Raw genomic sequence first — 72,089 nt, forward strand, 5'->3', positions numbered from 1 at the left:
ATGATCCTGGGGTCCTGGGATCAAGTCCCACGTCGGGTTCCCTGCTCAGCAGGGAGTCTGCTCCTCCTCTGCTCTCTCTCTCTCTTGCTCACTCTCTCTCTCAAATAAATTTTTTAAAAATCTTTTAAATAAATAAACTGAAAACAACCTAGAACTGTTTACATAAACATTTGGCTATCTATACAATGCAATACTGCACAGCATTAAGATGAAATCTATGAAAATATAGCAAGGAAAGGGTGTCACGAAAGATGTAGTCAGAGCTGGGGAAAGCTCATCACAAAACAATGCCCTATACTCTAGCTATAGGATCGTCCCATAAAATGTGTATCTGGAAGAACATACACCAAAAAACGAACTGTGTTATTTCTGGACAATGGGGTTGTGAATCATTTTAATTTCCCAGTTTGCTTATTCATAGCTTCAAAATTTTCTGCAATAAACAGAGAAATTTCTCTAATCTGCTACCTTAAATTTCTTACACTTGTGTTTTCACTTTTGCTTTTGGTAAAGAAAAGGCAGTCAACATCTCTGACTTGAACATCCATAAATAAACCCGTCGAATGACTTTCAGGTCGGTAGCCGGAGATGTTCTAGAACTAAGTATTTTTAATGGCCACAACCCTCCCCCTCACAGCGCTCTGAGAAAGGGGTTAAATTGCCTTGCACTCTCCCTTAATTAGCCTGAAGGAAAAGTAGTCCCCAAACACCGGTGTCCTCAGAAGCCTCTACCCAGGACCACAGATGCAGAAAAGCTGCTGAGGAACACAATGTTCCTTCAGCGTTAATTGATTGATTGATTATAATGGGTCTCCCTCTATGTCTCAGTTTTCTCTCAGTTAAGAGGTCTTCTCTTGGTCCGTACCTCTCCTAAGTTAAGAAAAAACACACATATGAACACACACACATAGCATTCTGCAGTACCAAGTTAAGAGGATTTTTTTGGAAAGGATTTTTTAATGAAATTCAAAGAAGGAGGGGAAAAAACCCTCTTCTGCTTAATAAGAAGTCAAAAGCTGTATGGGAATTGAAAAAAGATTAACCCTTCCAGAATCCTAATGCTAGGTGTTTGAATTTTAATATATGTTTTATAAATAATTAAGGCTATTAATTAGATATAGGATATCTCTAATTAGATATCTATTAGATATAGATATATCTATATATGATATATACATATGGATATTTTTTCAAGGCCAATCATAAGGCTGCACTCCAAGTGTACACATCTCAGTAAAATTTCCCCTCTCCAATTCTTAGCATCTCCTTCTACTCAACTTTCAAAACTGGAAAAAAAAAAAAAAAAAGACAATGACTCACCCTACCCCACAAAGTCTTAAGAATTGAAAAGAATCTATGAGAAATAACCAGCATCTGGACTTCAAAGCCTATGGACTGAGTTTCACAGAGGAGGGAAGACATAGCCAGGTGAGGGAGAGGCAGCCCACAGGTCTGGGTTGAGAGGACTCTCACTGTGGGACCAGCACCCTGCAAAGCACACAGCGGCAAGCAAGGCCAAGGCCAAGATCAGCTGACAAATTCTACTGGTAAAAACAAACTAGCCCTTTTTAGAGTTAGGCGGTTTATAACTTATACAGACAGCAAAAGAGTAACCAGTGGAGAGGGGGTGGGGGGTGAAAAGTGAGGGGGTGGGGAGGGGGTGGGGGGTGAAGAGTGAGGGGGTGGGGTGGGGGGTTGGGAGAGGGAGAAGCAGGCTTCCCACCATGCAGGGAGCCAGACGCGTGGCTTGATCCCAGAGTCTTGGGATCATGACCTGAGCCGAAGGCAGAGGCTTAGCAACTGAGCCACCCAGGCGCCCCAATAAATAAAATCTTTAAAAGAAGAAGAGGAGCCAAAACTCCAACTCCATTTTATCTTGTCCACACAACAAAGAGGATGACCCCCAAATAATAAGAGACAGAAGATTGCAACAATACACGGCAGGGTGTCCCATGGCTGCAGAGCTAATTCTAGAATACAGCTAGCTGGCTGTGTAGTCTGACTCTATATTCCAAAGGGGCGTGGCAGAAAACTCCATACCTCACCGTACCCCTAGGTGATGAGGAACTCAGGGGTGATGGCCTTGGGCCACCACATCACAGATCTCCTGTCCTTTCATGTCAATCAGGCAGTCTGCAGAGACTCGGATTAGCTGTAGCTCAGACTTTTGCAGATATGACCTATGTGGGTGTGTATAAGCTTGCCACCCGCCATATGGAATCCTTCCTCTGCAGTCCCCACATAAATCCTATCATTGTGAATCCTATGCAAAGGCTGAAATAAACATCTGGAATTCTGTGGATGCTTATTTGCAAAGGGTAGGAGGAAATCAAACACCCAACCAACAATACTCAGTGGGAAGAACCAGGGAGGTCCAAAATTTCCTGCCTTCAAGATCATCTGATTGTTAGCCTGAAAATAGTACGTTAACCAAATCAATTTTACTAGTGGTCTTCACCACCTCCAAAACAAATTAGCCCAGATTGTAGAGATACCGATACCCATGTTGAAGTGATTATAAAGACCAATTTGTGGGCACCTGGGTGGCTCAGTGGGTTAAAGCCTCTGCCTGGGCTCAGGTCATGATCCCAGGGTCCTGGGATCGAGCCCCGCATCAGGCTCTCTGCTCAGCAGGGAGCCTGCTTCCCTTTCTCTATCTGCCTGCCTCTCTCCCTACTTGTAATCTCTGTCTGTCAAATAAATAAAAATCTTTTTAAAAAAAAAAGACCAATTTGGATACTATATACGAAAAGCATAGTGTATAGTATGTAGCAGATGCTCATCAAATGATAGTTCCTCCCCTCTCTTTATGCTCTCTCTCTCTCTCAAATAAATACATAAAATCTTTTTAAATTTTTAAAAAATAAATTATAAGCAAACTAATGAATGAAAGGAGCTATCATTTTTTTTTTTTTTTTTTTTAGGAGCTATCATTTTAAAACCTTAACCATCAGCCAGATATTAAGTCAGATACTGGATAGATACTAAGTTTAAAGTACACAAGACCTGATTCTCATGAAGTCTCCAAGCTGGTGGGAAGACAGGCAAACAAAAAATACATATTCACAATTACATATGCTAAATGCTAAGCAGGAAAACCAGGTATTACACTAGACCTATGGAGAGACACAAAAATGTAAGATACCTGATAACCATTACACCTTGAAGGAGCCTACCTAGTAAGAAGGACATGATGTTTGTGTTTTTTATAGAAAAATTTTACTGAAAAGACTTTTCAACCCCAGAACTTCTGTTTTGCTTTTTTTCCAATTTCTCTTTATTGATACCTCTGTTTGGTAAAGCATTGTTCTCACAGTTTCATTCTTAAGATATGGCTTCCTTTATTTACATTTATGTATTTATAATATTAATATTTATAAGTATTCATGTTTATATTTATCTTATAAATAGGAGTCCAAAATGCAGACCCCTCAGGAATAGTTTCCCAAGAGTGGTTTTTGGTTTTGTTTTGTTTTGTTTCCCCTGCGCATGGGCCATGTTTCTTTGCAATTACATAAAAATTTGTTTATTGAAAACTGGGCATTTTTAGGGGTGCTCGGCTGGCTCAATGTAAGGGGCATGTGAATCTTGCTCTCAGGGTTGTGAGTTCAAGCCCCATGTTGGATGTAGAGATTACTGAAATGATTTTGTTTGAAAAAGTAGTCATTTAAGGGGCGCCTGGGTGGCTCAGTCGTTAAGTATCTGTCTTTGGCTCAGGTCATGATCCCAGAGTCCTGGGAATCGCCAGCATCGGCTCCCTGCTCTGCGGGAAGCCTGCTTCTCCCTCTCCCACTCCCCCTGCTTGTGTTCCTTCTCTTGCTGTGTCTCTCTCCGTCAAATAAATAAGTAAAATCTTTTTTTTTTTTTTTTAAAGCAGTCATTTTAGATAATGTGACAACTCTGGAAATCAGACTTTCCCCACCCCAGGGTCTTTTGTTGTTGCTGTTTTGTTATCAGGGCCGCTGTTTGTTACGCTCGCTAGTGGTCTCTCTGTAGAGACTGGTTTTATAAACTCTTTATTCTCTAGAGTGCACAGACATTGAATTCTCCTTTCAATTAGCTTAGTGGTCAGTTAATGATTGGCCAGAGATTTCCTGAAATGCCTGGAACCAGTACAAATTGCAACCTTTTGTGAGAAGCTCTGTGCGTAGGTATGTCGGGGCACGACCTCGACACTCGGGCTGTTTATAATTCTGCCTTATCCGTCACCTCCTTGCACCGGGCCTCTAGCCAGCTCCAGGCAGCCAGAGGTGAGAGATGGGGGGGCCCTCTTGGACCTTTTCCAGGCGTGCACACAGCCTAGCACAATTGCAGAGCCTTTTAGAACCCCAGGAATAAGTCAGAGCTTTTCAAGTCCCCCTACAGACACTTTGTTCCCCCAAATCTGCCTTTTAGGTTTGGGCCAGGGTCTTGTTGGCCCCAACTGGTATCACCGCTGTGGTGTGAAACAAAGGCTGCTGGTTGTTTTTGACACAGGTCCTGAGGAAGGAGCTTTTCTGCAGATTAAACTCGAATCAGGACAGAAGGAAAGAAACAAAAAACAAAAAACACCCATCCTGGGTTTTCTTCTGGGAAGATGCAGGACAGACAGCTCAAAGAGAGCGAGTGTTCGGAGATAGGACTTTTTGAGGAGCTTGATACTCACTCTGGGCCCTCCAGGAGCTGCAAGGCTGTGGGTTACAGGACGACAGAGGGACTGGGGAAAAGGTAATGGGAGCAGGACAGGTGAAAATGCCACAAAGCCTACCGTTCCTCCTTGAGAGGCAACAGTTGTTCCTGAATAAACATTCCTCGTAATATCGCAAGACTTTGGTTAATTTCCTGAGTTCTGGAAAAGTAGATTTGGACATATTTTCTCAGTATTCTCATTGTTCCTGTGGATGGGAACATGTATAGAGGTCTTCATTCCATGGGTCCAGAGACCTTGGCCTCTTTTAGAAGACAGTAAGCCTAAGATGAAGAAGTCCAAGACGAGGTTAGTAGCACCCGGAGGGGAGATGGGAGAAAGTGTAAGTAAATGTGTAATACAACTTGGTATTAGAATATGGTGGCCAAGAAAAAAGTGAGGAGACAGAGACGATGGTGAGTCTACTGTGTTGTTCTCCATGACCCAACTACAGGTTCCTCGTGTTCATTCAGAGGCTGGTGTGATTCACAGGCAGAGCAGCCTCTAATTCAACACTTGGACCCTCCTCCTTCACCCAGGAAGAGCGCTCAGTGTCTCCAGTTATCATCAGGCACTTGCCTCTCAAGCAAATACTTCCTGAACCATTTCCTTTTTTGTTTGTTTGTTTGTTTGTTTGAAATTTTATTTATTTATGACAGAGAGACACAGCGAGAGAGGGAACTCGAGCTCGGGGGAGTGGGAGGGGGAGAAGCAGGCTTCCTGCCAAGCAGGGAGCCCAATGCGTGGCTCCATCCCAGGACCCTGGGACCATGACCTGAGCCAAAGGCAGGCACTTAACAACTGAGCCACCCAGGTGCCGCCCCTCCCGAACCATTTCCACCCAGTTTTATTGTGGTTCAGAAGGAAAAGAGAATTACTTTGGCGTGAATGCGCAGCCCTATAAGTACTGTATAATGAAAACGTTTCTGTATGTCTGAGAGAAAGGTCACATTTTCAAAACACAATCACAAGCTTTTCCGTTGGACCCGGGTTGAAGAAGAATGCCAGGCTCCGTGGCTATTCCTTAGAGTAATTTAACTCACTGGATCTGTACCAGAAGTACTTTAAGGACTTAGCCTGTTAAACAGAAGTTCTGTTGCCACAATATACCTGCACCTAACTAAAAGGGATTTTTGCCTATAGTCTCACGGATGTCAAGAGAAATCAGCTGCTTTGTGACTGAAAGGGATGTAGAAAAAAAGAACAGATAAATTTACATAACTTAAGCCACATCATTTGGAAAGAGTATAATCAACATTATCTGAGAAGAAACTAGTCTTCTCTTGATTAACACCTAAAGTGAAGTGGCCATTTTTCTTCAAAATAATCCTCATCAGAATCTTTCATTTAACAGGAACTTCATACATTTTCTCTCTGAAAGAAATTATCTCCCGATAGAGGCATGTTTGTCTGAATTAGAGTAAGTGCCCTGTAGGGATTCAACCACGGCGTCCTCTGTGCGGGCTTTGTGCTTTTGTTCAAAAGCCTTCGGAGATGGTTGCTTTGAAATATAGTAGCTGCCCCTTATCTGCGGGGTACACATTCCAAGACTGCTCACGTACGCCCGAAACCATGGGTAGTACTGGCCTCTATATAGACCGTATTTTCCTATACAGACACACTGACAATAAAGATTAATTTATAAATTGGGACAGTGGGGGGCGCCTGGGTGGCTCAGTGGGTTGAGCCTCTGCTTTCAGCTCAGGTCATGATCCCAGGGTCCTGGGATCGAGCCCTGCATCGGGCTCTCTGCTCAGCAGGGAGCCTGCTTCCTCCTCTGTTTGCCTCCCTCTCTGCCTACTTGTGATCTTTGTCTGTCAAATAAATAAATAAAATCTTTAAAAAAAAAAAATTAGGACAGTGGGTGGCTCAGTCGGTTAAGCGTCTGCCTCTGTCTCAGGTCATGACCGCAGGGTCCTGGGATCCAGCCCCACACTGGGCTCCCTGCTCAGGGCGGAGGCTGCTTCTCCCTCACCTTCTGTCCCTCTCCCCCACTCGTGTTCTGTCTCTCTCCTCTGCTCTCTCTCTGTCAAATAGTAAATGTTTTTGAAAACAGTGACAAGAATACACCAAGGGATTATAGCAGTTCGCCCTCACCAATGGGTTCAGTTCCCCAGGGTCCACCTCAGTCCAGAAGGCGACGTGTGCCTGCTGGTCAATCACCAGGAGGCCAACCACAGCCTAACTCGACTCCATTAGCCTCGTCAGGTCAGTGTCTTCTCATCTCGCATCCGTGCAGGAAGGGTGAGAACAGTACCATGAGATATTTCCGAAGAGACTACTTTTATCACAGTGTATTGTTGGAATTGTTCTATTTTATTACTAGTTACTGTTGTTGATTTCTTTAAAGATTTTATTTATTTATTGGAGAGGGAGCTGAAGAAGGGAGGGGCGCAGCAAGCAGAGGGAGAGGCTGAGCCACCCAGGCACCCCTCTTGCCATGCTGCCTTAAAAAATTTCTCCCTCAGAAAGGGAAGGGGAAGAGAAGAAGGAATATGGCTAGAGTTGATGATCAAAGGAAATAAAAGTCATGAACAGTTTCCTTCCTTGTAAAAAAGAAAGTGACTTGAAAGAAATATAACACGGTTAGCAATCTAGACGAAAGCAACATGGATGTTATTTAATATTCTTGCTTTCCCCTTTATTTTATAAATCTCTCAATATAAACAATAATGTAGATGGTGTGCAGATGTGCCACATTCACTCAGAAGGGAAGGCTGACGGTGGGCGACACCACGCTAGGCCAGCCGCCTGCTGCAGGGGTGCAGAAATGAAAAGCACATTCCAGCCCTCGCAGTGTTGTGGTCAAGCAGGAGACTGAGAAAAGAGAGTTGTAGGGTCTCTGACGGAGGTGAACCAGGAAAGGCTACCTGGAGGAGGTGAGACCAGAGCTGCCTTCAAGAATCAGGGCTGGCACCCATCAACAGATGATGGGGTAAATTAAATGAGATATATCCATACAATGAGATGTTCCTTGGCGATAAAAAGAAATGAAGTACCAATCTGTGCCACAACATAGATGAACCTTAACATGATGCTGGGTGAAAGAAGCCATCCCAGATAGGCTACATATTATATGATTCTGGTTTTTTGTTTTGTTTTGTTTTAAAGATTTTATTTATTTATTTGACAGAGCAAGAGAGAGAGAGAGAGCAAGAGCAGGAACACAAGGAGGGGGAGTGGAAGAACAGGCTCCCCGCTGAGCCGGGAGCCCGATGTGGGGCTCGGTCCCAGCACCCTGGGATCAAGACCTGAGCTGAAGGCTGACGCTTAGTGATTGAGCCGCCCAGGCGCCCCATATGATCCTTTTTTTTTTTTTTAATAAAATGGCCAGAATAGGCAAATCCATAGAGACAGAAAGATTAGTGACTGCCAGGAGGCTGGGATAAAGGGAGGCTGAGGGAGTGGAGGACAGCTGCTAACGAGGATGGGGTTTCTTTTTGGTGGCAAATGCTATTTCTTTATTGATGGCTGGTGTGCATGGGGTTTCATTAACACAAATGTTCTAAAATGGACTGTTGCAATGTCTGCACAACTCTGTGAATATACTAGAAACCATTGAATTGTACTCTAAATGGGTAAATTCTATGGCATATGAATTCTATTTCAGTAAAATGCTCATATAAAATATAATAAGAATACGTTTTTAAAATGTTTTAAATGTTAAAGTCATTTAGGGGTGCCTGGATGGCTCAGTCAGTTAAGTGTCTGCCTTCAGCTCAGGTCATGATCCCAGGGTCCTGGAATCTAGCCCCGCTTTGGGCTCCCTGCTCAGTGGGGAGCCTGCTTCTCCCTCTCCCTCTCCCTCTGCTCCTCCCCACCACAATCGTACTCTCTCTCTAATAAATAAATAAAATCTTAAAAAAAGAAAAAAGTTAGGTCATTTAATTAGGTGATCCAAATGTATTTAAAAATAGCCAAGCTATCGTCTTTTTTTTAAGACTTATTTATTTGAGAGAGAGAGAGAGAGAGAGAGAGCAGTGGGGCAGAGAGAATCTCAAGTAGACTCCACGTTGAGCTCGGACCTAGTCGTGGGGCTCCATCTCACTATCCTGAGATCATGACCTGAGCCGAAACCAAGAGTCAGACCCTTTACAGACCGCACCTCGCAGGCACCCGCTATCATCAACTTTAAAATGACCACTCAGTTATAGAGAATACTAAAATTGAGCTTTTTTATTCACTACTTTTTTTTTACCCCACCCTTCCCACACACACACCACCCCTCTCTTCTTTTTTTTTAATGTGTTTTTTCATGTAATTTTTGTTTTGTTTTGTTTTTTATTTCTTTTCAGCGTAACAGAATTCATTGTTTTTGCACCACACCCAGTGCTCCATGCAATCCGTGCCCTCCTTGATACCCAGCACCTGGCTCCCCCGACCTCCCATCCCCGCCCCTTCAGACCCCTCAGATTGTTTTTCAGAGTCCATAGTCTCTCATGGTTTACCTCCCCTTCCAATTTTCCCCAACTCCCTTCTCCTCTTATCCCCATACTATTTGTTATGCTCCACAAATAAGTGAAACCATATGATAATTGACTCTCTCTGCTTGACTTATTTCACTCAGCATAATCTCTTCCAGTCCCGTCCATGTTGCTACAAAAGTTGGGTATTCGTCCTTTCTGATGGAGGCATAATACTCCATAGTGTATATGAACCACATCTTCCTTATCCATTTGTCCGTTGAAGGGCATCTTGGTTCTTTCCACAGTTTGGCGACCGTGGCCATTGCTGCTATAAACATTGGGGTACAGATGGCCCTTCTTGTCACTACATCTGTATCTTTGGGGTAAATACCCAGTAGTGCAATTGCAGGGTCATAGGGAAGCTCTACTTTTTGTTTTTTGTTTGTTTTTAAGATTTTATTTATTTGACAGAGAGAGAGAGAGCGAGCACAGGCAGACAGAATGGCAGGCAGAGGCAGAGGGAGAAGCAGGCTCCCTGCCGAGCAAGGAGCCCGATGCGGGACTCGATCTCAGGACGCTGGGATCATGACCTGAGCCGAAGGCAGCTGCTTAACCAACTGAGCCACCCAGGCGTCCCGGAAGCTCTATTTTTAATTTAAGGAATCTCCACCCTGTTCTCCAAAGTGGCTGCACCAACTTGCATTCCCACCAACAGTGTAAGAAGGTTCCCCTTTCTCCACATCCCCTCCAACACACGTTGTTTCCTGTCTTGCTAATTTTGGCCATTCTAACTGGTGTAAGGTGGTATCTCAATGTGGTTTTAATTGAATCTCCCTGAGGGCTAGCTCACCCCTCTCTTCTGCCACTTTGAACCATCCTCATGTGTTGCCACCTCACACGATCACTCAGCACAGCTGAAGAAAAGTCCTAGCTCCAAATGCTACCTGGCAGTCGTTACTGGTTATCCTGGGCAATTTGGGATTACTGTTTGTTCTCAGAAGACTGTCACACACTGTCATGCAAGTTATATTTGATGTGAGATTCTTTCTCTGTGGGGGGAAAAAAGGAACTTTCTAGTTCTGCTAGGTTACAGATATGTGAAGTAGCATACCCAGAATGAAAACCTGAAGATGATGACTTACAAGGGTCAAGTGGTTTCTCTGACTCTATAGAACCATCAACGCTCCCTCAAATACTCCCTTAAATACATCCTAGATGTAAGGAGGAACTGTGTGAAGCTACGGTAATAGTTGCAAGACCACCATCATTTGGCACCGTGAAATAATCATGGTAGACAGTGTTTGCAAGTGGTCGTTCACCTTAATAATTTCAGCACAATGGATATATCATGTAATTCATTATCTGTGACCAGTAGTAACAACTCTCCGAAAAAAATTAATAAACCCTATGTTTTTCCAGTTCAAGAGAGCTGACAATGGCTTGACTCAAAAACTAAACAGCTGCTGAATGTCAACTTGTCCTTGGGAAGTCTTTTCCGTGCCCCGTTAAGACAAATAACTAAGGGAGTCTATGTAACAATTCATCTTGATTCACCAAACCAACAGAGACTATTCATAATAACGCAAACACAGGAAAGCAAGCTTTCCAGATAATGATGAGAAATGCTTTGCAAATGGTCTCAGTGTGAAGTTGATAAATTTTCCCACACCAAATAGCAGTATCTCGTGTTATCTGTATAGGTTTACTAACAATCTTTTGAAAGGGCAGGAATAACGCTGCATGCCCACTAAATTACCACGAATGCCATTCTCTGTCACTCTATCCGTTAATGAAAGCGAGCAACTAGAGGCGTGTGTGGTTGATGCTTGGACCCTTGGCACCCACCAGAGGACTTGGCATAGGGCCAGAGGTACTGAGGTTATGGAGAGTAGTATTTGTTAAGTGTACACATAAGCTACCGTCTTATGTATGAGTTGGATGGCAAATGTAAGGAAATTTCCCTTCCCAGCTGTCTCAAGATCAGTTGTGGAAAAATGCTACTGTTGGTAACTCGGCTTACCCACTACAAGAGCCCCCATTTCAGATGATTAAAAGCTTTTCCTCTAAAATAAAGACAAAGGCTGGATATTTTCAATCACCACTTTTATTCAAACTGACATCACATGGCTGCGATTAGGATACATTGAAAAGTCCACAGAATTTCTGCCCCACCCCCACCCCCGCAAAGCATTAACTATAAAGAAACACCAGACAAACTCAAACTGAGGGACATTCCACAAAGAAACTGGTTTGTACACTTCAAAATGTCAAGTTATTAAATACAAAGAAAGGCTGAGGAACTGCTCCATACAGAAGGAAACTGAACAGTCATGACAGTGTGTGATCCTGGGTAGAATCCTGGACCTATAGAGGGAACTGTAGAACAATCTGTAAAATCCAAATGAGGTCTGTGGAATAGAGTTATACCATTATCAATGTTGATTTCCTGACTTTGATGGTGTGTACTGGGGTTATGGAGAAGTGTGATTGTAAAGCAGAGTGTTCACCAGGACCAGTACCATCACCAACACTGCCTGGCTCTCCAGCCTGTGGAGATTAAGAGAATGGCTAACTTGGATGTGATTCTCAGTTCTGTTACATTCAAGCACTCCACTGTGAAAAAGATTGAGAAAACAGAGGATAATGTGTTGACAATGAAAATGAGAATTCCGAGAGCACGGTGAAGTTGCCAAGATGGGCAATGAAGGGAGTAAGAGCCAAAGACAGAGAAGTATAAAGCATTCAAGTATGGGATAAGGGCACTTAAAAAGGCAGATATCCAGTTGGTCTTGGAAATGGGGTAATAATCAAGGGTAACAGGGATGAGAGCCATAAAGGAACAGCTAGCCTCAAGCCTAACAGCTTTTATCATATTTGTCAGGAGACCAGCATTCTGTTACCAGCTTCATTAAAAACTAATTATAAATACTATTCAGCAATAAAAATAGAACAAAATACTGATACATGCCACAACATGAATGACCCTCAAACACACTATAGTAAATGAAGAAGCCAGACACAAACACCACATATTGTATGATGCCATTTACATAAAATGTCCAGAAAAGGCTAAACTATACAGACAGTAGATTAGTGGTGTCCTGGCACTGGGGACTGTAATCCCCATCTGAACACAGTAAATAACAACTCATTTGTAATCCCAAAATTGAGGCATAGAGCTATTTAGTGACAATCACAGTACCTAACTCATAGGGCTCTTTGAAGATCAAATGAGATAATACAGGTTAAAAGCTCAGAACGATGCCCGGCACTTAGTAAGTAAGGGCTCAAGATGTACACGCGCACACACACACACACACGTCCAGCTTAAAAACTTAGAAAATAAAATGCATGTTAAAAAAACCACATGCATATAATAAATTATAAACGTAAATAAAGTATAAGTTCATACTTATTTAAAGATTCAGCAACAAATTATAGTTCATCCTAGACCTATTTCTTAATCAAGGTAAATTATTTAAAATATTCGGGGAGAACTTTTTAAATACACGTATAAAGTATAAGAAGAACAAAGGAAACTTACTGTCTCATTTCCCAATATTTGGGGTCAAATAAAGTTTAAGGAAATGTTGAGACTCTTCCTCAGCCTCTCATCTTCTCAGGTTGACATTTTGATGTGTTAATTCCCTAATTACATGATTTTTCAGTATGTTCCACATTTTATTATATAGAAAAGTCCTTTAGTGAGGATGGACATTCCATCATATATTTTTACTTTAGTAATTTTTTATCACAGAGAGTAGGCTGTTGTTCCATCTTAGCAATATGATCCTGGACCCAAAAAACCCAGAAACCATTACTATTGAGGCCCAAGGCCCTGACCTCAGTGACATACGTATACTTTTCCATGTTTTCTTGTCCTTTATAACATACGCTACGATACTGGAGGCATCAAAGTTCTCTCTTCCCACCAGGTGTCAACTAATGATGTGGCTTCTGCCTCCTGAACTCAGTCCCGTTCATTGACTCTTTCAATACAGGTATACGAAGTGAGAAGTTGCTAACCCACTACTCCACCAGAGAAACAAATAGCTGTTAAATTTAATCCTTTGAAATAAGTACTCCATGAACATACCTGTATATCTTTGGTTAAACTATTTCCTCACCAGCATCAACATTTATATTCTCTTATTTATTATCTCTAAGACCATTTATAAAATGAATTCGTTTTCATTATTCTCTGATTCCTTAAGTGTTCCCAGAAAAACTTCCTAACTTGAGGAGAAAGTAGAGACAAATTTCAATATTTGATAAATTTTATCTTGGCAACTTTGAAAACAAATTTACTCTTTAAACTGCATTATAAAAAATACATTAGTCTTCACATTAGCTTTACATGGAAATATATACTTGCTTGAATATTTAAATATAGTTTCTCTTTACCAAAAAGTGTCACTCAGAGCCCTAATTACACAAATAATTTAAATGCACAAATGCAAAACACACTTCACACAATATTGTCCACATACTGTATAACTTGGGACAATCATAATAAAAATTTATGCAAGATACTGAACAAGGACAAGATTAATAAAATATTCATTGTTGTTATAACTTGATTTATCACTATTAAAAGAATTTAACGCACTCTTGAATACACAAAAAACATCCAACTCTTTCATCTAAACTGCAAATGAAGCCAAAATATATTTTGACAAAGGGGCACATCTTGTAGCCTACCAAATTCTGAAAGTAAATCATTTCTACTTTAATTTAAATTATAATTTTTACAATTTCAATTTTTCAAGCTTGTCTAAAATAATGACTACAGGAACTTATAAACATTTGCAAAATGTTAAAAAAAATAATCAGGACTGTACTATACTTTGATTTTTTAGTAATATAAATTTTCAATATAAACCTTTTTTCTCTCAAAAAAATGGTATTTAGAAGAGTCTCCAATGTGAAAAAAGTAGTAAAATTTTTTAACTGTTTTGATCATTTCACTTATAAGAACTGTCCTCTCCGCGTGATGCAATCACAATAGATATGACACAACATATTCATTGAGTACATTATTTCCATATGATCTGCTTTTTGACTTAAGCCTAAAGCATCCAGAATGCCTACTAATAGTACTTAAGGGAATTACCCGTGTCTACTTTATAGGGAAAAGATGACACCAGTATCCACAAATAGAATATTTTCACATATTAACTGCTCTTTACTTCCTAAACAATAGGACAGTTTTCTTTCTAAATTAAAATTGGAGGAGTATTTTAAACTAGTGGCCCATAGTATCATTTTAAGGAGGGGAATTAAAATATGTTTGTATATGAGGCAAGGCTGAAGTTGCTTTGCAACTAAAAATATAAACATTTGCCCATTTGTTTTTCAACAGAATTATGTTTTAAATTTAGAAGTAAAGAAATTACAACAGAACGCCATAACATACCCACAGGTTAAAAACGGCCCCTGAAATAAAACTACATTTAGACACCAACTGTTACACTATATTTCATTAAGTCTAAAGTAACACATTTTTATCTCTGAAATCATGGTACACTGATCTAGTTTCAATAAGATATGGTTTATACAAGAGAGTTGAAATTCATGTTTCCTTTAACATTAATGATAGAAAGGATCCAAGATCCTTGTCTTAAACAGGGTAATTAGATGTGTCTGTACCAGCTCAACCAGTGTCCCCAAATAAAGGATCTAAACATGTTCTGAGTATCTCAGACCTAACTGCTTATCTTAACGTCTTTTGTTTGAACTATTAAAATCCGTTAGTAAGTTTAAGGAAAGCCAAACGATGTACAAATATGTAGTTTTTCCCTTGCAAAACTGGCCTCCATGTAGGTTATCAGTTTTATTAGATCTTTCGAAATACTAAGATTACAAATAATTAGTTAAGGGCAATTAATGGTCTGCCCAAATTACCAAAGCTGTAATTTTAGCTCAATTTCAGTTCAATAATTACAGAAAACGATAGGATAGTGGCTGAAATATTTTTAAGAGATAAGGCCATGAAGATAACCCAGCTTTTCATATTAAACCACCAGTACTTCAGGTGGAAAGGAATAAAGGTGGTGGGAAACATAATTACACTGGCAAGATCATTCTCCCCTTAAGATCTAATAATGCTAAAGAAAAACCTACAGAGACTGTATATGTGCATGTGTCCAAATAAGTTAGAAACTTGCAAATCCAATTTAAAGGCAGCAGAAGGAGTTTGTATGTGTGTATAGAAAATCATTAGGCAGTTTTTTAAAACTGGATTAAAGATTACGGAATCTCATTTTCTTAGATGCTTTTAAAAGAAAGATCAATTCTATTTTGTTGGTGATTATTTAAATCAACCTCACTGGAAAGCTGAGATAACTTATTCTAGTTTTTTAATTCTCCAGTTAGAATACGGTATTGACAATGCCACTCTGAAACGCACAGAAGTACATATTCCTTTGTTTCAATTTTTAAAAAGTAAAAATAAGATAGCATTCAATGTTTGTCACATTCATTTTTGCAGTATTATGTCCTGCTGACATGAGATACAATCAAAAAATAAATAAGAGGGACGTGATTTGAAGGAGGAAAAAAAAAGTGTATATATACTGTGCTAAATTATAGCTGTAAATTAAGGTGAAGCTCTTCTATGGCAAATGGACAAAGGATGCGTTTGGATCTCTAAAAAAAAGAGAAAGAGACCTTAAACACTAATTTTAAATGAATTATAAAAGTTCTGAAAAATAATGTCTGTAGCAAAATAGTTGAAGGTAAATTTTTTTTTCACCAAAGCTGGGAAAGCTATGCGCACAAATGTGTTTGGAGGGAAGCACGGACTGCTCAGCTGGCCTCCGCGCGTCTAGGCGGTCTCGTTGGCCTCTCGCTTGCTTGACAGCCGAGTCCTCATCCTGTCGGAGTAGGGCACCTGGGAGTACAGGCTTCTCAAAGCGTAGATCTTCACGGGTCGGGAGAGTCGTCGTCTTCTCTTCTTCCGAGAGCGTTTCTTACCATTCCTCCTCCGGCCTGCACCCCGCAGCCCCCGCGGCTTGGGGCCGGAGCCGGGGGCCATCAGGGACTGTCCCTCGGGCGCTACCGCCGCCGCCGCCGCCGCCGCCGCCGCCGCCACCGGCGGAGCTCGCGGGACCGAGGGAACCGGGGGGACCGAGGGAACCGGGGGGACCGAGGGAACCGGGGGAACCGGGGGAAGCCGCGGGACCGGGGGAACCCGCGGGACCGGAGGAACCGGCGGGACCGGAGGAACCGGCGATTCCGCGGGCACCGGCGGATCCGCGGGCACCGGCGGAACCGACGACCTCAGAACCATGTGGGTGGTGCTCCTCGCCGCCGCCTTCGCCTTCACCTTCACCTTCGCCTTGGGGGGCTCGCATTTCTTCTGGTTAAGATGCAGTCGGAGAAACGCGCTCCGGGACTGATACTTGCGACGCAGGAAAGAGTATTTTGAAAGATACTTTCGAATGATATCGTTTACTTTGGTCCGAATCCAAATGGGCCGTCTTTCGGAAGCGAGCCTGGGCTGTGCCTGGAGACTCATCGGTTTATAAGCCTTCGTGGGGAAGTCTGGCTTGTCCTCATTCGTTGTCACCCTCCTCTGAATTTTCTTTTTACCTTCGGAGAACTTCCCGGTACCTGCTTCCGAAGAGGTCCCGGCGGCATCGCTGGGGACCACCGTTACCTGGAAATTACTTTCCTTTGGAGCTGCGCCTGCGCTCGAAGTCCCTGAAGTCCCCGGCCGTGAGGTCCCTGAAGTCCCCGGCAGTGAGGTCCCCGAAGTCCCCGGCTGTGAGGTCCCCGAAGTCCCCGGCCGTGAGGTCCCCGAAGTCCCCGGCCGTGAGGTCCCCGAAGTCCCCGGCCGTGGCACTCGCTCAGGTGAAACAGGGGCCCCCGGATAGGCCAGCAATTCGTCTCTTATGGTCAAAACGGATGTTGGGTCACAGTCTTCAGCGTCTTCATCGCCTGAACTGGAGCTCAGGTCGCTGAGACTAGCTTGAAGCCAGTTAACTCTGTCAGGGTCTGATTCATCTAAGCTCAGAGGAGGATCAATTACAATTTCCTTACTCAGTGGGTCATAGTAATTAAAGGGGCTCCGTTTGTATTTGTACTCTATGCTAACATCCCGACTTCTGGGGGTGCGGTATTTTTTAGCGAAGTTGGCAGTTTCACTGTCCTGAAATTTCATGTTTGAAGAAATAACATAGACTAAGGCATTGGGTTGCAAAGGCTTCAGAACTTTAGTACATGTTTCAGGATATTCATGTGCTCCAATTTTCACTTTCTTTTTTGTTTTTTTGTCCTGTTGAAGCGAACGCTTCCCTGTTGAGTCATCCTCCTGTCCACTGTCTTGTGCGTCTGACTGATTTGAGAAATTGGTTTGAGTTCCATGGCTGACTTTTACAGCCTGACATCGAGCAGCCAGTCGCCATGACTGTTCATAATAAGGCCTCTTGACTGTAGAATGATGGCTAGATTTATCTAAGGCCACTGGAAAGTCATCAGTATCTGAAACGCCACCTGCATTATCATCACAATCTGAAAAAACTTGAATTGCGGTAGTGTCCTGACTCGCGTCAGTCCAAGTAATCTTTTTTTCTTCATTCAAATTTTTTTTTTTTATCTTCCTGGTCTCACCGTCATCGTCAAAGTAACAGTGGAAACGACCTTCCTTAAATTCTTTCACAAGAGCATTAATTTTCATGTCATCCTCTCTCATTATCTGAGACCACGTTTTCCCCACAAATGAAGGAGGGACATGAGGCAAGGCTTCAAGGACAGGTTCATCAGGATCATCTTCTATGACCTCCTTTACCTTTTCCAGGTTCCTGGCAGGATCAACTATGAAAATAGAGGTTGGGTGGGAATCACGGTTTGTTTCTTCTGGGTCCAGAGTCATCTTCTTGTAGAGTCCTGTTTTATTAACGGCTTCTTGAGGCTGGTCAGCGTCAGACTGAAGAGAGCACTGGAAACTCATTCCAGAACCACATGGTTCACAGCTCATACTTTCTGGATCTGCATGTTTTAACTTCAAAATCTTCCCCTTGCTAGCCCTCTGATGGACTGCCGACCCAGAAGAGGCACTACAACGCACTGCAGAAACAGTAGCTTCACAGTGCTTTTCTTTTCGGCCAATGGTTTCTAGACCTTTCCTTTGACGAATGTTGATTCCTTTGTCTTCTTCCTGGAGCTGCTCAGCCATTGGCTCAGCATCGTCTTCCCATTTAAAATCTGTTTTAGGACTATCCGATTCACAACTCTTCTCTTCTGACTCAATAATTTTCACCATTTCTTTATCAGATTCTTGTGACGAGTAAGTCACAGACCGATCTGGGGGGTCGATTTGAAAATTTATTTCAGAACCGTAAGACTCACAGCTTGACTCCTGCAGAATGATATAGTCTTTCTTCTGGTTTACCACTTTGAAAGTCTCTTTGCACTGGTTTGCCAGTGACTGTGGAGAAGCTTCACAAACATATCCTATTTCAGAACCACAAGAGTCACAGCATTCACCTTCTAGATCATAGCCTTCCGTATTTATACAATTGATGTCTTTGACAGTCATGTCAGGTGAGTCAATCACTGGCTGAAAAGGCATATCAGACTCCGCAATCACTTCACAATCACTATCACTGGTCACCAGGTCCACAAAGAGCATCTTTCTAAGATTTGCTTCTTTAACTGACACTTGAAGTTCATTAACCACTATTTCAAGAGGGACATCAGAATCACACATTAATTCTGAATCACTAGGTTCACTGGTCTTTACTTCCATGCCAAGATGCCTTTCTTTTGGAAGATCTATTTCTTTGCACACCACTTCAGACTGGTCAACTTCTAACTGCAAATGAACACCAGAATCACATTTTATTTCAAAAACACTAGGTCCACAGCTCTTATTTTCTAGGTCATTTTGCAAGTTTATTTCTTTGACAGCCAAAGGAGACTGATCAACCACAAAGGGAACAGGAACATCAGAATCATAACTTACCTCGAAGTCACCTAGTTTGTAGCTCTTATCTTCCAAGTAAATATGGTCTTCCTTCCAGAGACTGACTTCTTTAACAGATTTTTGAAGCTGGTCAGCCACTGACTGAAGATGATCATCAGAAATGAAAGTTATTTCAGGACAAGCAATAGTGCTCTTATCTTCCAAACTGGCATGTTCCCCTTCCAAAAGGTGTGGTTGCTCAACCACTGATTCAAGAGGGACATTTGAAACATAAATTATTTCAGAATCATTGGGTTCATAGTCCTTATCAGCCAGACAAACATGTCCTTCCCTCAGAAGACTTATTTCTGCAATAGCATCTTGAATTTCATTAGGCACAGACTGAGGAGGTTCGTTAGAATCAAAATTTATTTTAGGATCACTAGGTTCCACAATCTTCCCTTGCATGTCAACGTGCTCCTTCCAAAGGTTCATCCCCTTAACAACTTCTTCAGTTTGGGCAGCCACTGACTGATGAAGGACATTAGAATCATACATCATTTCAAAACCCTTGGGTTCATCCCTCTTATCTTCCACATCAGCTTCATCCCTCTTATCTTCCACATCAGCTTCATCCCTCTTATCTTCCACATCAACTTCATCCTTCCAAAGGGTTATTTCTTTAACAGTTTCTCTAACCTGCTCAGCCACTGACTGAAGAGGATCCTCAGAATCAAAACTCATTTCAGAACCACCAGATTGACTATGCTTATCTTCTACTAGCTCAGTGTGGTCCTGATCCAAAACAGTTACTTGAGGTTGATCAATTATTGACTCAACCAAGAAATCAGAATCCAAACTCACTTCAGAACCACTACATTGGCTGCTCTTATCTTCCACGTTCACATGACCTTCATTCTCCGGGTTTACTCGTTTAATAGCCCCTTCAGGTTTATCAGCCACAGGCTGAAGAGAAACACCAGAAGAGCGTATTAATTTAGAACCTTTAGTTTGAACCTTTTTATTTTTCATTACAACTTTCCCTTCCTTCCTCAGATTTGTTTTCTTAACCACTTCCCTAAATTGTCCAGTCAATAGCAGATGAGGGTCACCACAATCATATCTTATCTTACAATGACTAGATTCACGGTTTTTATCTTCCAGATGAACATTTTGTTCCTTCAGACGGGTTAGCTGAGGTTGGCCAATGACTGAATGAAGAGGGGCACCAGTAGCCAAATTTACTGCAAAACCTCTAGCTCCAGTACTCTGACCTTCTAGGACAACACGGTCCTCCTTCAAAACAGCAATGTGAGGCGTTTCGGTCATTAAGTGAGGAAGGACATGAGAACCAAACATTATTCCAGAACTGCTGTATTTATCACTCTTTTTTTCTAGAACATGTTCTTTCTGAACATTGATTTCTTTGACCGCTATCTGCGGTTCAGTCACTAAATAATGAGGGATGTCAGAACCTGCCGCAGAACTACTGAATTTAGGACTTTTACTTTTGAATTTAGCATGCCTTTCTTTTTGGAGCCACATTTCTTTAACAGCGGTTTCAGGCTTGTGAGTCACTGACTGATGAAGATGGACACCAGGATCCAAACTCGTTTCATAAACGCTTAATGCATTATCCTTATCTTGTAAGTACATGTGTTCCTTCTGATGGCTTATTTCTTTAACAGCTATGTTAGGATGATCAGTCATTAAACAGTAAGAAAGGTCAGATTTCAAACCGATTTCAGAAACACTAGGCCCATTACCTTTATTTCCCAAGTGTATGCGCTCTTCCTGAAGATTCATTTCTTTAAGGGGATTGTTAGAATGTCCAGTCATTGAATGAAAAATACCATAATTCAAACTTAATTCGGAACCACTAGGCTCATTGTCCTTATTTTCTAAGTATATCTGCTCTTCTTTTTGAAGATTTAGCTTTTCCATAGCTACTTCAGGAGGGTCAGTCACTGAATGAGAAGGGACATAAAAATCCAAACTTATTTCAGAACCACTGGGTTCATCATTCTTCCTCCCTAAGTGTATATAATCTTCTTTCTGAATGATTATGTCTTTAACAGCCAGTTCAGGTTGATTAGTCCCCGAATGAACAGGTATATCAGAATCAAAAGTTACTTCAGCAACACAAGATTTATTAGTCTGATTTTCCAGATGACTCGGTTCTTCCACATAAATAGCTACTTGAGGCTGGTCAACTCCTGAGCGAAGAATAATATCAGAGTCAAAAGTTATTGCAGAACTATTTGACCCAGAGTGCTCACCTTCCAAGTTAATGTGCCTCTTTCTTATTTCTTCCATGTCCATCTCAGAATGTTCAGTACCCGACATAGTAGGGGGATCAGATTCAAAAGTCAGCTCAGAACTAGAGCACCCATAGCTCTTAACTTCCATGTCAACATTTAACTCTTTCAGACTTATTTCACGCTGATCACTAGGTGACTGATAGAGAGAAGCACGAGAATCAGAACTTTGATCAGAATTGCTAGATTTAACACTCTTCTCCTCCAGGTCAAGAGCTACTTCTCGAGCGTTCACTTTTTTAACTATTACTCCAGACTGGCCAGCCACCAGTCGAGCATCAGTGTGAAAACTCATTTCAGAACCATGAGAATCATAGTTCATATCCACAGGTTCATTCTTCTCTTCCAGAAGGGGTATGTCTTCAACAGCCCTCTGAGATTCATCAGTCACTGTCTCAAGGGAGACAGCATAATCAAGATGGCCTTTAGCACTGCTGGATTTAAGGTTATTATCTTTCAGGTAGACTTGTCTATCCTTTACGTTTCTTTCTTTGACAACCAGGTGAGGATGCTCAACTACAGACTGAGGAGAAGCATCATTATCAATACTTGTGTCTGAACAACTTGAACCATAGTTCTTATCAACCAAGCCAATGTGAACCTTCTCAAGTTTTGCTTCTGTGACAGCCACTGGGAGTTGGTCACCTACTGATTGAAGAGGAAACGGAGAATCAGTACTTACTTCAGAGCTACTAGATCCATAGTTCTTATCAACCAAGTCAATGTGTTCCTCCTTAGGAAGGTTTCCTTCTTTTGCAGGTTGCTGGGGGTAGTCATCAGTTGATTGAAGTAAGGCATCACATTCAAAATTAATCTCAGAATCACTAGATTCATAGCTTTCATCAACCAGGCTAATAGGCTTTGCCTTCTGAGCACTTACACCTTTAACGATTACTTGAGTTCGGTTAGTAGCCAAGGGAAGAGAGCCATCACGATCCGAACTCACCACAGAAATGAAAGATGTCTTACTCTTACACTGCAAATCTGCGTACGCTTCCTTTGAAAGGTCTACTTCTTTGGCAGTCACCTTAGATTCATCAGTCAGTGAATGAGGGGAACTGCAGTCAAAACTCATTTCAGAAGCTCTCGAATCATAGTTTTTATCTTCTTGGTCAATTTGCTCCTCCTTCCAAAGGTCTTGTGCAGTCTCTTCCGGTTGATCAGACACTGACTGAAGAGAGCCACGAGCAAATTTAACTGCAGAAATCACTGAGCTCTTCTGTTCTAAAAAGGCTGACTTATTAAAAACCAAATGCTTTTCCTCTTGGCTATGATCCATACCAGAAAGGAATTTCTCACGGTGCTTTGCTGTAGCATCTTCAAAGGTTCCCTTATTAGAAGGCATGCCACTTTTATTCAGGCTGATTGCTTGGCTGACAGCTAATTTGGAAAGAGATTCAGATTTTAAGGAGCCTTCAGTACCCATAAATTCACGGACTTTAGCGCCAGCTGACAAAGCTTTACGCTGAGATTTTACAGCTTCCTGTATAATCAATTTATCTGAATTTGTACCTAAAGATTTCCTATTTGGTTCTTTAGGTTTCTGATACGAAACTGAAGTTTCTAGATTGGACGACAGCACAGGATTTCTAGAGCCCCTGTCTGGCTGTTCAAGGTATCTGTCAACTTTGTTTGGGTCACATTTTCTGACTGAATCCGAACTGGCTGCTGCTGCTAACTTAGTTGTTTTAGTTGTAACTGGTCTGTCAAAGGAACTTCCAGCTAAACAACTAGCAGGAGCACTAGAAATCACTGACGGACATATTAAGCTTGGTCTAGTATGTGTAGCTTGACCAATACCAACTGGGTTAAATTCTTTCATGCCACTCCCAATTTTCTGAATGAAACCCAAGGGTTGCTGCTGTCCCTTCTCCAGTTTTTGAATAACTGATGGTCTTACTGAAACACCCTGTATACATTCCTGAGATTTGCCGGGTCTAGCATGTAACTCTTTACTAGGTTCAGAACCCTTGCTGGAGCTCTCTCCTTTTACGCCAGCAGCATCCTCAGTCGCTTCTTCAGAAACAGAATCATCAACAGGAACCACTTCAGGAGGTGGCGCAGCATTCATAAGAAGTCTCTCATGTTGGGTTGATCTAAAAAGCAAGGGGGAAATCCATAAAAATATTCTAATATCTATTTTAAATGTTAAAATAAATGTACAATAAACGTTTTCTTGCTATCCTGGGCCTGACTGTTAGAGGGCAAAGAATCAAGGCGATCACAGAGGCTATATACCGTGTCTATTTTCAGGGAGGGAAATCAGTAGAGAAGGTGGAGGCAGCTCCACCAACTGCTACTTAATAAACACAAAATGACTCCTAAACATAAAAAGCTGTTTAAAAAAAAAAAGCGATAGATCATTTATCAGTTATCCCAGCAGTCAACAGCAAAGTGTTACATATGTTACTTAACCTTCTAGGCTTTAGTTCTCTCCCCCGCAAAAGAACATAATGTTATTTTTCCCTCATGAGATTGTTTTGAGGAGTAAATTAGTTGTTATATGTAAGGAGCATTTTTTAAAAGCCTGGAAAATATAATCACTCAAATGTTAGCTATTATTTAACACACTGTTGGGTTTTTTAAAGTTTTTATTTAAACTCCAGTTAGTTAACATACAGCGTAATATTAATTGTGGGTATACAATTTAGTGCTTCGACACCTCCATCAGATGCCCGGTGCTCATCACAAGTTTAACTCCTTAATCCCCATCACCTATTTCACCTCTCCTCCCGCCCACCTCCCTTCTGGTAACCATCCATTTGTCCTTTATAAGAATCTGTTTATTTGTTAGCCTTTCTTTTTTCCCCTCTTGTTCATTTGTTTTGTTTCTTAAATTCCACATGAGTGAATTCATACAGTATTTGTCTTTCTGACTTATTTCACTTAGCATGATACTCTAACTCCATCCATGTCATTACAAATGGTGAGATTTCATTCTTTTTTATAGCTGAGTAATATTCTTCTCTGTGTGTGTGTGTGTGTGTGTGTGTGTGTGTGTGTGTGTGTAGATAATGCACACAAAAATAAATTCAAAATGGATTAAAGACCTAAATATGAAACATGAAACCACTAAAATCCTAGAGGAAAACACAGGTAGTAACCTCTTTGACATTGGCTGCAGCAACTTCTTCCTACATATCTTTCTGGAAAAATAAACTATTGGGACTTCATCAAAATAAAAAGCTTCCTCACAGTGAAGAAAACAATAAAACTAAAAGGAAACCTACCCAAATGGGAGAAGATATTTGCAAATGACCTATCTGAAAATGGTTAACATCCAAAATAGAACTTATAAAACTCAACCCCTAAAGAACAAATAATCCTATTTAAAAATGGGCAGAAGACATGAACAGACATTTTTCCAAAGAAAACATACAGATGGCCAACAGACACATGAAAAGATATCTAGCATCATTCATTGTCAGGGAAGTACAAAATCAAAACTACAATGAGATGTCACCTCACACCTGTTAGAATAGCTAAAATCAGGGGCGTCTGGGTGGCTCAGTCAAGTGTCCAACTCTTGATTTTGAATCAGGTCATGATTTCAGGGTCCCGAGAGCAATCCCTGCACCAGGTTCTATGCTGGGCATGGAGCCTGCTTAAGATTCCCTCCCCCACTCTTCCTCTGCCCCTCCCCACCACCAAAAAAAAAAATTTAATTGCCAAGAGGAGTTGAGTTAATGGAACATGGTTATCCCAGATGGGACCTTGAGACAGAAAAAGTCATTAGGTAAAAACTAAAAGCAGCTGAATTAACTACAGAACTTAGTTAATGTATTAGTATTGTTATTAATTGTAACAAATGTGCCATAGTAATGTAAGTTCTTAGTAATAGAGAAACTAGGTAGAGAAGGTATATAGGAACTCTGTACTACTATCTCAAGTTTTCTGTTGATCTAAAACTGTCCTAAAGTGTAGTCTATTAAAAATAAATAAGTTTTTAAAAATAGATTAATACCTAAAAAATACCTTTATTAAATATTTTTCAATTTGAGAGATGCTTTAATCATCTAAGAGAAATGTATACATGCTCAGCCACATGCAACTTTTCTTTAACATGTCATAAATATCATTACTTCTTTCCCATAAAAATTTATTATAATTAACACTAAAAGAACATTTTTTTGGTATTTGTAAAATTAAGAAGTTAACCCAAATATCAGAATAATACAGGGCAAAGAAATTCCAGCATGTTTCACACTTCTGAACTCTAATCAATAAAGTGTAGTATAATTACCATTTTACCCTAGTTTTTCAGAACCCTAGAAGACTATCACAACATTCTCAAAATAAAATTAATCTTGTAACATTTGGCAACAGGAGTAAGGCGGAATCATAAAATCAAACAATTCGGCAAAATCCAAAAAATGTTAGGAATCACCATGTAGGTGCTTTGATTTACCTCACATGTGGTTAAAATTAACTAAATCACAATCTATATTTCTACTCATTTTAAATTAATTTCACAACAAAAAGCCCTCTAAAAATCTAACCATTAAAGATTAAAACCCCTTTTATATGATTCTTGTGCTAAATTTTTGAAATCTATAAATAAAATAAAAACTACACATCAAACCTATGAGATGTAAGCAAAATGGAAACCTCACACTTTTAAATCTTCCACTAAAAAAAGAATTAGCAGACACAAATTAACTAAATGAGCACTTAATTCACAAAGAAAGATAATCAAATTTCCCCCTACCCAGGAAATCTGAGGAAATTAATTAGGAAAAAGGAAAACCAAAAAATAGAAAAAAAAAAAATAAAGAGCTGATTTCAAAAAGATTAAAATAGAAAAACCTACAATGTCTAGATAAGGGGGAAGAGAACAAATTTTTAGAAATAAACTCTGTAATTTATGATGCTTATAAACATAAATAATGTGTTAGCATGGGATAAAAAAAAACTCGAGGTAAAAAAATGGAATTCAAAATCAGATCTACTGATGGGAACGTAGATATAGATACACCAACAGAGGAATTTACGTTACAGGTAACAGGTAACAGGTTACAGGTGATATTTTGCTGTTTTTAAAGTCATCTCCACACCCAACATGGTGCTCAAAACACACAACCAGGAGATCAAGAGCTTCATGCTCTACCCACCCAGCCAGCCAAGCATCCTTACAGGTGACATTTTATATCAATGGAGATAATTAATATACTTTTACAAAAAAATAAGAAGTCCTGCCTCACATCACATATGGCAACAAATTCCAGGAAGATTAAAAATATTTAGAAGCAGAAATAAGGACATGAAGAAAAAGACATGAAAGAAGCCATAAAGGAAAATTCCGTTTACGTCTCATTATGTCAAAATGTTTAATTTCGATATGGTAAAGGACAATACACACAGATGAAAGACACATGACAGATGCTGGGAAAATAATTATATTTAAAATACAAAGGACTATTATCTATAAATCTTGTATACAAATCCAAAATACAGAAACAATTCAATAGAAAAACATGCAATGTCTACAAATAATCCATAAAATAAACATATGGCTGAAAAAAAACTTATGTAAAGAGATGTTCTATTTTACACATAAGTAAATAAAGGCTAATGAAGGGATATGCCTTTTTGGCCTATTATGGGGAAAAAAAGAAGTTGCTAATCCCAGTGTTAGCAAGCACAACAGTAAATGAGCACTCTCATGGACTACTGGGGTATATGTATGTTATATAATTGTATATAATTTGGCATAGTCTTCTAGGAAGTGTCTCAAGAATTTTAAAGTTCCACACACCACCTGAGTAACAAAATAAGTAACAGTAAGTTATTAACACCCATTGGAGACACAGCCATGAGTTTAAAATTATAAAACAGATAAATAAGGTAACCAGAAAGCTCTTCTTTATGGAGGCTAATATACGTAATAACTGTTTCAGGGAAAAACCATCCATGAACGCTTACAATAAATGGGTGGAAATGAGAAACAGCATATTTATTTACACAGTCTCAAAGTAGTTCTCCACAAGTCTTACTAATTATAATGGGGAAAGAGTAACATTAGAGAAGCCACCTTAATTAAGTGCTCCAAGTTAACATCACCAGCCCAGCCATGAGACATGCAGACATCATGGATCGCTTGAAGACACTGAGAAGGGCACAACACCAATTATAATTTACTCTTGTTCCAAATGCATAACCTAACTTTAATCATGAGAAAATGTCAGGCTTATCCCAATTTGGGGAGATCCTACAAAATAACTGGCCAGCAGAGTCCAAGGCTTGAAAGCAAAGACTGGGCAACTGTTCCTGATTAAGAGTGTCTGAGATGGGGCAGCTAGATGCCATGTGTGATCCTGGACTGAATCCTGGTCCCAGAAAAAGGACATTAGGAAGACAACTGACAAAATCTGAAGGGGGACTGTAAATAGCATGTAATTTCATGGATTTGATCATTGTACCATCATTATTTTAGATTTAACATTTGAAGACTCCCAATGTTTTTGTAGCAGTTTTACAACTTTTCTGTAAACCTGAAACTATATCAAAATGAAAGTTTAAAAGATAGAAAATATTTTCTAAGGCCCAGAAACTTGAGCCCAGAAGTTCAAGTTCTAGAATTCTAGATCACAGAAATAGCTGCATGTACAAATGTCTGTTGAAGCATTGCTTATACAAGCTATAAGCTGGAAATTTATACTGAGCCCAAGACGGTCTATCTTTCCAACAGCTAAAGAAAAACATGTATTTTTTAAATTTTTTCCCCATGTAAACTTTTTCACCATTTGTTCATTTCTGGGTTGTGACTTGCAAAACAAAGCATTCAAGAAGTTTATCCTTTTTCTACAGCTGGTGCTTATCTCAACTATTCTGCACAGATATGCTAATAATCTGTTTTGCTTTATCTCCTATAGCTATAGCTGCAAACCTGCACACAGTACTTAATCTAATCTTCTACCAATGTTTGCTTTGACATACATTAACCCTTAAATGTTATAAAAATATTTATTTTTATTAAAACAACCAAAACACTGATACAAAAAAAGCTATCAAGACACTGACAGATTAAAAAGCAGATTCCATTTGTTACCTCTTCTCTTCGGTTAGCAAATCATTCAGTTGAGGTGGAATGGTTACTTTACTTTCTCTGCTGCAGGCACCAGCTGGTCTGTTCCTGATCTTCTAAAGGCTATTTCTGCCCCCACCATATTCCCCTGCTTAATCCTACCATATACTTAACAGAACACCTTAATGATGGATAACCATTGATTGACCTAAGGCTTTTATTTAGAAAAAAGAAGGGTGCGGTCCATATCTTTTACAGTGAAATTTCTTATTTAAGCTAGAAAAGATTTTAAAATAGGAGCAAAGAGAAGTTACTAGGTAAAATTTCACTTTATATTCTTTAATGAAAAGATTTATTTTAAGAAGTACAAGACTGGAAAAATAGTCTGGAAAAACATGGAACATACAAGAAAACTGTTCTAACAGAATTCCAGTCAGCGACTTTCTTTACCTGTTTTCTTGAGAATGATATGGGTGGTGCCGGAGCACATCCTGCAGGAAACGTTCCATCAAGCTCGTGGTGCCCATCCTCTGTCGATTCTGGGTGGTCAAGTATCTATGCTGGGGACTGGCCATATGCTATTAAAAAGAAAAAGCACACTAAGCAGTTTTAAACAGGTAACACTCAACAGTAGTGAGAGTTTCACAAATGGATTCATTTTGATACTCTGGGTAGAAGTATAAATTGAGACAGCCTTTTTGCACAGCAATTCTAAAATGTGTAGCAAAAAACACAGAAGTTTCTTTCCCTTGGATATAGTGATTACATTTCTCTAAATCTCTTAGGAAATCATCGTAAACGTTGACGATTTATGCAAAAAATGAGGCTTATCAGAGCATGACAACAAAAAACTGGAAATCTTCAAAGTGTTTAATAGTAAAATCTATAGCATGACCTAAGACATAATACTATGCAACTACCTAAAATAATATGAAAAATTTTACATAACATGGAGAAATGTTAGGTAAGAGAAAAATGGGGGATGCAAAAATCACATGTATGCTTTTACCTAAACCTGTGATTTTAAAACATACAAATAAAAATAAAAGAAGATAAAAAATAAAATAAAATGTACAGACAAATCAATGGAAGAAAAAGCACCAAAATCTTAAAAGCATTTACATTTGTGGGCTACACTTACAGGTAATTTTAATTTTTTTTCTTATAAATTCTTATATTTGTACTGAGCAAATATTTCTATAAAAATCTATTAAAATAAGAGAAGAGGGTTGGATCACTGTGTTTGTAAAAGCTGAAGATTAATAATGCACAAAAAGTCCATCATTTTTCTTCAGAGATTACAAATCCTCACTTAAACAGAATATTGGAATAAATACACAGAATTTTTCTATTTTGGGGCACCTGGGTGGCTTAGTCGGTTAAGCCTCTGCCTTCGGCTCAGGTCATGATCTCAAGAGTTCTGGGATCGAGCCCCACATCGGGCTCTGTGGTCAGCAGGAAGCCTGCTTCCCCCACCACCCCCCGCCTGCCTGTCTTGATGATGTTGCTCTCTCTCTGTCAAATAAATAAATAAAATCTTTAAAAGAAAATTTTTGTTTTGTTTTGTAATTCTCTCCACAGAAAGAGTCTGTGTTGTCATTCAGTGAACTATCTAGAGGTATAGGAAAGAAGCCTACTGAGCCCGTGCAATGCCTCAAACACAGTACTATTCCATTCACAAAGTAATCTCATCGAATTTTCACTGAGTATGAATCTTGTCCCCATTTTGATATAAAGAAAGTAAAACACAAAGGACTCGGGTAAACTGCCTCCAGTTGAGCAGCCAGGGACAAAGCCAGGGTTTCGATCTGCATCTAACTCTAAAGCTTATCCTCTTTCCCTATAACACGCTATTGCTAATGCCCTATTTCCAATGTGAGTTATTGACAACAATTTAATAACGTGTTTTCATTTAACAATACCAAGGAAAAGTCACATATTAAATATCATAGTAAAGATGCCAAAAGATCTTAAGCCAGGTTGGCAGCTCCTGACCACTGTTAACAACTGGAAATCTCTCCTTCCGTGCTGACTTCAGGGATCTACGTTGATGCTGCCTTAGCCCCAGTAACAGTCTAAATTATGACAGTTTCAAGATCCTCCACCCTCAAAGCTCCTCACTGTCCAGTATCCTCACCCTCCTGGTTCACGAAGGGAACAAAGGTACAAGGAAACAAAGGTTCAACTAAAATCCAACCTCATCCTCTCTGCCTCAGTAAAAATTTTAAAAAGTCAACATAAATGGAAAACTTGCACTGACACAAACCACAGATAACACCACACTATATACCCCCGGAGGTGTCAGTTTCTTTAAATTTTCTGAATTGACATGCACATAAAGGTAAGTGTACAAATCATATGTATAGCTCAATAAATCATCACCAAATAAAACACATCCATAACCATCTATCCATGAAAAACTACTGAGCACTCAAAACCCTTCTAATGTCCCATAGCAACCTAATATTCCTTTCCTCTTCCCCCAAATTAACTATTACCTAAATTTTAACAATATAGATTAGGTTTGAAAGTTTCTAAATTTATGTAAGTGTAGTCATACAGTCTATATACTCTTTCACATTCATACTTATCCAAATTAGCTGTAGTCCATTCCCCTTAATTTCTGTGTAGCATCCCATCATATGAATAGACCATGTATCATTGATTCATCTCATTCTTGATGGACTTTTGTGTCTTTCACAGCTCATGGCTGTTATAAATTATGCTGCAAAAAACTTTCTTAGATGTGATTTTTGGTGCCCACGTTCATGCATTTTTGTTGAGTGTATTAGTAAAGCTGGAACTTCTGGGTCATAAGGTTTGCATATACTCAGCTGTAGTACCCTCTGTTGACTAGTCTTCCAAAGTGGCTGTACCAGTTTGCACCCTCCCCAGCAATGGATCATAGTTTCCGTTCCTCTTTCTCATCAACACCTGCCATTGTCAGGCTCTTTAATTTTTAGCTACTGGACAGGGGGGTGGGGATTCATGTTGTATCACTGTTGCTTTGCAATTTTTGTGATAGCTTTTCATTTTCCTGGCTACCTGGATATCTTCTTTTATGGTGTGTCCAAGTCTCTTCCTGTTTTTCAAGTGCATCTTTAATTTTTTTTTAAATGAACTATAGAAATTATTTATTCTGGACATGGGCTCTTCTTTCAATTATATGTGTTTCAAGTATCATTCCCTGTGGCTTACCTTTTCACTTTCTTTTGGGCGGGGTATCATAAAGTGTGTATATGTGTGTGTGTGTGTGTGTGTGTGTGTGTGTATCCACAGCTTTTCCAGGAATAGTTACAGGGCATTTTTCCACCTTCTTAATCATCTCTCATTGCTTCTTACGGCAGTCCAATTCACCATTTTTTTTTCTTTGCCAGTGCTTTCTGTTACAAGTTTAAGAAATCTCTCCCTACCTCAAAATCATGGAGATTTTCTATTGATTTCTAGAAGTTTTATTGTTTTGCCTGCAATATTTATATCTATCATCTATTTGGAACTGACTTTTGTGTCCAGGATGAGATAGTAATAGAGTTTCATTTCTTTTTCTCCATATGGACAGCCAACTGACCCAGTACCCTTTACTGAAGAAATTCCTGTCCTCACCATGCTTTAGCGCCACATTTGTCACAAATCAAAGACTCCAGAGTCTTTTCCGGAGTTTCTGGTTTATTTCCATAATCTTTCTGACTTTGCACCCTTGTCTTAAAGACTGTAGTTTAGTAATAAATTTGGATATTTATTACTTCTGACTTTGTTCTTCTCCTTCAAGAGTATCCTAGTTTTCCTAAGCATGTACATACATACCTTTTGCATGTACATACATATTTTTAGAATTGGCTTAATTTTCATTAAAAGCAATTTTTCTGGAATTTTGTTTGGAATTTCACTGAATAATATATATATTTGAGGAGAAATGACATGCTTATAATATTGACTTTTTCAATCCATGAACACGGTATAGCACACCAATTATTTAATTTTTCTTAACTTTCTGAATGTTTATACTGTTTTATAGAAAAATCTTATATACATATTTTGTTACATTTATTCCTGAAGAGTTGATGTCCTCTGATGCTGTTGTAAGCATCTTTTTTTTTTTAAAAAAAAGATTTTATTTATTTATTTGACAGACAGAGATCACAAGTAGGCTGAGAGGCAGGCAGAGAGAGAGGAGGAAGCAGGCTCCCTGCGGAGCAGAGAGCCCGATATGGGGCTCGATCCCAGGACCCTGGGATCATGACTTGAGCTGAAGGCAGAGGCTTTAACCCACTGAGCCACCCAGGCGCCCCTGTAAGGATCTTTTTTAAATCTCATTTTCTGTGTGGTGTTACAATATAAAAATACAATTTCTTTTTATGTTGGCCCAAGAAGATTTCTTAAACTCACTAAAAAAAATTTTTTTAATTAAACAAATAATAAATTCACTTACCAGTTCTAACAGTTTACCTAGATATCTTTAGGATTTTCTATGTCCACAATCACACTGTGTACAAATAACAGTTTGTTTCTTTTTATCTAAACTTTTGTCATTTTAATTTCTTTTTCTTTCCTTATTTCCCTGGCTAGAATCTCCAATAAAATATTAAATATAGTTTAATTCAAGCACCACGTCTATTTTCACTTAATATTCTACTGGTATATTTCTATTTAAGCTTTGTTTTTATTTTTAAATCTGTTTTTTATTATTCATACCTATCCGATGTCCCTATATCTCTTCTTTCTTGTCTTCTCATGGACTGTTTTTTAATATTGCAAGTTTTCCCTTTCTGTTAACCTGGCAGTTAGTTATAGGCTAGCCTCTTTTTCTAGTCTATTAGCAGTAACAGACTATAACAAGCAGCCCAGAACTTACCAAGATCTAAAATTACTTGTTACTTTTACTCTCTTCTTGAGCAAGGACTTAACTTGATTTACTCTCTTTACAGTGTCTATGCCATTGTTGTTGACCCCACATACGAGATACTATGCATTTAGATCTCCTACCACCTTTCCATTGATCTTCATGCCTTCCCATCTCTCTGAGCTTCCGGCTGGAATCATTTTCCTTCTATCTGAAGAACTCTTTTTAGGATTTCCTTCAGTGAGGATCTGCTGATGCTGGCAAATTCCCTTAGATTTTTTTTTCCTGAAATATTTCTACTTCACTTTTTTCAAGGATGTATTTCTTAAGCATAGAATTCTGAGTTGGTAGCTGTATTCTACCTTTTGATTTCCATTGTTTCTGTTGAATATTCACCTAGATTTGGGCACTGTACTTCTCCACTGCCTTAAAAGGTCTCCAAAGCCATGAAATTTATCCATTTCTTTAATCTATTTATTTAAACCTTTTCAAATGAGTTTATTTAAACCTTTATACTTAGCACATATTACTTTGACTATCATTAGCAGTTTTTTTAATGTCTGTTTAATGCATGAGTATCCAAATGTCTAAAAAATTATTTTAAACCTTAAGAAAAAGTTAGACTGAATGCTTACCGAATACAGCTTGTAGTTAAAGATTTAGTATGTTTTATTACTATCAAAAGTTCAACAAATAATCTTCCAGTCAAGTGATGCTATAATTATCAATTGTGACAGAAATACTAAAGAGAGTTTTGAAACTCATTACCTGCTGCCTCGTGCTTATAGCCAGCCTTAGAAAGTTTGTTTTTTTTTTTAAGGCAGAGAGCTAGAAATCACAATACATCACAAAACATTTCCTTAGTATGAATTTAAATGATGACTGTTGACAATTAAAACAAATGCAACTATATAGTTGAATTTTTATGTATTACAATTTGTCTGAGATTTCACTTGGGATAAAACAGTCCAGCACTACCAGGACCAGAGCTTCATTATATTATGACTTCACTTATGACACAACTCCTCAGCCTAGACCCTGAAGAAAACCTTGAGACTCTTCCAAGTTAACAATCCTGGTCAGAGGACTACAGCTACTATTACCATGAAGACTTGCTTCAAAATGTCCATATATGAGGCTTCACGAACTCTTCCAACAAAAAGAAAAGAAAGGAGCACTCCTCAGTTCATTCTAGGAAGCCCCAATACCAAAACCAAAGACATCACGAGAAAAGAAAGCTATAGACAATATCCCTTATGAATACAGATATAAAAATCCTCCACAAAATGCTGGCAAACCAAATCCAGCAACATACAGAAGGATTAAACACCATGACCAAGTGGGATTTAGCCCAGGGATGCAAAATTGGTTTAAGGGCTAAAACTCAAATCAATATAATTGCTAGGGACTGAATTGTGTCCCACTCCCAAAATTCGCATTGACGTTCTAACTCCCAGTGTGACAGTCTTTAGAGACAGGGCTTTTAAGAGGTAATTAAAATCACAATATATATTCTTTAAAAATTAACTGAAAATGAACCAAAGGCCTAAATGTAAGAACAAAAACTAAAATTCTTAGAGGAAATTACATGGCGTAAATCTTCAGGACCACAGATTAGGCAATCTTTTATGACACTAAAAACATAAGCAACAATAGGAGGGGGGGAAAGCTACATTTCACTACAGCAAAACTTAAAACATTGGTATGTTAAAGCCTAAACTTCAAAGTCCTTCCGTTATTCTACAGCGTCTTTTAGAATCTAATCCTCTGAATTCTCCCCCTCTCACTTAACACCTGCCCTGCAACCGGCCAGCACTGCAGCCACGTCGGCTGCCGGCTTCGGGTTAGCATGCTGACCACCCCTCTGCCTTGGGGTCTCCATTCTCTCTTCTCTGTACCTAGAAATTCTCCCCCCAGAGATAAGCAAGCCAGGATCCCACACTTGGTTCAAATCTCAACTCTAACGTCCCTTCCTTCACCCCACCGGCTACTCTATCTAAAACTGCACTCTTCTCTCTTCTGTTTTCCTCGTAACATTTATCCCAATCTCACATATCCCCAATCTGACAAATTTATATGACTATTTATTTTCTGTCTTAGCACACTACAAAGTAAGCTTCATGAAGAAAGGTAGCTGGATTTGTTCACAGTCTCACCCTGAGAGCCTTAAACAGTGTCTACCGACTAGAAGATTTGCAACACGATCTGCTCAGTGGATGAATAAATGAATTTAACATATTAAATAAACGAGGTCTTCTGAGGTTCAAGCACGTTAGCAGGGGCCTCTCACCTGTTCCAGGCTATTATAGCGCACGCAGCAGTAGCTGCAGTATCCTTGTCGGCTCTGCATGGTGAATGACCAAAGTCAAGCGGCTACAGTCCTGGAAAATTCAAACTGAAAAAGAAGAGAAATGGCAAAAACGCAATCATTCCCTACTGCCGTGCGGAAAACAGCTGTGATAGTGTCACAGAGCAGAAGTGCACCCCCGAGTCGAGGCACTCTTCTTTATGATAATTATGGAATTAGGGGAGGCTGCCGTGAGCTGCTGCATCCGTCAGTGAGCCTGGAGTGCATATGAGAGCTGTGCATCCTTCTCTCTCTCTCTCTCTCTCTTTTTAAGATTGGTTTATTTATTTGACATAGAAAGAAAGAGAGAGCATAAGCAGGGGGGGCGGACAAGGGAGAAGCAGACTCCGCGTCACACCCACCATCTAATTCTGCCACGAAAATAAAGATACCGCACGTACCTTTCGACTGACTCCACAAAGGGGGCAGAATTTAAAATAAATTATTGGACAGAGTCATTAAAACTCAAAATTACTAATTCATGTCTGAAACACAAGACACTTCTCTTCTGACAACCACAAAAAACAAGTTAAATATGAGGAATTTTTTCCAATTGGTGAAATGAGATTTCTCTACAAATAAAGTTCCCACGTTCCTACTCCCTTAAAACTATAATCCTTCAACACTGCATTACTGCAGTGGTTCACAAGTCGGGCTGAATATCGAAATTATTCTCCCAAATTCTGATTTAGTAGGGCTGAGACACAGCCTAGAATTCAGAATTTAATTCCCCAAGTAATTCTGATACACAACCAATTTATTCACTGACACAGAGTGTTTACTATTACTGATTACGTTAAGTAATAAATCAACACAATTTTCATTTTGGAGCTGTTTCATTAAAGTGCAAACAGAATCATAAGAAATAATTTCATCATGTTTTAGTTCTAATTATTTTAAACATTCTTGTCTGTTGGAAAATATGTAACAGAATGATCCTATAATGTGTTGAGTATTTCTGATAAGATGATTCTGCAACACAAAAAGCTTACTAATTAAAATCATCCTTTAAAAATGAAATGACAGCTTTGAAATCAAAGAAAACAGGAGAGTTTTATTAAATGAAAATGCTACTATAACATTCCCTTACCTGTTACGTCTTATTGTAAGAAACTCTGACTTTCTAACTTCCACGCTTACGGGGAAAATAAATCAATTAAACCAGCCTCTGAAACAGAAGAGTATATTAAAAAATGATTTCCTTAAAATATGGTGTTTTTTCCATTATTTTACTTCATTTACTGACCTGAAACAGCAAAATGAAACAAGTACTTTCGTTGTATTTATAGAGAGAGCAATTTTCCAGCTGAAAGAACCATAGCACTTAAATCTGAACTTTGAAAATCATAAACTAACAAGCTTTTTAATGCTTTTTTCAAAACATATTTAAAACAATCATTGGATGAAAGGCAAAATTAGAGTACGAATCTAGTATCAAACACAAAACTGAAAAAACTAAAAAACTAGTTTTTTTGATCTTCAACACTTACAGTCTTCAATTCCCATTTTTATTTCCCATTCCCATTCCACGTTGCTATCCGACAATTCTGTGACACCTCTATCATCTCCTGTCACATACATGCCGTGATGACAATGAGCTACAATGACTCAGAAGCACCCGGATGTGCATTTTTAAAACTTTGCATGCGAGAAGCCCCACCTGAAAATCCTACCGAATCAGAATCGCCTGGCAGGGAGCCAGGCACATGCATATCATGCATATTTAAAATGCTCTAAGGTGATTCTGAGACAGGCTGAAGCAATGACATAAGTCATCATTTTTTATGCACTAATAAAATTCTTATTAAAGGAATCATTTCTTTGGGGTCTGGGATTATATTACTTTTCATGACTGAAGGGGTCTTTTACTATCAATTCTGAATTCTACTGGTACCTGGTATTTTCATAAAGTAACAAGTCACCTACCTTGAGTAGGAAAGAGCAGGTATTACATCAGCTGAATCAGTCCTGGCAAACATCTGTAAATTAAAGCAATTAAAAAAAAAAAAAGATAAGCCCCCTAAGTATCTTCCACAGGCCAACTACATACCCCCCCCCCCGCAAAGAGTCATAGTTAAGTTTGAAAAATAACACAATTATGCTTCAACAGGGAAAAAAAAGATTAACTCTTGAACACACGAAACACTTTACATACAGTGACTCATTGAATCCTACATGACCTCCTAAGATGCTCTGGAGCAGAGTAACTCCGATTGCCCACCCGTTTCACCCACCATCCCATATTTCACATCTCCGGGTTTCAGGAACAAGCAGCTGCAAGTGAATAAACTGGGTCCCTGGAAGGCTAAAAATAAAGATGCTATAACCTCCTATGAGAAATGTTCATGGGAAATGTTTGAAAGAAATATTTACATAAAATTAACTTTGGGTCCTAGACTCACCACATAACTCAGCTCCTATGTTAGTTTCAATGAAGAATGCTGTCAATTCTTTATCCTCTCTCTTTATCAATCGACAACTAAGCCAAATTATCCATTTTTTTATTCTTCCGCACTGCTGCTGGCAGCATGTTGCCCCTTGCCCAGAATCACTGGTTAACAAATAATTCCAACACTTGGGTTCAGAAGAGCCCGGGACAGCATTGTCTATCAAAGAATAAATATCTGGCGCCTACCCTGTGCAGAGTTCCACACTAGACGCTTTAAAGGATAGAAATAGACAAGCTTTCTTGCTCTCAAGTAGTTTAAAATGGCATTAGGAAATGAATGCAAAAATACCAGGTGGTATCTGAGAAATGCACAAAATAAGTGCCAAAACATCACAGTGAATGTGGTTTTTTTAACCGGATATTGGAAAAGTGGGTAGGATTTACTTAAACAAAGATCAGGAAAAAGTATTCCAAGTAACAAAGATGCATAAGCACAAAAGCAAGAAAGCGGAGGTACATTTAGAGATAGTAAGCTGACAAGTTCAGCTGGAGCCAAGATGTCATTTAAAAATTTACGGGGCAATAAAGCAAGAAAAGTAGATTCAGTTTCAATATATTGTATTTAAAAGAAAACTTGAGAGTTTAGACAACATATTTAGGCAGTGTGGATTTTTTTTTTTTGGAAAACAGTTTATACAGAGAGCTTTAAGAAAATTCTGGAACAGAATTTAAGAAAATTCTGGGACAATGGTTCTTCCCTCTTCAAGGGAGCTTTTCACAGGGTAAGTTAAAATATTCAGCACCATTTTGTAGAATATTGGAAAAATTAGGTAATGTCCAAAATATCCAAATTCAAAGGATCATTATCAGAGCAAAGACTTAGCTTCATTTATGCTTGCAAATTAGGAAAACACACATGAGTTTTTTTCTTTAAAAAATTACTTTTATTCATTTTTATTAGGAAAATTTTTATTACGGTACAATTATAAAAATAAAGAGCATAAAATCAGTCATAATCCCACTACCCACCATTAATACTCATCATATATTCTTTGTTCTAAACATGTTTTTACAAAAATGGAATGACACCATACAGTCTGTAGCCTCTTCTCTCACCTAACCATATGCCGTGGCACCTCTGTATGATATTATATATAATTCCCAAACAGAATCTTTAATAACTGTGTAGTATTTTACCCGTGTAAGACAAAAGCCCACTTATCTGACAAGATAGGAGCCAGCAGTCAGTGAGTTAATGATTTAAAAATGAGAAAGAGGACTTTAAAAATACAGACACAGATCATCAATATTTTGTCTAACCTAAAATATATAAATGTGTATGTTTGATTCAAGGCCAAGTTAAGCTTTTTGTGTCACTGAGGTTTTTTGTGGCTGAGACAGCTAGAGTTCCCAGTCATGTTTTTTCATATTTTCATAAAACCACATAATAATTTACCATCACTGAGTTTTCACTTTGGTTCCTCTAAAATAGAACAAGAACTTAAAAGACATTTCTAAAACTGAGAGCAGTATTATGATTAACATTTAAGATTTCCCCCAACCTTTTACAGCTGTCACACCCAATTAAGTACTCTAGCAATGGCGTTTTCTTTTTTTTTTCCTTTGAGTGCAACGCATTCATTTTTTATAAAAATAATAATGCTATACAAAAAGACAATGCTTACATTCTATTTCATTGGTTCATGAAACAATTAAAACTGTATAAACTGATGGGGGGCCATGAACAAAGACCTCTGAACTGCCTGAGGTGACTTCAACACAAATGTCTCAAAATTGCATTTTGGGGGGTCTATTTCTTGCACACCTGACATCTGTACCCACTGCAGAGATAAACACACTACTGAAATGAGTTCAGAGTTGTAGTGCGTGTTTCCCAAGCTGACTGCGGTATTTTGAAATAAGAGCTAACAAAATCCAGAATCCCAATTGGAAATATTTTTCAACCACCTAACAAGAGAGACACCAACTTCATATTAAATTTAAAAAGACAACAGAAACGCTTTGGGTTTATTGAGTAGGATCATCTAAATTACCTGTCTAGCAATAGGAAAACAATTGGGAGCGATCACAAAACAATGGCCAAATGAAATAAAAAGACCGTGTTATTTCAGTGTCCCCTCCCTCACGACATTAACTCATTTTCAACTTCCCACTTGTTTGGATTATTCATCTTCTGCATCTGGTGACAAGCATTATCCTAGACCCTCCATTCAGTCTTAAGAAAATAATAATGGCTAACTTTTAGCGAATACTTAATCTGGGCTAGGCACTATGTCAACCGCTTCATATGCATTATCCTACCTGAATAGCAAACAGCATTAAGAAATTGGTGTCCTGGGTACTCCTACTTTATAAATCAAGAAACTGAGGTTTAGAGAAAAGCAGGATCTTGTTCCAGGTCACACACCAACAACAAACAGTGTAGGGGGATTTGACCCTAGGTCAATCTGAGCAGTTTATGCTCTTAACGTCTTAACTTCCATAAAAATACTTCGTCTCTGTATTTTCAAGAATGCTAATTGACTGTTTTAATATTATGTGAAAACAAATAATTAGGAATCTAATTTGCTGCAATAAACACTGTCACATATTCCAAAGAAAAGAGTAAAGATAACGTTTAGCTTAATTGCATCATTGCTCCCTTTCTGAGATCTGAGCTGACAGTACCTTGGATTAGGCACTTTTGAAACTTAATTAGCATGGCACAGAGGAAGCAATACATTTTATATCGCAACCCAGTACACATACGCAATCACACAAGCACCCCACACATGCACCACCCCCCCAACACACACGCAGTTAAAACAAAGCTTACAAAATATCCTTGCTACGTGTAATGCATTCTGATATTTCCTATGCCATCTTATTTCGTTAATTTCAAGTGCTAGCTATGACCCACAAAATTAATTTCACAGTTCACTAATGGATGAAAACTGCAATCTGAAAGAAAACACTGGCTCACATTAAGCAGAACCGACAATACTTTACAGAAGATGACTGTTAACCCTGAATTCAGCTTTTTTCTGTCCAATATCTTGGCCACAGCGGTGATACTTTGTCAAATCTCTAAGAGTTTTACTAAGGTTGGCCACAGGCCAAGGTGCAGGGAGAAGAAAATTCTTGCCTTCCAGGCTTTGGGTCCAAATCACTGCAAGTTAAGAAGGCAGTGCAAAGACGCTTTATGCACTGATAGAGAAAAAAGCCACAACGCATTAAGCAAAAAAGGCAGATTACATTAGTATCCCCCTTTATGCAACACGAATATGCGTTTACGTACCCCTAATTGTTAATACTGACTCCCTTGAGGATGAAATTGCTATGGGCTTTTTCAGTGGGGGGTCCCCCCCCCCATAGTATATAACTGCTGTAAAACAAATTAAATACAATTCCGTTCTGGGGGTTTAAAAAAAAAAAAAAAACAAAAAAACGTTTTAGTTCTTTGCAAGCCAGCATCTCGTAATGCATGTCTTCCCCGCGCTGCAAAATCATCGCGACGGATAACGTTAGGAGCTGCAAAGGGCCTTCTCAGGGGCACGTAATAACGACGGCGTAATCTGCCCAGATTCACACAACTGTTGCGCCACAATAGTGAAACGATCGTTCACACAAAAATCTAACGCTCCCCAAAGAAATTCCCGTCGCCAGAGACTGATAAAGGCCTAGGTCTGGGGACAGCTGGATACAGCGCAGGGCATTGGGGGAAGGGGATCTGCGGACAGGTGGCTCCGGATCTCGGCCCCACAGGTGCCCCCGCAAGTCCCTGCGGGTACAAAGCCCCAAATGCGACCTCGGCGAGCAGCCCCCTCCCCACCGCCCAGCCCAAGGGCCCCTCCGACCCAGAGACCCCCGGACAGAAGCACAAGAAGCAGCCTGCGCCCCACCTCCACCCCACGCCCCAGCCACCTCGATCCGGTCCCGGAGACGCCGGCCCCGCTCCCGCAGGAGGTGCGGAAAGGGGAGTGGGGAGACGAGACGCCGGGGAGGACCTGCGAGGCGGGTGCGGGAGCCCGGCGAGCTGTCCGGCCGCCCCTCGGGAGGAAGAAGGCGCCCGGGGCGCGAGGCGAGCAGGCCCCACCCCCGGCCGCGCGGCGCGCACGGAGCCCGCGGGCGTCGCCCCGGCTGCGCGCCGCCTCGACTCGGCTCGGCCCGCCCCGCCCGCGCCCGCGGCCGGCGCGGGGCTCTGCGGCGCGGGGCTCTGCGGCGCGGTTCTCACCTCCGCGGAGGCCTCCTGGATTCCTTCCGGGCCTGGGCGCCGGCCGAGGACCGGTGGGCGCGCTCCCTTCCTATTCCGGCTCCATGGCGGTGCCCGGACCACCCCCCCCACGCCCCGGGGCCGTCCAGGGCGCCGCGGCCGCCCGCTGCCTGCCGCCCGCAGCCCGCGGAGCCGGACACCGTGGTCCCCGGCCTCTCCCGCCGGCGCGAGAGGAGCCGCGAAGTGCGAGCGTCCCTCGCCAGCCCCGGGCTCCGAGTCACGACTCAGCCCACGTAGACATCCACCGGGAGCGTAGCGCTGCGGTCCTGATGGAGCTTTGACGTCAGGGAAGGTGCGAAAAACAGGGCCCCTTCTGACGCAGGAGCCGCGCACCGCCCCCCGCCCGCCCCCGCCCCCGGCGCCGGAGCCCCCTTCCTCCCGCCCCCACGCGCCCCTCCCCGAGCTCTTTTAAAGCGAACACTGCCTCCGGGGTCAGGGCCCCACTCGGGAGCTCGGGAAACCAAACCTGTGCTAACCCAAAAGCCTGGGCTCCCAGCGGACTCGGGGGGGGGGGGGAGCGGGGGGAGAGACCGACCCCAAGGTTGTAGCACGGAGGGCCCCGAGGGAGACGGCTCGCCCCTTCCCAGCAGCGCAGGCACGGGCGAAAGGCGAATGCGGCTGCGAGGGCTCGGCGTTGGCGCCGCTCGCGCGTTTGCCGCAGTGAGCTGCAGCCCACAAAAGCTGCGGTTTAATGAGCGCTTACTTCGTGCCCGGCGCGGCGTGTCGGGCTTAGGCAGGGGTCCTTGCGCTTCGGGCTCCGGGCCGCCCCTGAGAGGACCTGACCAGGGATCCTCCGGTTGGAGAAAACTGAGCCCTGAGGGAGGTTAGGTATTGAAAGACCTGCCCTGCGCATGAAAGGGTTACAAATATTAACCAAAATCCCCTCAGTCATTCGGTGGTGTTCTGTACCACCCACTGCGAACATGGTGCTGTGCAAAAACAGCTGACTGTAATGGGCGACACAAACCTGAATCGATGAAAATCCGTGATAAGGAAAATAATCATCCCTAAAATGGAGATAGCCTCCAATGGGAGAGCTTCTGTTTTAGGTAAAAAAATAATCTTAGAATGAGCTACCTTGTTCTCTGGCCATTGTTACAATTATCCATTGCTTTTGCAGCCATAATTTCCATTCTTTTTGTATTACTCTGATCTTGCCTCACCCAGGACATCTTTCTGTGATTTTTAAACCTGGGCTATTTCAACTATTTGGTTTATAACCCTATTTAGATTTTTTTTTTTTAACATACAAAAAAAAAAAAAAAAAACCTGACTTCTTCTAAGGCAAGCTCTTTCCACATCCCAGCCTTGGAAATGGTGAAAGACAGCCTATTATACATTAACCCAGCCACCATGACATAATGTATTTCACAGATGCGAAGACACACATTTTTCACACTTTGACATCTCAGAAATCAGGGTGCATTTTCCAAACTGGTCTCTTCATAGTACTGGCCAGGTGGTTATATGAACCTAGTTGCCATCACCTCCCCCTGCAGAAACTTGGATGTAGCCTTTCACATTGTCCTTATTCCCACTCACTTAGATGCACTGTTTAATAAAACCCACAACCCTAAAAGGAGGGAATTAACAGGCATAGAATTCTCTTAAACTTGAAGAGAGCTTCTTCCTAGGAAAAAAGAACAGATTTTCCTAGGACCAAAAAGAGATTTCCTTTAGCACTAAAAAAGAGATGCGGCTAGCGAAAAGGGTTTAGACTTCTGAGAGATATTCACCAAGTACATTAGTTCTTAATGCATTTTAGAGACCTACATCTGAACAGTTAAATAAGCCTCACACACACACACACACACACACACACACACAAAGTGAAACGACCCACTTATTATTTTTAATGGTATGGTTTGTCAATTACAACCCATCTTAAGTTTTGGTCAAAAAAAAAAAAAAAAAAAACCATTGAAGAAGAAAAATGCGTTCTGTATGCTCCTGGGAAGCCATGCATTGACCTCTTCTGGTTACATCAGAAAATGCCAACATCAAAACCTGAGGAATAGGATCAGCTCCTTGGGGGAAAAAAATCCTAGACTTGATGCATCACCAACACTTCTGGTGGCTCTGGAGACAACACTGTATAGAAAACCACAGGAGACAACACTGTATAGAAAACCACAGGATACAACTGATTCAAAAAGTGACCTAGAAAAGTTGGGTTCCAGGGGCATCTGGGGTGGCTCAGTCGGTTAAGTTAAGCGGCTGCCTTTAGCTGGGGTCATGATGCCGGGGTCCTGGGATGGAGCCTCACTGGGCTCCCTGCGTAGCGGAGAGTCTGCGTCTTCCTCTATCACTCCTCCTGCTTGTGCTCTCTCTGTGTTAAATAAATAAAATCTTTTAAAAGGAGGGGGGGTAACTGGGTAGTAGCTCAGATGGTTAAGCATATGTCTTCAGCTCAGATCATGATCCCAGGGTTCTGGGATCCAACCTTAAGTTGGGCTCCCAGCTCAGCAAGCAATCTGCTTCTCCCTCTCCTCCTTCCCCTCCCTCCCGCCCCCCCAACCCCGCTTGTGCTCTCTCTTTCTATCAAATAAATACATCTTTAAAAAGTAATAAAATAAAAATGAATTTTTAAAAGTTGGGCTCTGAATGTAAAGAAGTTTTTGAAATCCCTTAACCAATCTTACTTCTATTTCCCTTTATATGCATGTGCAAGACTGATCCAGACCAAATCTAAGCCTGAAAGGGCTATTTCACTTCTTAGGAAATAAAAATACTAAACTATAAAAAATCAACGTGCTGTGGTTGGCAGCATTTTTCTTCAGCATGATATTATTCAAGGAAGTGTCATCCTACATCAGATTAGCAGTCCCTTCAGACTAGATTTCTGGCTACTGGCAATGAGTTCTTTTCTGGCTGAGCTTAATTATCTATAAGGTTAAGCTTTAAAATTTTTCAGTTTCCCACAATCTTTTATTAACCCATTATAGATCTAAACCTGATCAGCAAGTATTTACTTAAAGTACATTAAAAATCAAGGTTGGTGGGGCGCCTGGGTGGCTCAGTGTGTTGAAGCTTCTGCCTTGGGCTCTGGTCGTGGTCCCAGGGTCCTGGGATCAGCCCCACATCGGGCTCTCTGCTCAGCGTGGAGCCTGCTTTCCTCCTCTTTCTCTGCCTGCCTCTCTGCCTACTTGTGATCTCTGGCAAATAAATAAAATCTTTAAAAAAAAATCAAGGTTTGTATGTACCCCATTTGTTTTCCAGGAAGAAAAAGGATCCTATATATGTGTTTTTTCACATTCTTCCTTAAAAGGAAGAATAAAAGCTGTTATTTTATGTCAGAAATCATTCTGATAGTGCCTTTGTTTTGTGAGCTGTTTAAGCTAACATTAGCTTAATGTCTTAAGGAAAAAGGGAAAGCCTGGATCTCATTCCCAAATCATAAAAGATTTTAGATTCTGTCAGTTTAGAGTTTGGTTTATTTTTCCCTGAATTTCTCTTCGTGCGCATCAACCTATTCATAGGTGATATCATTATGAAGATTTTACCCACCATTGGCTTTTTTTTTTTTTTTTTTTTTTTTGTAGGTTCCGCACCCAGCCTGGGGCTTGAGCTCAGGACCTTGAGATCAAGAGTCTCATGCTCTTCCGACTGAGCCAGCCAGGTGCCCCTAGCCTGGCATTTTTATAAAGAGTATATAAAGAGTATAATGTCATCTTTTTTTAAAAAAAAATAACTTTGTTATTGTTTTTTAAAAGATTTTGCTTATTTATTTGACAGACGAGATCACAAGCAGGCAGAAAGAGAAGGGGGAAGGGGAAGCATGGTCCCTGCTGAGCAGAGAGCCCGATGCGGGGCTCCATCCCAGAACCCTGCGATCATGACCTGAGCCAAAGGCAGAGGCTTTAACCCACTGAGCCACCCAGGCGTCCCTATAATGCCATCTTTTATAGAAAAGGGTTCTCTCATATGTCCCTTCCAAATCATAACTTAAAAACTAATAAGAATGATTACAAAATATCTCTATTTACTTTGTCATGTTCTTCATTCTTCCCTGTAAGACAGTCCCTGTCTCTGACAAAAATTTCATTTGAAAGGCAGAAGGCAAGATGGGAGTTGGAACAAGAAGGAACAAAAGGCTCTTGAAAAAGAAATACAAGTAAAAGTGTAGCTTAGAGTTGCAAACCTATACGGCAGACACTCGGAGCATGGCGGTGGATCTCAGTGTGGGGAGAGGAGTGCAGGGGGAGATCATAGAGATGAGCTTAATCCTCATCCATCATACAAGAATTTAATAATGGCTGAAGTCGGCAAACCACAGCAGAGCAATATAAGCTTTTTTTTTTTTTTTAAGATTTATTGATTTATTTGAGAAAGAGAGTACAAGCAGGAGGACAGAGGGAGAGGGAGAGCGAATCCAAAACGAACTCCAAGCTCTGTGCTGAGCACAAGCCGGACACAGGGCTTGATCTCACTATCTCAGGGATCATGAGATCACGACCTGAGCCAAAACCAAGAGTCACACACCGAACGGAGAGCGCCACTCAGGCACCCCAACATGCGCCTTTAAAAAAATAAAATAAAATAAAGATTTTTATTTATTTGACAGAGACACAGCGAGAGAGGGAACACAAGCAGGGGGAGTAGGAGAGGGAGAAGGAGACTCCCCACCGAGCAGGGAGCCCAATGCGAGATCCAGAACCCCAGGATCATGACCTGAGCCGAACGCCCAACAACTGAGCCACCCAGGTGCCCCTATGTGCCTGTTTTTAACTAAACATACAGTTGATCCACCATAACCAAACACAATAACAATTTTTTTTAATAGTCTCCTCTGTCAGGAGGAGATGCCGGCAAAGGAGCAGCAGCAGGACAGGCGACCACAGCTCAAATATCATCCCCGGCTGCCCACATCAACTTAAAATTATGCACAATGAGATTGAACTTCTTTGTTACACTCTCCCTGCTCTATTCTTGCTTCAGTCTAATCAAACTGCTTCCCACTTTTACATTCTGTGGATACAACTTAATACAGCTTTATCTAAAGACATCAGTACCGCAGAGTTTGAGATAGGGTTTATTTTATTTTATTTTATTATTTTTTAAGATTGTATTGACCCATTTGAGAGCACAAAGCTGGAGGGAGAGAGAATATGAAGCAGACTCCCTGCAGAGGACAGAGCCCGACTCAGGGTCGACCACGCAGACACCACTGACATAGTTTTTTCTAGTAATCCTTTACCAATTCTTACCATATTCTACGCTCTTTTTTTTTTCTTTCACTCTTTTCCCTCTTTCATTTCTATTCCCAAATTGTTTCTTTACTTTTTTTTTTTTTTTTTTTGGTCTTGCTCCCTGAAGAACAATTTATAATCCTGAAAGATAGTGCCTCTAACTTCTGGTGATAATTGGGACTGAAAATGTGACTAACCACACACTTGTTCTTCCTCTAATTCAAAATTCATTTCAAAGTTTATGTCCTCTGGAGCTTTAAATTTTAACAAAAAAGTAATAATTACTATTGGCTTTCATAAGACTAAGTCATCAATATGAGAATGATATTTTTGAGACTTCCCCTATATTTAAATTTCCAATTGTTGGGGCACCTGGGTGGCTCAAGCAGGTAAGGGTCTGCCTTTGACCCGGGTCATGACCTTGGGGTCCTGGGATCCAGCCCCACAACAGGACTCCTTGCTCAGCAGGCAATCTTTTCCTCCCTTTTTCTCTGCCCCTCCCCCTGCTTGTGCTCAGGTGCCCCCCTCTTTCTAAAATAAATAACATCTTAAAAAAAAACCAAAAACTCCCAATAGTTTTCATCAGTCGACTTGCAACAATATAGAATTACTCCCCTTAAGTATAGTTACATAAGGACAAATTTAGAAGCCAGTATGAAGTCCACAGACCCTGCGTTTAAAAATTAATTGATGACACTCAAACATTATTTAGGAAGAGCTCTGGAATATATTAGGCGAAAACGGCAAAGCATAATAAATTTTTGTGTAAGAAAGGGAGAACTGAGGATATACATTTATAATTATATTTCCACAGAAAAACTCTGAAATGAAACCCAAGAAGTCATAAAATCGGTTACGGCAAAAATGAAGTGGTGAGACATGGGAAAGAGCACAGTGACGAGAGTAACATTTGTCACCGTGCACTTATCACGTTATGGCTTATGCATCTTCTGAATTTTTTCCACTAAAAATAGCAGCTAGATTAAAATTCAAAGTAGGAGACTTTAGAAAGGGGAGAAACAAAATTTGGACGATGGGTTCTGGCACAGGAGCCTGTCCCGGAGACATGGAGAAGGAGCACAGAGGAAGTTCATATCCTCAGAAGCACCATCTACACGGTTTGCAACTAAACTGACTTCAGCATCCCTTCTGGGTGACTGTATAGTGAGAAGCAAACTGAAGTCAAAACTGGAGTCGTTTTTTTCTTCAAAATCTGAAGTGCTGCTCGCCTTCAGGACCTGGGCCCTCCTAAACAATTTTACTTCAAGCCACCACAGGCCTGAGAACAGAGAGACCGTCCGCCACCTGACAGCCCCGAGTGGCTTCCTGGCATCAAAACAGATGAGCCAGGCTACAGAGGACTTACTGACTTCTCGGAAAGAATTTTGGCTTGCTGCTGGAGAGGACCTCACTGCGGGAGGCATGGGTCCTGCCGGCACACGAGTTCACAGTTCAAAGCGGCCTCACCTCCTGCTCAAGCTCTTTTTTAAAACTATCCCTTGGACTCAGCCCAGTTGCATCGCTCCACACTTAGGCCATCCTCCCGGACTCCTGACACCGGGGCTGTCTGCAACAGTATCACCCACCAAATGTCTATTTCTGGGAGCTGGCAGTTCCCTTCACCTAGGACCCTGTTATATCCTATCTTGCCTTCCAACTCCAAGTAACAAGCCCTGTGATTGCAAAGCTATGCTAGTAAACATGCAATCGTTAAGATAAATAACGAGATCAAAAACTGGCATCTGAACCATATCTCCAAAATTCAGCCCCTCGGACGACGGTTAAGAACACACTTGAGCTCCACTTGGAGAGATGTGTAGTTTCTGTCTAGACCGAAAAGAACATGGATGACATTCACGGAGAAAGGAGAAGCACATAAAAAAAAAAAAAAATCTACATGGGATCACAAACAATATAGTTTCAAAGCTATCACTTGAAATATACCCTCTAACTATTGCGCTGACATGTTTAATTTTCCATTTACAAGACTGGCCCTCTCTATGCGTAGTGCTACAGATCTCCGCTGATTCTTGTGAGCTCCTGCCTGCTACCTTACGCTCCTCATCCCACGCCTTCACCACACCAGCCCAATGTTCTAAAGCTACTTCATCACGAGACTTTTCACAGCCCCCACCAACCACTCATTCTTAGACCCACACATTTAAAGCCAAAGGCCAAGTAACCTGTCTTCCCCAAAGTCATCCCGAAACAAGCGATATTTACATTCAACTCTCAGAAAGAGTAACGCAGAGTTTAAATGCCCACAGTTGTGGGGCCTGGCCTCCACAGACCTTCCACACTCCTCCCACAACATGCATATCCTACTGACATAGCTGAGGTCCCTTACTGGTGAAGGTTAACCAGCCCAGAAACAGGCCAGCTCACTTCAACACTCCCATTACATCAAGCTCCTGTGATTTCCAACAACCGTTCTAATTAGGGGATCCTATGGATAGGATTTGTATCTACCCTCACTGCTAAACGCTATTGGCACTTTTTGCTCAATCATAACATGTGTGCTTCTGGCCTTCATACAGCTCACAAAAAAACTAAAAGAATTATGCTTAGGATCCCAATTTTGCCTGAAGCCATGTACTTCGGGATCGGGCTTTTCTTAAGGCCCTTATAACAAAAATCAATGTCACCTGTACCTGGTGTTGCCCAATAAAAATCGGATTCCCATTCAGTCTTGCTCACACTGGGGCTTCCTATGGCTATATATCAGTCTCAAGCACCATTGCCTTCAACTTCACTTTGGCAAGGGCATTGATTGACGTGACCCAATTGCCATTCCCTGTTATGTGGAACAGGTCGTTGAGAGTTGCAGGCTTTTCAACCGGGGTCACCGTCATCAACAGCCAAAATCAAATCACAGAGAACTATCAACGAGTGTCCAAGACTTTATCCAATTTTGACTAAATTTTGAGGCACTGCACCTATGAAACACGGGTCAAGACAATGTGTTCTGCAAATCCTTAACTTATTTTCATGGCTGGCTAAGAACCAGCTTCCAAACTAGGCTAATTTTACTAACAGGAATGTTCGTGATCAATTTCCTCCTTGTTTGCCTCTTAAGAGACTGCAATAATGCAGTTCCCTACTATTATACATAATATATTTTATTTTATTGTGGTAAGAATATTTAACATGAGATCTACCCTCTTAACCAATCGTTAGCATATAACATTGTATTATTGTCTCGGAGCACAATATCACACAGCAGATTAACAGAAGATATTCACCTTCAAGATCTAACAGGCCTAACATGGCTCCCATAATTCCACTGAAGCACCTTGAGAAGCCCACGCACCACAGGTCCAATAGCATTAGCTATATTTTCTTAATCATATAATTTCCATGCTGCGGAATTTGGAGGCTTCTGACCCAGGGAAACCACCCACCCAGGATTAACTAATTCTGAAAGATAACAAACAACCTGCTGACTAGCAAAGCTTTGATACATAAGCAAACCAACCCGAGTCCATACCCCCAACCTGGATCCATTAATCGGACCTCAAAAGCCCAGGATTCAATTCCCTGCCCTAATCACTACTGGGCAAAGTACCAGACAACTGGAGACCATCCTACAGCCCAGAGTCCACAGAAACTATTCAAACTCTCCAATTACAGCTTGTACGCCTTACCTTGCTTAGCCTTCCTTCCCGAGAAGAAATCTGCGTTAAGGCTCCCTCCTGCAGTCTCCCTACCCCCTCTCTCTGCTAATCAGAGAGACTCTTTCCCCAGTGGCCTTCCTAGCAGGCCTGCCATCTGTTTCTGAGGGACCGTGAGTATAATGAAAATATTTTCATTCACGGCATTCACTTTCATGTCCCTGTCTCTTACGGTTTCTCCTCAAAACAAGTCAGGGAACATTATTAGAACAATTGGTGCAGACAGCGTGTCGCTTCACACCAGAAAGGGATGCTATCTCCGGGAACTGCCTCGGCTCACCAACTAAACTCAGCAGCCATGCTCACTGCCCAAAGGGCACCACTGGCTGTTGCCACGCTTGCTGCTTGATGGTTACTGAACTGTGTTGTTTTATCAGGGATTGCCATGATTTCCCAGCCTAAAATTGGAGAGTTCAACACAGCTGAGACCCTCCCTGAGCTATCGCATGGAGAGTCATTTGCCCAGGTGCCCGCAAAGCTTCCACCATAGGGTGTCTCCTACCACACACCACACAGAATGCCTCTGAGAGTGCTCACTAGACTACAGCACCAGGTCTGGAAGCGTACCAGGTTCTTTTTTTTTTTTTTTTTTTTTTTTTTTTTTTTTTAACCACAGTAGGATGAACATAAAATTCATTAGCAGGACAAGTTTGGAAAATGCACAAACATGTGGAATTAAACCACAGCTCCAGAACAACCAATGAATCAAAAAGGAAATCAAAATGGAAACCAAAAAAGTACCTTGAAACAAAAAAAATAAAAAATAAAACCACAACAAAGTGTATAGGATAAAGCAGAAGCAGTGCTCAAAGTAATGTTTCACTGAAAAATTACACTAAGAGGGGCACCTGAGTGGCTCAGTGGTGGGTTCAAGCCTCTGCCTTCTGCTCAGGTCATGATCCCAGAGTCCTGGGATGGAGCCCCTAGTTGCGCTCTCTGCTCAGCAGGGAGCCTGCTTCCTCCTCTCTCTCTGCCTGCCTCTCCACCTACTTGAGGTCTCTGTCTGTCAAATAAATAAATAAAATCTTAAAAAAAAAAAGAAAGAAAGATTATTCTAAGAATGCAGAAAGATCTGAGGTAACAATTAAACATGAACCACAGGGAACAACAGACAGAACTATTGACGTCACCGAAAATTAGCAGGTAGGTAGAAAATAATCAAGTCAGCAGAAATCAAAGAAATACACAATGGAAAGATAAAAGAAAAGATCAGTGATAAAGGGTTCCCTTTAATAAAGATAAACAAAATTGACAATTTTCGTTAGACTGACAGACAAAAAATGGAAGACTCCGTTTAGTATAATCTGGAGTGAAAGGCAGAACACTTTAGTTCCTACCACAGACGGACAAAGCAGCAGAAGAGACAACTGTAACAATTCCATGCCCACAACAGGACAGCCTCCAAGAAGTGGTTAGGTCCCGCGATTCTGCGATTCTGTGTCTCCTTGACCTTGCTTTGTTCCCTCCTTCCCGACAAATCTCCATTCAGGCTCCGTCCCGCAGGGCCCCATCCCCCTCTGCCTACTGACCTTGCAGGCTGCTTCCACGCTGGCCCTGCCCACCGGCCTCCTCCTCTGTTTTCGGGGACCAGGAACAGAATACGAACTTCTTCCTTCAGGCCAATCTTTTTCCTGTCTGTGTTCCTCTCTCTTTCTGCCCCAAACAACATCAGGCCATGTAGGTGGGATGATGGGCCTGCAGACGTGTGGATCCCCACCCAGGGCCGAGGACACAAGCCCCGGACGGCTCGGACGCACAGACAGGACCCAAGGGCAGCTTGGGTCCTGAAGGGAAACCCTGCTTGGGGCTCCCTGGCTGCTGGCGGGCTGCCGCGCTGTGCTGACTACGGTCGTGTGTGGCTATGACATCCCACACTAACACTGGGGAGCTCAAAAGTGGGGTCCCCTAAGTGGCCTCAAAGATGCGGTGAAGAGCACCGAGCCCTGCAGATCCCCACACTGGACCCAAAGGATCCCCAAATGCGGCCGCATGGGGTGCCCAGAGCGGGCCGCCAAGGAGCGCAGATGAAGCTGAGGACAGCGTCGCGGTGTCGCGGTGCGCTCGGGCTGCACGCTGTGGCCACGACGAGCCTCCGCAGAGAGAAAGGATATTCCATGACTTGTTAGGATGGTAAGGCAGGCATGACTCGGATCGTAGCAATAGACAGAGGGACCCTCCAACTGGGACTTCACTTTGGGGAAACAGCAACCCTCACTCCAACTACAGCACGGGTCAGTGGGAATTATGGCTAAATAGCAGGTTTCAGGACAGTTGATGGAAAATACTACGAGGTAACTAAGCAGGGTTCTGGTTAAAGCCGAGGTACCGAGGTACGATGCCGCCTCAGAACCACTCAGGGGCACACATGCGGGGCCATGGACCGCGCTGCTCACGGAGTCACACAGTGCGGAGGAGCAATGTCGCCCATGGTGTCCCACGGCAGCGGGTCACAACGACCCTGCTAAAGGAAAGGAGCATTTAATGACCTTGTTCAACAAGGGAATGCAGACTTTCTTCAGGACCCCAGCATTAGGTACAGGGACCCCTATTACTGGGACTTCTCAGTGCAGGACTGTCTGGAACCAGCTCCAAATACAGCATGGTGAGTGCGCATTTGTGACTCGCGGAGAGACAGGGCTCAGCTCAAAACCCAGTCTCGGCCACTGTGACTACAAAATTGGAACTAATAAATGAGTTTCCTTTAGCAGCTGAGGCTGTGGCAATTTGTTACACAGCAATGAAAATTAATACAGTAATCAATGTGAAATCAACAATTTTATTTATGACATAAAATACAGAAATACATGGTCCTGATCAATACTTGAAAATCTGATCTATGGATCTATATCAAACCTTAAAACTTCTATGACTCAATGCAGAAATCCGGAAAGTAAAAGGCAACATACAGAAAGAGACAAAATAATTGCAAATCCTATACTGAATTCGGGAATGCAAATCCAGCATATTTCAGGAAATCCTACAATTCAACAAGAGAAAAACAAATAACCCGATTAAAATAAAAGCAAGAGGATTCAATAGACATTTCTCCAAAAAGGGAATAAATAAAATTAACAAGTCTATGAAAATGTTTCACCTCACTAATCAAGGAAATGCATGGGAATGCACCAGGGAAATCACAACCCCGATGATGTAACACCTCACATGTATCTAATGTCCTTACCAAGGGAACAGAAAATGAATCCGTTGCAGACTACAGTGGGAGGAGATGAAGAAGTTGGAACAGTAGACCTATTGTGTGAATGTACTTTACCCAAATACTTTACCCATGCAAACAGGAAACAGTAGGGAATTACTAAAAAATATAAGAAGAGAGGATACCGTACGATCCAGTATCCCACTTGTGATTTCATCCAAAATTATTCAGAGGAGAATCTTTTTTATTTATTTATTTATTTATTTATTTGACAGAGATAGCACAAGTAGGCAGAGAGACAGGCAGAGAGAGAGGAGGAAGCAGGCTCCCTGCTGAGCAGAGAGCCCGATGTGGGGCTCGATCCCAGGACCCTGAGATCATGACCTGAGCCGAAGGTAGAAGCTTAACCCACTGAGCCACCCAGGCGCCCCTCAGAGGAGAATCTTAAGAAGATAGTTGGACCCCCATTTTCATCACAACATTATTCACTGTTGCCCTGTGGTAGAACCAATCCTCATGTTCATTGCTAGATGAATAGATGGCGAAAATAGGATATATACATACAATGGAATACTCTGCAGCCTTAAGGAAAAAATTCTTTCACATGCTACTACATGAATGGACTCAAGGACATCATACTAAGAGAAATAGGCCAGTCTCAGAAATTACAAATACTATATGATCCCATGTGTTTGAACTATCTAAAGTACACAAAAGTCATTAAAAAAAAAAAGTAGAATCGCAGTTCCCAAAGTCTAGGGGAAGAGAGAGGATACATTAGTGTATTGTTTATACAATTTCAAAACTGGAAAATAAAAAAGACTTAAGGAAATGTTCAACACAAAGTGAAAACACTGAACACTAAGTATATACTCAAAAATTACTAAGATAATAGTTAGGAAAATATTTTTTACACACAATATCCTCAATGGCATAAATGCTGCAGGTCAGAGGAACTTGAAGGGTCTCTTTGTTGAGCTCTGTGCCTTGGCTCACCGTCTAGGAGAAGCAACAATGAAGCAAATCGCCTGTTATCCGAAGACTCAGGACTGACTGGAAGATCTTTACACTCTTGGAGACCAGGTTTTACATGGCCAGGAACCATCTCTCTATCCTGCTGAGTGACCACACTGTTCAAACTCTCCAATCATAGTTTGCACCCCCTTGGTTACCTTGCTTAGTGCAGTTTTTGTTTGTTTGTTTGTTTGTTTGTTTTTGGTCTTTTAGGTAAGCTCTGCACCAGCATGAGGCCTGAACTCAGGATCCCAGAATGAGAGTCATAAGCTGGGCACCTGGGTGGCTCAGTTGGTTAGACAACTGCCTTTGGCTCAGGTCATGATCTTGAAGTCCCAGGATCCAGTCCTGCATCGGGCTCCCAGCTCCCTGGGGAGTCTGCTTCTCACTCTGACCTTCTCCCCTCTCATGCTCTCTCTCTCAAATAAATAAATGAAATCTTAAAAAAAAAAAAAAAAAGTCACAAGCGCTACCAATGGAGCCAGCCAAGAATCCCCTTGCTTAACCCATTTCTGCCTGAGGAAAAGTCCAATAACACTCTCACCCACAGTTTCTAGCCACCATCCCTCCCTGACCCAGCGCACCTGCTGATCTTGCAGACTGCTACCTCAGGGTCCCTTCTGGTCACCCATGTCAAATAATTCTAGGACCCTGTGAGTATGAAAAAATATTTTCCTTTATAACAATCCTTTTGATGTCTGTGCCTGTGAGTATCTGCCAAACCAAGTCCAGGGAATCTTATTGAACAACTGGTACAGCCACCAGGACGAGTCACAAGGAGAGGATGATACATCCTCCGGCTGCTTGAGCTCATCAACAGGACCCAGGAAACCTAGCAACCACCTATGGGACACCACTGCTTGTTGGCATGTTTGCTGCTTCACTGCGACTGCATTCTGTTGTTTTCGTCCAATACAGCCAAGATTTCTCAGCCTAAAATCTGTGCTCCCGGCAAGAGCCGTCATACAGAGTGAGGTCTTCGGAGCCCCGCCCCAAGCCTAGGGGAGAGCAGATTGTGCTGCCCGACTGCCCCGAGGGAGTCTGGGATGCGAGACTGTCAAGGCTGGAACCCGATCCAGTTCCGTTCTCCCCACAGGGAACGGATTCACTCTACATGTGTGGATGCAAAAAGTGAAGAATTCACAAAGCTGTGGAAATTGAAACACAATACGAGAACAATCAATGGTCGAGCAAGGAAGTCGAAGGGAACTAAAAACTAATCTTGAACGGGAAAAAATGAAAACTACATGTAACAAAGTGTGCGATGCCGCAAATTTAGTTGTCAGAGGACACTTGTACTGAGCGCATTAAATGAAGCTTAGAGAGAGATCCCAAATAGCAACCAAACTTTAACCTCAGGGAAGAGGACTGAGAAAAAAACCACTAAATCAAAAATTAACTGTAGAACGAAATAATATGGATGGAAGAAAAATGAAGGATAGAGGGACAACAGAAAGATCAACAACTCTTTACTTTCTAAAGATTTACTTATTTTATAGAGACAGCACAAGCCAAGGAAGGGACAGACCGAGAGGGCAGAAGAGTCCTACGGAGAACCCGCGATGAGTGCAGAGACCGATCTCATAACCATCTCAAAACCTTGGGATTATGACCCTAGAAAAACCGAGGTGACTGCCTAACGAACCATGCCAAGGAGATAGATACCCCAAAATGAGACTTCCCTTTTTAAAAAGACAAGCAAAATTGACATGTTTACAGAAGTAGGGAGGAATCCAATTAACAAAATCAGAAGCAAAAGTGGAGACATTACAAGTATTACCATAGAAATATCCAGCCTGTCCCGCCCGCTGCCTTTTTCTCGGGGACCCTGAGCAGAATAGGAACTTCATCCTTCAGGCCAATCTTTTTCCTGTCTGTGTTCCTCTCCCTTTCTGCCCCCAAAAACCACAGACAAGGTAGGTAGGAAAATGGGCCTACAGCCATGTGGACCCCCACACAGGGCCAAGGACACACAGCCCAGGCAGCTTGAGCACACAAAAAGGACCCAAGGGCAGCCGCTGGCCCCCTGAAGGAAAACCCTACTTGTGGCTCCCTTGCTGCTGGAGGGCTGCCACACTGTGCCGACTACGGTCGCATGTGGTCGCAACGTCCCACACTAACACTGGGGAGATTGGAAAGTGGGGTCCCCTAAGTGACCTCAAAGATGTGGTGAAGAGCACCGAGCCCCGCAGATCCCCGCAAGGGACCCGACGAGTGCCAAACACGGCCACAGGCAGGGCCGCCAAGGGGCACTGATGGGACCGAGGACAGCGTTGCGGTGCACTCCGGCCACTCGCTGTGGCCAAGAGGAGCCTCCGCAAAAGAAAGGATATTCCAGGACGCCTCTTAGGACGGTAAGGCAGGCATGACAAGGGTCGTAGCAATAGAGAGACGGACCCCTCCAACTGGCACTTCACGTCGGAAACACAGCGTCATTCACTCCAACTACTGCGCGGGCCAGTGTGAATAGTTTCTAGAGTGGACGGCGGAAGGAACATACGCAGAAGAAACTAATGGGGATGCTGGGGAGGGCGACCCCACAGGATTCTTGCTGACGAAAGCCCCGAGGGATCAGGCAGCACCTGGGGAAGGATGGTCATCCTACGTGGATAACTAGGATGTCCCCGATGGAAAGACGGGGTTCTGGCTCAGCTCACCCAGCAGAACTCTTCCTAAAACTGATTGACAAGGAGGTGCACAGATGACCCTTGGAGAAAGCTCGGGAGCCTGACTGAGGTGTGGGACAGGAGAAATGGGGACACCCATGGCCGGTACTCAGGCAAAAGTTCTAGGGAGCAAAGGGCTGCTGGGCAGGTAAGACACTGTGTGCAGTGCCCACCCGTGGTCCCCTGCCCTCTGTGCACAGTGTACGCATTAGTGATGCGTGCAGAGCAGCGGAACGGTGTCACAAACAGTGCCACTTTACCGAAATCAATCACTGACACTCATTCAGATGGTGAGACATGCTTTATAAGGGACCTTGGCAATAAGTATAGGGAACTGTGACCTTGGGATTCCTGAATTGGGAAGAGACTGGCTCAGCTCTAAATACAGCCTGGACAGTTGTCACTATGGAATTTCATGTAATACATGAGTTTCTTCAGCCGCTGAGTTTGTGCCATTTCAGGGTAATAAAATAAGTTCCACTAATCAGTTAGAAATAAATTATTATAGTTACAAGACAAGAAATACACAAATATTACTCTTACAAGTTTTAAAAAGATTTTTTTTGACAGAGAGAGAGAGAAACCGTGAGAGAGGGAACGCAAGTATGCGGAGTGAAAGAGAAGCAGGCTTCCCGAAGAGCCAGGAGCCTGACGTGGGGCTTGATCCCAGGACGCTGGGATCATAACCTGAGCCAAAGGCAGATGCTTAACGAATGAGCCACTCAGCTGAGTGTATTTTAAAAACTGAGCTATGATACTCGATCAACCTTTAAGACTCTTGCACGTCATTGCCTGCATTAACAGAGTAAGAGGCAAAATACGGAAAAGAAGAACATCATTACAAATCAGATATCTGACAGAGTTTCCTACTCAGCATAATTCAGGAGCCTCTACAACTCCACAAGATCAAATAGCCCCATTAATATGGGCGGAAGATTCAACACACATTTCTCTAAAGAAGGTACACAAATTCCAACTAGCATATGAATAACGCCCAGCAGCACTAATCGTCAGGCAAATGCATATCAATACCACAGTGATACCTTATCTCACAGTATCAGAAGAGCCAGTATCAAAAAACAAAGGGAAAAAACCCGGCTCTGCGTGCAGAGGTGGCAACCCTGTGTTACTAGGCATCAAGACTGAGCTCAGACCTTTGGTGGAGCCCAATATCATTAAGAAGAAGACCAAGAAGTTTATCAGGCACCAGTCAGACTGACACGTCAAATTAAGCGCAACTGTCAGAGACCCAGAGGCATTGAGAGCACGGTGCGCAGGAGATTCAAGGGCCAGAGCTCCATGCCCTACGTTGGTTGTGGCACCAACAAGGAAACAAAGTACAAGTTGCCCGGTGGCATCTGGAAGTTCCTAGTGCACAACGTCAAGGAGCTAGAAGTGTGGCTGATGTGCAACAAATCTCCCTGTGCAGGGATTGCCGTGGTGGAAAGAACAGCTCAGAGGCCATCAGAGTCACCAGTGCAGCGCCACACTGCACAGCAAAGAAAATGAACAGACAGCTTGTTGTGCCTGTCATTTTTGTGTTAAAAAAAAACTCTAAGACTACAAAAAAAAAAAGGAACAAAACATGACTATTGCTGGGGGAGATGGAATGGAGAGTTAAGAACACAAGACAGTGTGGGTGATAATGGGAGTTGTGTGCTCTCCTTGATAAAAACAGTAAAGAAGTTACTCAAAAAATATGCAAAGAGAGAATATCACACGATCCAGGAATCCCACTTGTGGTATTAACCAGAAATACTAAAGGTAGAGTTAGAAACACATCTGGACAACTACATTCATTGCTAATTTGTTCAAATCTGCGAGAGACGGAGCTGTCCCAAAAGAAATCGCTAGGAGAATGGAGAAGGAAACAGGTGCGTGCCGTACTCTGAGGCCTTCAGGAAAACAACAACAACAAAAACCTTAAAGATACTATGGCATGAACGCACATCAAGGACACATAACTCAGTATAATATCCCCGTCACAGCAAAGATAAATCTGTTTCCCCCACTTCTTTAAAGCATGGTACCACCAGCAGGTTCGCCACTACGGAGAATGAGGTCAGGACATAGCGGTAACGCAACGTGGTTTCCTACGCAGAGCCACGGTCAGAGGAAAGTACACTCGATGAGCGATGCACATAGGGACTCTGCAGTTGGGCTCCACACGAGGGGGGTGGAGGGGGGTGGAGACAAGACTCACTCTGAATATGGCAAGAACAAATGTGCAATTGTTTCAGTGATTTTTCTTTATTTGTCCGTGTGAGCAATGGTACCAAAGAGCAGAGGAAGACAGTTGTTCCATCGAAACTCCTAAGGGGAAACATCAATGATAAAGAGGCTTCTGGATGAGCGTGAACCCTTGTAGAGGACAGGTCGACGTGATGTGAAATCATGGGCAGACGGTGAGGATGACACACACGGTCACATGTCCGAGCGATCAGCAGTGGAGGGTGCAGGATCTGGGGAAACACACTCAGCGTTGTGGGAATGGCAGCTCCATTTGACCTGGACGTGTGCGGAGTCTAAGAGAAGGTTCAAGGCTGACCTGGTATGGTGAACAAAGAATTCTCTTCTCCAAAGAGCACCTGGAAAGGCCTGGAAGCTTGGTGAGAGGTCTGGGCAGAGGTCCAACCGCAGTAAGGCACCGAGGCGGGGGCGGACCTCTGTACCAAGGTATGATGCCGCCTCTGAACCGTCAGGGTCGCACCGCGGGGCCGTGGACCACGCGGCTCATGGAGCCACGCACAGTGTGGAGGAGCGATGTCACCCGCCTTGTCCTGCGGAAGCACGTCACAGCGACGCTGCTGTGGGAAAGGAGCATTCAATGACCTTTTTGGACAAGGGAATGTGGACATTCCTTGGGACCCCAGCATAAGATCTAGGGACCTCCCACTCGTACATCTCAGTGCGGGACTGACTGGGACCAACTCCAAATACAACGTAGGACGTGTGTAAGGACACGAGGAGACCATGCAGACTATGCGGCGAGATTACTAAGAAGGAACGTCACGGTAAAGGAGTTTCGGGCCGAACCGGCTACCGTGAGGCTTGCAGAGGGAGAAGGGCGTGGCCGAGTGTCACCTGCGGGATGAAGACGCCCGAGGATCCCGACTGCATACCCAGCACACTCAGACGGGACATTTTAATGAAAACCATTTAGTAGGGCTCCTTCATACGTGGTTCATAAACGCGTGCATACATGAGCCCTACGTGACCTGTTAGAAACCTGAGTAAGTGTACTGAGGTATGAAACAGTTATCTCCAATGACTACCTGGTATAGAACTTTGGTACAGTAAGAAGAACCATCCCGATTTGGTGTCACCTACTGAACCGATGTGCTGTGCGAAGTAGGGGACAGTGCAGAGTGAAGGGATCGGGCAGGGAAGACCCTAAGGTAATGCCAGGTCAGGATCATGGATTCAGAGCGTCAGGGAATTCCACAGTTAACTGGCATGCAAAGACCGCAATGAAGAAAAGGAAGTGTAAGGACACCTGTTAAGATGGTAAGAAAGGCTTTGCTCAGTCCTTCCCAATACATATAGGGACCCGTGCGCCTGGGATTTACAACTGCGGAAGGGACTGGGTTTACCTCCCAATAGATCCTGCGCAATTCTGACCACACATTTTCTATAAGTACATGGATTTCATTTAAGCCACTGAGTTTGTTGCAATTTGTGTGTGTGTGCGCGTATGTTTGTTAATACTGATATATACTATGTATCATAGTATATATACTATATTTCACATTGGTATGTTGGTATATATTTCACTATATACTATATTTCACATATATACTACGTTGCACATTGGTTACTGTCATATTTTTAAAATAAAGAAAGAAAGAAAGAATTAAAGAAAACACACAGTAACGGTTTATGAGATGCAGCGAACGCAGTTTTCAGAGGACATTTCTATTGAAAACTATTATCCTTAGAATAAAGAAAGATCTCTAATAACAACATAACTTTGGTGTGAGAAAAGAATAGGGAAAACAACAAATTAATCAAAAATTGTCTACAGGAAGGAATAATACAGATGGAGAACTCGAGGATCTATAGACCCAAGCACAACAGACGGGATAGAAACGATACAGGGTCCCTTGAACAAAGATAAACGAAATTGACAGTTTTCGTTACAGGAACCAAGAGAAAACGACGGAGGCTCCATTCAGTACGATCTGGAACGAAGCCGGGGCCTTCAGCTCCCACCACGGAAGGACAAAGCAGCAGAAGAGACGACTATAACAATTCCGCACCCACAACAGGACAGCCTCTAAGAGGCGGTTAGATCCTAACGTTGCACCTCTCCTTGACCTTGCTTTGACAAATCCACCCTCCAAACTTGGTCCTGCAGAGAACTCTGCCCCCTGCCTGCTGACGTCGCAGCCTGCTTCCCCTCTGGCCCTGCTCGCCAGCCGCCTCCACATTTTCAGAGTCCGCAAGCAGAATAGGAACTTCTTCCTTCAGGCCATTCTTTTTCCTGTCTGCGTTCCTCTCTCTTTCTGCTGCAAACAAAACAACAAAACAAAACAAAACAAAAAAACGGCAGGTCTTACAGGTAGGACCCAGGCGTGCAGGTGTGTGGAGCCCCTCCCAGGGCCAAGGACAGAAGTCCCGGATTTCTCAGTCACACAGATGAGATACAAGCGCAACAGTCACCCACTGAACGGAAACCCTGCTGGTGGCACCCTTGGTGCTGGAGGGCTCCCGCGCTTGCTGACTACCGTTGCATGTGGCCCCTGGGGAGCTCAGAAGGTGGGGTCGCCCCCAAACGACCTAAAAGATGCGATGAAGAGCGCCAAGCACCACAGAACCCCGCATGGGACGCAGCCGACCCCCAAACCGGCTGCGTGCAATGCCATGAAGGAACCACCAAGGAGCGCCGATGACGCTGAGGAAGGCATAGCGGTGCGCTCGGGCTGCTCGCTGTGGCCAAGAAGAGCCTCCGCAGAAAGAAAGGATATTCCATGACACCTGTTAGGACGGTAAGGCAGGCATGACACGGATCGTAGCAATAGATAGACGGACCCCTCCAACTGGGACTTCACATCAGGGACACAGCGCCATTCACTCCAACTACTGCGCGGGCCAGTGCGAATACTTTCCAGAGTGGACGGTGGAAGGAACATACGCAGAAGAAACTAATGGGGATGCCGGTGAAGGCGACCCCACAGGATTCTTGCTGACGAAAGCCCAGAGGGATCAGGCAGCACCAGGGGAAGGATGGCCAACCTGAGGGGATATGTTGGGTGTCCCCACATGGACAGACGGCGTTCTGGCTGAGCTCACCCAGCAGAACGCTTCCTAAAACTGATTGACAAGGAGGTGCACAAATGACCCTCGGAGAAAGCTCGGGAGCTGACTGAGGCACGGGACAGGAGCTTCGGTGTCATGGGGGAGGCCCACGTCCTATGAGAAGCACGTGCTCCAGGGAAACTAAAGGTTGCTGTGCAAGTAGGAGTCCACGGAGAGTGCAGCCCAAGTGCCCTGTCCTGAGCACACAGGGCACTCGTTAGTGATACGTGCAGAGCGGCAGAACTCTGTCACATACAGTGCCACTTTACCGAAAACAAATAGTCCCTGACACTCGTTCAGATGGTGAGACACGCCTTATAAGGGACCTTGGCAGTAAGTATAGGGAACGACTTTGGGATTCCTAGAATGGGGAGAGACTGGCTCAGCTCTGAATACTGCCCGGGCAACTGTATTTGATGCAATACATGAGTTTCCTCTAGCCGCTGAGTTTGTGCCATTTCAGGGCAATAAAAGTTACAGTAATCAGTTAGAAATCAATCGTTATATTTATTACACAAGAAATACACAAATTTACCTTTACAATTTTTTTAAAACACTTCATTTATTTGACAGGGAGACTGTGAGAGAGGCAACACAAGCACGGGGAGTGGACGAGAGAGAAGGAAACTTCCCACAGAGCCAAAAGCCCAATGTGGGGCTTGTTCCTAAGACCCTGGGATTGAGACCTGAGCCGAAGGCAGATGCTTAATGAATGAGCCACTCAGGTGCCTTACCCTTATGAATGTTTTTTAAAAACTGAGCTATGATACTCGATCAACCTTTAAGACTCTTGCACGTCATTGCCTGCATTAACAGAGTAAGAGGCAAAATACAGAAAAGGAGAACATAATTACAAATCAGATATCTGACAGAGTTTCCTACTCAACATAATTCAGGAGCCTCTACAACTCAACAAGATCAAATAGCCCCATTAATATGGGCAGAAGATTCAACGCACATTTCTCTAAAGAAGGTACACAAATTCCAACTAGCATATGAATGACGCCCAGCAGCACTAATCGTCAGGCAAATGCATCTCAAAACCACAGTGATACTTTATCTCACAGTATCAGAAGAGCCAGTATCAACACAAACAAGCAAAAAAAGCAGCTCTCTTAGCCCCGACTGGCGCTGGGTATGGAGTTGGCAGCCCTCTGTTACCAGGCATCACGGCTGCCCTCAGACCTTTGGTGGAGCCCAAGGTCATTAAGAAGAGGACCAAGAAGTTCATCGGGCACCACTCAAACCGAATGTCAAAAAAAAAAAAGCGCAACTGTCAGAGACCCAGAGGCATTGAGAGCGCGGTACATGGGAGATTCAAGGGCCAGAATTCCATGCCCTATATTGGTTTTGGGACCAAGAAAAAAACAAAGTACAAGCTGCCCAGTGGCATCTGGAAGTTCCTAGTGCACAAGGTCAAGGACTGGAGTGCGGCTAATGTGCAACAAATCTCCCTGTGCAGTGACTGCTCACGATGTCTCCTCCAAGAACTACAGAGCCATGGTGGAAAGAGCAGCCTGGAGACCATCAGCGTCACCGACGCAGCGCCACACTGCGCAGCAAGGAAAATGAATAGACAGCGTGTTGTGCCTGTCATCTTTGTGTTAAAAAAAAAAAAAAAAAAAAAAAACTATAATACCACAAAAAAAAGAATAAAACATGACTATTGCTGGGGGAGATGGAATGGAGAGATAAGAACACAAGATGTTGTTGGTGTGAATGTGAGTTGTGTACCCTCCTTCATAAAAACAGTATAGAAGTTACTCAAAAAATATGCAAAGAGAAAATATCACACGATCCAGGAATCCCACTTGTGGTATTAACCAAAACTACTAAAGGAAGAGTTAGAAACACATTTGGACCACTATGTTCGTTGCTGAATTATTCAAATCCGCAAGAGATGGAGCTGTCCCAAAAGAAATCACTAGGAGAATGGAGAAGGTAATGGGTGCGTACATACAGCGCCGTACTCTGAGCCTTCAGGAAAACAACAACAACAAAAACCTTTCAAATACTATGGCATGAATGCACATCAAGGACATTTTACTCAGTAAAATAACCCTGTCACAGGAAAGATAAATCTGTTTCCCCCACTTCTTTAAAGAATGGTAGCACTGGTAGGTTCACCAGCACAGGGAATGGCCTCAGGACATAGCAGTAATGTGACGTGGTTTCCTACACGGAGCCACGGTCAGAGGAAAGTACACTCGATGGGCTACGCACATAGGGGCTCTGCACTGGGGCTTCACACAGGGGGAGAGTCAAGACTCACTCAAAATATGGCAAGAACAAATGTGCAATTGTTTTGGTGATTTTTCTTTATTTGTCTGTGTGAGCAATTGTACCAAAGAGCAGAGGAAGACAGTGGATTGATCGAAACTCCTAAGGGGAAACATCAAGGATAAAGAGGCTTCTGGATGAGCGTCCTCTATGGACCCTTGTAGAGGACAGGTCAACATGATGACAAATCACGGGCAGATGCTGAGGATGACACACACGGTCACAAGTCCGAGCGATCAGCAGTGGAGGGTGCAGGATCTGGGGAAACACGCTCAGCGATGTGGGAATGGCAGCTCCATTTGACCTGAACGTGCGCGGAGTCTAAGACAAGGTTCAAGGCTGACCTGGTATGGTGAACAAAGAATTCTCTTCCCCAAAATGCGCCTGGAAAAGCCTGGAAGCGCGGAGAGAGGTCCGGGCAGAAGTGCGGCCGCAGTAAGGCACCGAGGCAGGGGGCGGACCTCTGTACCGAGGTACGATGCCGCCTCTGAACCACTCAGGGGTGCACTGCGGGGCCATGGACCACGCGGCTCACGGAGCCGCGCACAGTGTGGAGGAGCGATGTCGCCCGCCTTGTCCTGTGGCAGCGCATCACAGTGACGCTGCTAAAGGAAAGGAGCATTCAAAGACCTTTTTAGACAAAGGAATGCAGATGTTCCTCGGGACCCCAGCATAAGATCTAGGGACCCTCCTGCTCGGACATCTCAGTGCAGGATTGACTGGGACCAAGTCCAAATACAACGTAGGATGTGTGTGTGGACACGAGGAGCCGTGTGGACTATGCGGAGAGATTACGAAGAGGGAACGTCACGGTAAAGGGGGCTTCGGGCTAAACCAACTACCATGAGGCTTGCAGAGACAGAAGGGCGTGGCCGAGTGTCCCAGCAGGATGCAGACGCCCAAGGATCCTGATTGCATACCAGCGCGCTCAGATGGGACATTTTAATGGAAGCCATTTAGCAGGGCTCCTTCATACGTCGTTTACAAACAAGTGCATACACGAGCCCTACGTGACCCTTTAGAAACTTGAGTAAGTGTACTGAGGTATGGAACCTTTGTCACCAATGAATACCTGGTATAGAGCTGCGGTACGGTAAGAAGAACCATCCCGATTTGGTGTCACTTACGGAACACAGGTATTGTGCAAAGTAGGAGACAGTGCAGAGCTGAGGGATGGGGCAGGGAAGGCCCCAAGGTAATGCCAGGTCAGGAGCCTGGATTCAGAGCTGCAGGGAACTCCACAGCTACTTGGCATGCAAGGACCTCAATGAAGAAAAGGAAGAGTAAGGACACCTGCTAGGATGGTAAGAAAGGCTTCGCAATGCATATAGGGACCCGTGCGCCTGGGAATTACAACTATGGAAGGGATGGGCTCACCTCCCAATAGATCCTGCGCAGTTCTGACCACACATCTTCTACAAGGACATGGGTTTCATTTAAGCCACTGGGTTTGTGGCAATTTGTGTGTGTGTGTGTGTGTGTGTGTGTGTGTGTGTATTTATATGGATACATATGTGTGTGTGTGTATGTTTGTTAATACTAGTATATACTACCAGTAATAAAAAATATGACAGTAACCAATGTGAAATCAATTAGTCTATTTATGCACAACCAATACCCAAACACTGTACTTACAAATTATGAACAATAGACAAACGGGACTACAACAGATTTTAAGCATCTGCTCTGCCAGGGAAGCAATCAAGGCAGTAAAGGCAACTCACAGAATGGGAGTTATCGTGACAAAATCAATCAGGAGCACACACACACGTGCACACTAAAGAAAACGCATAGTAATGGTTTATGAGACGCAGCAAACGCAGTTCTCAGAGGACATTTCTACTGAAAACGACTATCCTTAGAATAAAGAAAGATCTCTAATAACAACATAACGTTAGAGTGAGAAAAGAATAGGGAGAACAATGTATTAATCAAAAATTGTCTACAGGAAGGAATAATACAGATGGAGAACTCGAGGATCTATAGACCCAAGCACAACAGACGGGATAGAAACGATACAGGGTCCCTTGAACAAAGATAAATGAAATTGACAGTTTTCGTTACAGGAACCAAGAGAAAACGACGGAGGCTCCATTCAGTACGATCTGGAACGAAGCCGGCACCTTCAGCTCCCACCACGGAAGGACAAAGCAGCAGAAGAGACGACTATAACAATTCCGCACCCACAACAGGACAGCCTCTAAGAGGCGGTTAGATCCTAATGTTGCGCCTCTCCTTGACCTTGCTTTGACAAATCCACCATCTAAGCTCAGTCCCTCAGAAACCTCTGCCCTCTGCCTGCTGACGTCGCAGCCTGCTTCCCCTCTGGCCCTGCTCGCCAGCCGCCTCCCCGTTTTCAGAGTCCGCAAGCAGAATAGGAACTTCTTCCTTCAGGCCAATCTTTTTCCTGTCTGTGTTCCTCTCTCTTTCTGCCACACACCAAAAAACGGCAGGTCATGCAGGTGGGACAACGGGACGAAAGACGTGTGGATCCTTTCACAGGGCCGAGGACACAAGCCAGGACCGCTTGGAAGCACAGAGGGGACCCAAGGGCAACGGTCCCCCCCACACACCCGTACAGAAATCCTGCTGGTGGCACCCTTGGTGCTAGAGGGCTCCTGTGCTGTGCTGACTACAGTCCCATGTGTCCCCTGGAGAGCTCAGAAAGTTGGTCCCCCCCCCCCCAGCGACCTAAAAGATGCAGTGAAGAGCGCCACGCCCCACAAAGCTCCGCAGGGAACCCAGCCAACCCCAAACACGGCCGCGTGCGGTATCATGACGGGATGACCAAGGAGCGCCGATGAGGCTGAGGAAGGCGTCACGGTGCGCTCCGGCTCCTCGCTGTGGCCAAGAGCCTCCGCAAAATAAAGGATATTCCAGGACGCCTCTTAGGATGGTAAGGCAGGCATGACAAGGGTCGTAGCAATAGAGAGATGGACCCTCGGAGAAAGCTCGGGAGCCTGAATGAGGCATGAGACAGGAGCTTCGGTGTCACGGAGGAGGCCCACGTCCTATGAGAAGCACGTATTCCAGGGAAACTAAGGGTTGCTGTGCAGGTAGGATATCACAGAGAGTGCAGCGCAGGGTGCCCTGTCCTGTGCTCACAGTGCACTCGTTAGTGATACGTGCAGAGCAGCGGAACTCTGTCACATACAGTGCCACTTTATGGAAAATAGTCATCGAAACTTATTCAGATGGTGAGACATGCCTTATAAGGGATCTTGGCAGTAAGTATAGGGAACGGTGACTTTGGGATTCCTGAAATTAGGAGAGACTGGCTCAGCCCTAAATACATCCTGGGCAATTGTGATGACAGAATTTGATGTAATACATGTGTTTCCTTCAGCTGCTGAGTTTCTGCCATTTCAGGGCAATAAAAAATTACAGTAATCAGCTAGAAATCAATTGTTATATGTATTACACTGGAAATACACAAATATTACCTTACAATTTTGATAAAGATTTTATTTTTTTGACACAGATAAGAGAGAGATGGTGAGAGAGGGCACACGATATGGGGAGTGGAAGAGAGAGAAGGAGGCTTCCTGCAGAGCCAGGAGCTCGATGCGGAGCCTGATCCCAGGACCCTGGGATCACGACCTGAACCAAAGGCAGATGCTTAATGAATGAGCCACTCAGGTGTCCTACCCTTACAAATTTTTAAAAAACTAACCTATGACACTCAATCAACCTTTAAGACCTGTCTCAACAGAGTAAGGGGCAAAATACAGAAAAGGAGAACATAATTACAAATCAGGTATCTGATAAACAGTTCCCTACTCAGCATAACTTCTGAGCCTCTACAACTGAATGAGATAAAAAAAAAAAAAAAAGCCCCATTAAGATGGGCAGAAGATTCAACAGACATTTCTCTAAAGAAGGTATACAAATTCCAACTAGCATATGAATGACACCCAGCAGCACTAATCGTCAGGCAAATGCATCTCAAAACCCCAGTGATACCTTATCTCACAGTATCAGAAGAGCCAGTATCAACACAAACAAACAAACAAAGCAGCTCTCTTAGCACCCCCCCTTGCACCCCCACACCCCCGCTGGTGCTGGGTGTGGAGGTGGCAGCCCTCTGCTACTGGGCATCGTGGCTGCCCTCAGACCTTTGGTGGAGCCCAAGGCCATTAAGAAGAGGACCAAGAAGTTCATCGGGCACCACTCAGACCGAATGTCAAAAAGCAGTGCAACTGGCAGAGACCCAGAGGCACTGAGAGCGCGGTGCGCGGGAGATTCAAGGGCCAGAGCTCTATGCCCTACACTGGTTGTGGGACCAACGAGAAAACAAAATACAAGCTGCGCAGTGGCATCCGGAAGTTCCTAGTGCACAAAGTGAAGGAGCTAGAAGTGCGGATGATGTGCCACAAATCATCCTATGCAGTGATTGCTCACGAGGTCTCCTCCAAGAAGTGCAGAGCCGCGGAGGAAAGAGCAGCCCAGAGGCTGTGAGCGTCACCGACGCAGCGCCACACTGCGCAGCAAAGAAAATGAATAGACAGCTTGTTGTGCCCATCATCTTTGCGTTAAAAAAAAAACTATAATACCACAAAAAAAAAAGAACAAAAAATGTCTATTGCTGGGGGAGATGGAATGGAGAGTTAAGAACATAAGATGCTGTTGGTGTGAATGTGAGTTGTGTACCCTCCTTCATAAAAACAGTATAGAGTTACGAAAAAAAAATGCAAAGAGAGACTATCACACGATCCAGGAATCCCACTTGTGGTATTAACCAGAAATACTAGAGGTAGTGTTAGAAACATATATGGACCACTACATTCGTTGCTGAATTGTTCAAATCCGCAAGAGACGCAGCTGCCCCAAAAGAAATCGCTAGGAGAATGGAGAAGGAAATGGGTGCGTACATACAGCGCCATACTCTGAGGCCTTCAGGAAAACAACAACAACAACAAAAACCTTTCAGATACTATGGCATGAATGCACATCAAGGACATTTTACTCATTAAAAAATGCTGTCACAGGAAAGATAAATCTGTTTCCCCCATTTCATTAAAGGATGGTACCACAGGTAGGTTCGCCAGTGCGAGGAGTAACGTCCGGACAAAACGGTAACGCATCATGGTTTCCTACACGGAGCTTCGGTCAGAGGAAAGTACACTCGATGAGCGATGCATATAGGGACTCTGCACTTGGGCTCCACACAGTGGGTGAGACAAGACTTACTCTGAATAAGGCAAGAACAAATGTCCAATCATTTTGGTGATTTTTCCTTATTTGTCTGCGTGAGTAATGGTATCAAAGAGCAGACAAAGACAGTGGTTCGATCAAAACTACTAAGAGGAAACATCAAGGATAAATAGGTTTCTGGATGAGCGTCCTCTGTGGACCCCTGTAGAGGACAGGTCGACGGGATGACAAATCATGGGCAGATGCTGAGGATGACACACGTGGTCACAAGTCCGAGCGATCAGCAGTGGGGGCTGCAGGATCTGGGGAAACACACTCAGCGATGTGGGAGTGGCAGCTCCATTTGACCTGGACGTGCGCGGAGTCTAAGACAAGGTTCAAGACTGACCTGGGGTGGTGAACAAAGAATTCACCTCCCCAAAATGCGCCTGGAAAAGCCTGGAAGCGCAGGGAGAGGTCCGGGCAGAGGTGCGGCCGCAGTAAGGCACCGAGGCGGGGGCGGACCTCTGTACCGAGGTACGATGCCGCCTCTGAACCGCTCAGGGTTGCACCACGGGGCCGTGGACCATGCAACTCACGGAGCCACGCACAGTGTGGAGGAGCGATGTCGCCTGCCTTGTCCTGCGGCAGCGGGTCACAGCGACGCTGCTAAAGGAAAAGAGCATTCAGTGACCTTCTTGGACAAGGGAATGTGGACGTTCCTCAGGACCCCAGCACAAGATCTAGGGACCCTACCGCTCTGATATCTCAGTGCAGGACTAACTGGGACCAACTTCAAATACAACGTGGGACACGTGCATGGACACGAGGAGACCGTGTGGACTAAGCGGAGAGATTACGAAGAGGGAACGTCACGGTAAAGGGGGCTTCGGGCTAAACCATCTACCACGAGGCTTGCAGAGACAGAAGGGCGTGGCCGAGTGTCCCTGTGGCATGCAGATGCCCGAGGATCCTGAACGCATACCAAGGGCGCTCAGATGGGATGTTTTAATAGAAACCATTTAGTAGGGCTCCTTCATATGTGGTTTACAAACAAGTGCATACACGAGCCCTATGTGACCTTTTAGAAACCTGAGTAAGTGTACTGAGGTATGGAACCTTTGTCACCAATGAATACCTGGTATAGAGCTGCGGTACGGTAAGAAGAACCATCCCAATTTGGTGTCACCTACTGAACCCAGGTGTTGTGGGAAGTAGGGGACAGTGCAGTGCTGAGGGATGGGGCAGGGATGGCCCCAAGGTAATGCCAGGTCAGGAGCCTGGATTCAGAGCTGCAGGGAACTCCACAGCCACTTGGCATGCAAGGACCGCAGTGAAGAAAAGGAAGAGTAAGGACACCTGTTAGGATGGTACGAAAGGCTTTGCTCAGTCCTTCGCAATACATATAGGGACTCGTGCGCCTGGGGTTTACAACTGCGGAAGGGACTGGGCTCACCTCCCAACAGATCCTGCACAGTTCTGACCACACATTTTCTACAAAAACATGGGTTTCA

General features: G+C 42.8%; 1 protein-coding gene across 7 annotated transcripts; it reads right to left on the bottom strand.

The window, feature by feature from the left end:
* Positions 1-11,158: 11,158 nt before the first annotated feature.
* Positions 11,159-43,006, bottom strand: ZDBF2 (zinc finger DBF-type containing 2). 7 transcript variants are annotated; one of them, XM_082689119.1, is made up of 7 exons: positions 42,132-42,542; positions 37,435-37,487; positions 36,599-36,676; positions 35,452-35,556; positions 28,772-28,899; positions 19,040-23,393; positions 11,159-18,889 (listed from the first exon to the last, which is right to left on the bottom strand). In XM_082689119.1, exons 4-7 carry the CDS (start codon positions 35,509-35,511, stop codon positions 15,899-15,901), a joined length of 7,533 nt encoding a protein of 2,510 aa, XP_082545245.1. In that variant the 5' UTR covers positions 35,512-35,556; positions 36,599-36,676; positions 37,435-37,487; positions 42,132-42,542; the 3' UTR covers positions 11,159-15,898. The 7 variants fall into 7 exon arrangements, with proteins under 7 accessions (XP_082545245.1, XP_082545243.1, XP_082545242.1 ...); XM_082689117.1 differs by lacking the exon at positions 42,132-42,542 and adding an exon at positions 42,874-43,006 and having other exon boundaries at positions 11,159-23,393; XM_082689116.1 differs by lacking the exon at positions 42,132-42,542 and adding an exon at positions 42,706-42,781 and having other exon boundaries at positions 11,159-23,393.
* Between the last annotated feature and the right edge of the window lie 29,083 nt (positions 43,007-72,089).

Source organism: Mustela nivalis (genome assembly GCF_964662115.1).
Source record: "Mustela nivalis genome assembly, chromosome: 11".
NCBI classification, from domain to species: domain Eukaryota; kingdom Metazoa; phylum Chordata; class Mammalia; order Carnivora; family Mustelidae; genus Mustela; species Mustela nivalis.

What these genes read in the sequence shown, in the direction of transcription:
- ZDBF2 (XM_082689117.1), bottom strand. Translation starts at nt 35,511, where the DNA reads ATGCAGAGCCGACAAGGATACTGCAGCTACTGCTGCGTGCGCTATAAT. An exon ending in GCTATAATAGCCTGGAACAG is followed by an intron (nt 28,900 to 35,451) that starts GTGAGAGGCCCC and finishes TCTTTTTAATAG; the next exon opens with CATATGGCCAGTCCCCAGCA. An exon ending in TATCATTCTCAAGAAAACAG is followed by an intron (nt 23,394 to 28,771) that starts GTAAAGAAAGTC and finishes CTTGCTTTTTAG; the next exon opens with ATCAACCCAACATGAGAGAC.